Source organism: Chionomys nivalis, chromosome 4 (genome assembly GCF_950005125.1).
Source record: "Chionomys nivalis chromosome 4, mChiNiv1.1, whole genome shotgun sequence".
Taxonomy (NCBI): domain Eukaryota; kingdom Metazoa; phylum Chordata; class Mammalia; order Rodentia; family Cricetidae; genus Chionomys; species Chionomys nivalis.
The window spans coordinates 53,606,941-53,678,218 of record NC_080089.1 but is presented as its reverse complement, the minus strand read 5'-3'; the positions used below and the strand labels follow the sequence as shown (position 1 = coordinate 53,678,218).

General features: G+C 48.8%; 1 protein-coding gene across 1 annotated transcript; it reads right to left on the bottom strand.

Annotated features, from left to right (window-relative positions):
* Window positions 1-38,277: 38,277 nt before the first annotated feature.
* Crabp1 (cellular retinoic acid binding protein 1) lies at window positions 38,278-46,357 on the bottom strand. The gene is made up of 4 exons (XM_057768491.1): window positions 46,201-46,357; window positions 45,529-45,707; window positions 42,971-43,084; window positions 38,278-38,536 (listed from the first exon to the last, which is right to left on the bottom strand). Exons 1-4 carry the CDS (start codon window positions 46,268-46,270, stop codon window positions 38,486-38,488), a joined length of 414 nt encoding a protein of 137 aa, XP_057624474.1. The 5' UTR covers window positions 46,271-46,357; the 3' UTR covers window positions 38,278-38,485.
* Window positions 46,358-71,278: the final 24,921 nt, after the last annotated feature.

The following is a 71,278-nucleotide window of genomic DNA, read 5'->3' as shown; positions in this document are numbered from 1 at the left end:
GCAGTCCTTTTTCTCCCTGGGACAAATACTCCTCTCTTTCCCTTGTCCCCTCCCTCTTCTCCCTCGTTCCCTGTCTTCTTTACCACTGCATCCTAGCCCATCCTAACTCTGACCTCCCCATCTTCTCTTAAAAATTATACCGGCAAGATTGTTTGCTGCCATTTTCTGCCCGAATCAGAAAGCAGCCATTTTAACTTTCCTTCCCTGCTTAATAAAGGATCTCTCTGTGAGAACAGGTGCTTGGATGTGGTTTGTACCCAATCTAGGGTCCACTGTTCAAGGGTCTCCTTCAATGCTTATTGTCAATTAATAAGTGATCTAATTGTGAATACGTATAGCAGCGATGCCTGCCTCATAGACCTGTGAAAGGGTTAAATGAAAAAATTTACATACATGGTGCTTAACTGGAGCCTTGCATGGAGCAAGGCAATCCCTTCATTTCCTCAGCAGTTCTGATGAAATGAGATAAGACATCTGGTCTGAAAGAATCACCTATCAGGAGGGTAAAAGCCATTCTTAGCTCGTCTTTGGGCTCCAGGAGAGAAGTCCTCCTCCTGTCACTCATCAGTGAATTCCTCAAGTCTTTCCCTGGACAGAGACCTAAGTTATGCTGGACAGATGTGAGGTAGGTCACAGGTCCATAGGTCCTGTCTCCTGTCTCAGCAGTTCCGTCTTCCCAGGAGGGTCTCTGCGGGTTTTACTTGCCTGCTAAGACCGTCAGCCACTTCCTAAATCATCTGGTATCGCAGAGAGCTGGGAGCCGGCGTGCACCTCTCGGGGCTCTAGCTGTCTCCTGTGGAATATGAACGGTGCCTGTCAGGCTGTTTGTCTGTTTTCGCCTTCGCAGTCGGCTTCCTGCACGCCATCTAGGCTGAGCATGTTGCAGGCTTGATGAGACCGTTATTTTTCTTGATGACATTTTCTGGGAACAGTCTGGATTCATCAGTGCTGAAGAAAGGCCTTGTCTGTGTCTGGAACTGTGTGGCCCAATTCCTCCTATGGTCAACATCTATTTGTTACTGGCCCTAAGGGGGCAGTCCTATCTCCACTCACACCAGAGAATGTCAGGGCACGAGAGGTCAGGCATAACTCTTGTCAAACTCTAAGCACACTGAGCCCTCTAAGGTCTTGGTGAACTTCAGACAGGAGTGGGGTGAGACCTGAGATTTTTTTAATACATTTTCAGGTATTCTGATAGTTGGCCTTCAGTCTCAAGTGGGGCTTAGTAATCTGTGTGCATGTTTGTGTGGGTACCATGTATGCACATGTGTTTGGAAGCCAGAGGACAACGTTGGGCGCCACTCCTCACAAGGCATCACCCACCTTACCTTCTTAGACAGGGCCTTTCACTGTCCTGGAGGTCTCCCCAATAGGCTAGGCTGGCTGGCCGATAAGCCCCAGGGATCCACTGTCTCCCCAGAACTGGTTACATGCATGTATGATTCCACACTTTTCTTCCTTACATGGGTCCTGAGGCTCAAATTCATGTTCTCATGCTTGCATGGCACGTACTTCATAGACTGAACTAGCTCCCAGTCCTGATCATCTGCATGTCTTTACGTGTTGTGTGTATGTTGTGTGTGCATGAGCATTTGTGCGTATGAATTCAAGCCTGTGCTTCCCATGATATGTGCGTGGAGGTTAAATGACCTCACCTCCCACTTTAGATCAGGGTCAGGCTGGCAAGATTGCATAGAAGGTCGAGGCACTGGCCACACAAACCTCACAGCTTGCGTTCAATCCCCAGACCTTATGATGGAAGGAAAGAACCAACTCCTGACGGTTGTCATATGACCTTCGCATGTGTGCAGCAACACACATGAACCTGCACTCACACATGCATCATACACACACACACACAATAATTATGATAAAATGCACAAGCAGATCTGCTCTCTTCCTGTTGCTCTCTGCTGTATACTCGAGGCCAGTTGGTCCACAATCTTCCAGGGATTCCCCTAGCTTCTGGTCCGGTCCCACCACAGGGGCACTGGGATTATTGATCCATGCTGTTATAAGCTTGGCTTTTTCATCGGTTTTGCGGGATTCAAGCTCAGGTCTCCCACTTGCATGTCAAACTCTTTAGCTGCCGAGTCATCTCCCCAGCTCTGCTAGTCTGAATATCTAAGATGTTCCCTGGTGGTAGCAAAGTTGTTGGTCCAGGAGCCACATTGAACTAAGCTATTGTGGTTTCTGAATATTTATTATTATTTATTTATTTATGGAGCCAGTTCTCAGACTTTTCCCTGTGTCCTCCAGAACTAAAGGCCTGCTGAGGGCCTTTACTGTCCCCTTTCCATAGCTGTCAGCATCCCCCATTGGCCACGCCTCCTGTTGATGACTCCCCTGCGTTCTTACTCTTTCTGTCATTCCACCACCCTGCTAGGCTCCTTCCTCACCTTCAGACTGGCCTGGGCCTTTGGACCTGAGTCTAAGTCGGTGCTTCCAGCCTTGGTCTTTGTATTTCCTCTGCAGGCCCAGACTAACTTGCTGCTCTCCGCTGGTCCTCCTGTCACCCTAAACTATACCCCAGAGTCTTTCTTTTCTTTGCCTGGCTTCTCTGGGGACATCAGGCAGCAACCAGGGGTGGGGCCTGGGAAGTCATGCCCAGGGGAAGCAGGGATCGCAGTTAATTAAATCAACATGGACACAAGGCCCCAGAACTCAGGCGCCTGCCTTCTCCTGTTCCCTCCAACCAGAGCCCCATAGAGGCTGGAATGAGTTAGCTTGACCTTCTGGGTTAATGCAATTAATGGGATGGTTGTGTAATGCTTTGTTTAACAGGACTGGTTTCCAGTCTAGCCCAAGGCTGAACAGGACCCTGGCAGCTTCCAGGGGCCAGTCCTGCCTGCCCTCTTGAGCCTCACTCTGTCCAGTGTCCCCTAGAGGCCTGCATCTGTGTGTTGTTTCCGATTTCCCTGCCTCCTCTGGCAGACCCTGAACAAGTCCCTGGACCGTGCCATCTGTGTGGCTGGGAAACTCTCACAAGCTGGTATTTCACGTGTGGAGATCCATGTTTTTAGACAGAGTTAAAAAGCCAGAGCTTGAAGGCTCCTCCTGTGGCAATTCAGTGGCCATCAGAGGGTCCAGTAGCCACACTGCCCGGATGGACAGTCTCTAAGATATTTCAATATTCATACGTGCATATAATACATTTTGGTCAAATTCACCCCTATTCCCTCTTCTCCAGTTCCTCCCCCTTTCCCTCACAACTTCATGGGATCTCTCTCAGTCTCTCTTTTTTAAAATACCTACTGAGTCTGTTCAGTGTGGCCTGTATGTGTGTATGGGTGGCTGGACAATCTACTGGAGTGTGGTGGGCTCTCGGGTTTTCTTTATCCTTGAAGGAAACTGATTCATCTTCTCCCAGAAGTCATCAATTGCCAATAATTCCTCAGATGGTGGTGGGGCTTGTGAGTCCACCCCTATCTATGCTGGGGCTTTGGCTGGCTTGATCTCGTGTAAGTCTTGTGCACACAGTCTCAGGCACCATGAGCTCATGCTTGACAAATACTGTCTCCCTGAGGATGTCTACTATCTCTGCCTCAAAGACACAATATTCTCTCTCACTCTCATATGTAGTTTAGGCTAGCCTTGAACTCACTGTGTAACTAAAGATGACTTTGAGCTCCTGCCTTCAACTCCCAAGTGCTGAGACCATAGATATGCACTCTACAGTTCTCGGAATCCAACTTGGTGCTTTGTGCATGCCAGACAAGTGTTGCACCTACTGATCCACATGCCCAGTCCTCTTTCTTAATTGACTGTGTATCTGTGGTACAGGAGCACACATGTTTGTGCACATGTGCAGAGGCCAGAGGAGGATGTCAGACATATTGCCCCTCAGTCTAATTCTGTAGAGAAAGGATATTTCACTGAAAAAAGAACCAGAAGCTGGATGTAAAGTAGCACACTTGCAATCTCAGCACTTGGGAGGCTGAGGCTGGAGGATTGCCTTGAGTTTTGAGGCAATGTGTTAAGTTCCAGGCCAGCCAGAGCTATATAGCAAGACCCTATCTCAAAACAGAAACAAACAAACAAACAAAAAAAAAAACAAGAAGAGATAGCTCTCTTCTACTGAATAGCTGCATGTTCTTGGCTAAGGCACTTAACCTTTCTGTGTTTCAGTGCTGTCTTAGGTTTCTATTGCTGTGAAGAGACACCATAGCAACTCCTATAAAGGAAAACATTTAATTGGAGCTGGCTTACAGTTTCAGAGGTCAGCCCATTATCATCATGGCAGGGAGCATGGCAGCATGCAGGCAGACATGATGCTGGCTACATCTTGATCAGAGGGCAACAGGAAGTGGACTGTGTCGCTGAGGGAAGCTTAAGCAGAAGAGACCTCAAAGCCTGCTCCACAGTGACACACCTCCTTCAGTAAAGCCACATCTACTTCAACAATGCCACACCTTCCAAAGGTACCACTCCCTGTGAGCTTACGGGGGCCAAGTACACTCCAAGTACCACAAGTGCTTTATGGATGCAGTGGGGAGAAGACAGAACGCTGCTGGAAATCCTCTGCCCTCTCTCCTTCCCTTCCTTTCTTTCGTGACCAATGGACAGGACCATATCCTTTCCCTGGAGGAACCAGGAGGAAGAAGACAGTAAATGATAAACGGGAGGAGGAGTCATAAATGCTCTGGAGAAGAATGGGGAGGGGTGAGAAAACAATCTAATACAAGTTGGCCAAGGAAGGGCTGACTGATCAATGGCAGTTGATAACTGTTTGAAACTCTGTGGATATCTATACATCCTCTGAGCATAAGGAATATCATGTGCAAAGGCCCTGGGGTAATTGCAAGCTTCTAAGGTCCAGCAAGAAGGCAGAATGGCTAGAATAAAGTAAATCTCCATAGAAACTGCTTCCAAAGGAAATCCCACTGGGTAATCAAAAATATCAGGAACCTTGTTCCTGGCATTAGCAGGGGGCAGAGTGCCTGGGGTCCCAGTGCACCTGAAGGCCATGCTTGACTGGGCCAATTGGCTGTGACACAGTGACCGCGAGGACTCTTTGTTATGCAGGCCTTGCAATTCTCTTCAAGCTTAGCAGGGTAATACATGGAGTTGACCCCACACCGCAGTCACGGGCCTCTGGCACTAGTGCTGCCATCAGCCTTGTGCTGAGCCCTCAGTAAGGGTGGAATTCAGCACTGGATGAAGCATCTGCTGCCTTACCTCCCTCCAACAATTCCTCTGCCCTGACCTGGGCAGCTGCTCTTCCCTGAGACTATTCCCTTGCAGCTTGAGGGGAGGAATGACACAGCAGCACCCTGAGAACAGACGGCATGTGGCTCTGGAGTCCTGAGTGCGAGGTCCTGCAGACAGGTATTTACTGTCTGAGGGCTGAGGGTGAGTGTAGGTGGGGCTCTCAGTTCCCCAGAGGGGAATGATCATGGCTGGGAAGTAGGAAGGGAGACTGGTGGGCAGGGTGTGTGTGTGTGTGTGTTTGTGTGCGCTATGGACTCCAGGCCGGAACTTACCCAAGCCTTATCCAAACTCCTTTGGTACAGCTTGATAGTGCCATCTTTGGGTCCTATCAAAAATCAGGATCAAGAATGACTTGGGTGTGGCCCTGTGTCCTGGGACCCCAGAAAGACAAGTCAGGGGTCTGGGGAGAAGGACTATTACTGCTGCTGGATGGAGGAAATCATCATTTGTGTGTGTGTGTGTGTGTGTGTGTGCATATGTATGCATGTGTGTGCATGCCTCTGCATGTGTGGGTGAAGGCCAATGGAGGACACCAGGTGTCCTGCTCTGTCACTGTCCACCTTATTCCCTTGAGACAAGGTCTCTCCCTGAACCCAGAACTCTGACTAGTCTAGGCTGATGGCTCTCTGCCCCTTGCAGCGCTGGGGTTACAGGCATGTGCAGCCATGCCCTGGCTTTTTAGGGGATTGTCTGGGGATTCAGGTCCTCACGCTTACACAGCAAGTCCTCTTATCCACTGAGCCTTCTCCCGGGCCTGGTGAGCAGCATGGCTGTGTAAGCAGTTACCTCAGAACCTGATTTCCTCACAACCCTCCCTGGAGTTCAGCACAATCCAGGACAGAATGATACCAGACTGACCAAGATTAAATTCCTACCTTCCTCTACAATGGGGGTCCCCGTAAAACTGAGTCCACTCAGGATTATTGAAGAATGTGTGGGCTTCGAGTCTCCCAATGGGATGATTGCTCAGCACTAAAGAATTATTGTCATTGTTTCCTCTCCAGTCACCACCATGAAGTCACCAAGCTGCCACACCTAGGCAGAACAAAGATGTACAGGAATGGGCTTCGGGGGGAGGGTGTCCTCCTCTCTTAGCCTGAGGCTGGGCACTCCCTCCTGACCCCTCCAAGGCTCCTTGGATTGGCTGCCGATCAATCACCCCACTCCTCCATCCCGCTAGGCCTGCCGGTCTAGCCTCATCTGGAAAGAATAAAGGCAGAAAAGACAAGACCATGGTCCCCTAATGCAAACCACTTGTGCAGTAACAGGCAAATGGATGTGATTCACAGGGAGGTGGCAGGAGAGAGGCAGCTTGGGTTCATTCTCTCCTGGGCATCCTGAACCTCCCTAGAAGTCAGTTTTCGGCTGCTCTCGATTCCTTGCAGCTGGGCTACGTATACGGTGAGAGGTTAGTGGTTTGTGGAAATTCCAACTGGACAAGTTTGACACTGTTTTAATTTCTTATAGGCCATGGCCCAAGATGCAATAATAGACTTGACACACCCAAGAATATTAACAGGAAACTCAGTAGTTATCCCATTGGGTGAATCATAAGCTCCTTGGGCTGGAGGCATATATAATTGGTTTGGCCTTTATAACCCAGCACACAGTTTTAGCTCAATACCCTTCCAGGCTCTTCTTGCCACATGCCACCTGGTTCCATCATCTAGACCCACTGATCCTCTTTCTATCTCTGGGCTGCCACATCCTCTCTTGTCACATAGCCTTTGCCTGTTCCGTTTCTGGAGCCTAGACTGTTGCCCCTATTTTATCTGCCTGGTAACCCCATCACTTCTGAGCATCAGTCGCGCTATGTTCAGCGAAGTCGGCCTCCCTAAGTAAGTTCCTCTGCTGCAGAGTCTCATTACGTTCTGTTGTTGAATCTGTCATTGTCATTTTGTACTTTCTCATGTGACTCACTGACTAGTATCTGTCTTCCTGTCCACACAGTCTACTTTGTGAGGACAGGAACTAGGTCACCGTATGACCAGTGGTATCTAGTAAATATACAGATACAGACAGACAGACAGACACATACACAGAGAGAGAGAGAGAGAGAGAGAGAGAGAGAGAGAGAGAGAGCGCACATCTCTTCTATTACATAAAAGTAAACTGAGACCCAGAGAGGGCAGAAACTGGCTCAGGGTCACAAGCTGGTGAGGCTCGGATTCCGCCTCCTATCTCCGTGTTCTCTCCATCTGAATTGCAGCTGTGGACCCATATTTGATTGGAGTCCGTGATCATTTTGTGTGAGGGGCAGCATCGCTGCCGCTTGTATAAGCTAGGCTAACTTGCCCTTCCCATGTGAATAACAGAGAGCCCTTGGCCGAGAAAGTTGCCTGTGTGCCCAGGGTCAGCGCCAGTGCCAGCACCTGGAGCCAGCAGCTCCCCACCTGACGGAGAACTGTCCTTGGGGCCAGTCTGCTGAACTGAAGAGCAAGGCATGCTTGGACCTGCCCTTCTGACTGTAGTTATGCCTGTGCCTCTCCGTTCTGTGCTCTCTAAAGCCAGCCACAAGCACAGCAATTGTGCTCTGGGAAATTGCCCCCAGGCCCTGGTTCACAGAATTGCCGGGAAAATGACAGCTCTGGGTCCACATGAAAGGCATTCTTGGAAAATGTCTCTCCCCCGCCTCCCGACTTCCCCAGCTGGCAAACTTTCTGCTAGGAGCTGTTGCAGAAATTGCAGGGCCTCGGATCAGTCAGTGTAAGAGGAAGGAGCTGGGCCTCGTGTCTTGATTGTTCCAATCTGTGCAGAACTGACTTAGTTCTCAGGCAGTTTCCCTGCTCCCATCCCCCACTGGGGGAACGACCCCGTGGTGGCAGTTACTCACCAAGCTTACTGCCGATGGAGTGAATGGATGTGAATAAGGAAATGGAGATTAACTGTAGATTGAGCACTTCCCATGCACCTGATGCTATATTGCACCGGTATGTTACGGCCGAATGGAGTTTTGCCTGTTTTTATTTTTTTTTGTGTGTGTAGGGGAGGGGAGATTGAGATGGAGTCTCCTGAAACCCAAGCTGACCTTAAACTCCTGACCCTCCTGCCCCCACTTTCTAAGTGCTGGGATGACCAGCACTGAGTTTACCCAGTCCTAGAAAGCAACCCCAAGACTTCCTGCATAGGTGAGCACTCTGCATTCTCACTCCCCCTCCTCTGTGACATCACCACCTAAGGGGCGAGAGTCCCAATAGCTTCCCTGCTCTGTGGAAGCGCTGGCCACTCCACAAGCCACGGAGGGCTGTGGAGTACTCAACGTGGGGCTAGTTCCAGTGAGGAATGAATTGCACTTTCAGTTTTCCTGAGTTTTAGTTACTCAGGCACACGAAGCTGATGGCTATCCTACTGGATGCTGTGTTTCTAGCATGGTGCTACTCTGAGTGTGGTCCATGGTCAGCCAGCATCAGGCAGCAGCTTGCACAGGCGGTGCTCCAGTCCAGGCCCGTGGAATCAGACTCATTTTAACAAGATCCCCAGGTGATCCTCAGGCGTGCTCACATATGAGAAGCAGCTCCTGGAGCACAGCCAAGAACAAAGACGTGGGGAATTTTAAGAAGAGCGAAGAGGCCCGTGGGCAGGGAGAACGAGCCCTTGCAGTTTCCACTCTGTCCACACACAATTCTCTTAGGACTCATTTAGGGCATTCAACATTGACCTTGGCTTTGACTACAGGATTTGTCTCTCCCACCTACGGCAAAGAGAAGCAGCTAGAAGGACAGTGAGAACTATCCACACCATCTCTGCCACACGCGCACGCTCAGAGCTTTCTGACAATCACTGCCGTGTCCACAGGCCAGGGTTCAGACATCCCCCATTCCAACACCACACTACATCTCTGCAGGAATTCAATAAGCTGGAGCAGCCATCTAGAATTTCATTTTCAGATACACGTTAGCGTCTAGTATAACGAGACACACGCTGCACCGTGATGAAACGCAATGTTCAGACTGAATAATAAATGCTTTACGGATGGGAAAATTTTATGTCTCCCTGTAGGGGGATAAGTTTAGAGCGACAAGCCCTTCCTGTGGTGGGAGATTGGCAGGCGGTGAATGAATTCACCCTAGTTAGACCAGTGAAGAAAGGCCGAGTTTACTTTATACGCTGCGGGAATGGGGTGGGGGACAGAGGCAGTGACAGAAGTCCAGCCCACCGGAGCGGATGGGTCATGGTGGCTTTTGGTTCCCATCATACAAATGAGGACATCCTGAATAACTGATGTTGGGGTGTGTGTTGACAGGGTAACAATTCTGTGATACTTGGTCAGGTTTGATTTTGATTGGTCATGCTTAGTCATGAAATTCCCCCGCTGTGGTTTGGCTGGAAAGGAGTTGTGTCTTGCAGAGTTATCAGGGATGCTTCCTGGGCCAGATTTATATTGTGTCGATTCCCTGAAATTGATTCAATCTGTTTCTGGCTTCTGTTTTGTATCCACTATTGACAAAGAAACAAACTCAGTGCAAGAAGCCAGAGGAAGGTTTCTTCTTCAGCAGTTCCTCTGAGGTGGGCAGGTGTGACTTGTGGGCCCAAGCTCTTGTTTATCACTCTGGCAGGGCCTCCTTGGGGTACCAAGAGAAGGAGTCATATTTAGGGAAGGTTTTGGTGCATCCATTGCCTGGTCCAGGGGCTTCAGGGAGATGGAGAGTCCAATGGAGGAGTTGAAAGATTGGAGGAAACATCATGTAGGAACTATAGAATTTATAAGACACGAATTTGACAGATTAAAGTGCAATCCAAAACGCAGGCAGACGGCAGCAAGTAGTCTCAGAAAGGGACCCAGCTAAGACAGCCATGAGTAAAGACACCGCCAGTCCTCCCCACTTTCCTTCTTTGCTCCCCCAAGTCCCTGGCTTATCTGATGGCTTATCTGGCTTTCAGAGGATGTTGTGTCTGTTCAGATCCATAGACAGAATAGCAGCATCTCTCCTTGAGTAGTGTACAAGCAGCAAATCTGGGGTCTGGAGGTTCAGAAGTACAGTTGCTACAAGAAATTCAACTGAGCCCGCACGAAGGAAAGTTCTTGGGGGTGGTGAATTTACTTGGTTTGTGAGATATAAGGATAATATTCTAGCAGGAAAAAATAGGGATCCCAAGATTCCTACTCCCATAGCTATGGTGTAGGGGAATAAGCTCTGTGCCTTGGTCTGCACTGGGCAGGCTTATCAGCAGGAGCATGCGGTCCTGATGAACTCAGGGAAGGCAGGATGCCAAGGTTCATGCTTCTGTCTACTTGTTGATCAAAGGTGGAGATGGGCATGGGTTTCATAACAAAAACATATATCCCTCAGGATTAGGCAGGTGATAAAGAATGAAATGTGGAGTGTTTCCAATATTCCCAGAAAGATGGAGGCCATGGCTGTCTCTGTAAGGGAATTAAGGAACCATATAGAAGAAGGGGGCAGCATAGAAACTGTTTGAGCCTAAGTAATGGAATTTGAGCAAGTCTAAGTCTAAATCTCTACTGAACATGCTTCTGACCATTTGAAGTAGAATCGGATTAATTTTGGAATAAGTAAACCGCTGAAAGAGACAGCGACTGAAAATGTGAAGTAGAATAAGGAATCTTACTGGATGGATGAGAGGAGCCAGTCATGGTTACAGCTAAATAAGAGTTAGAAAGAACAAAGTGTAGACCTGGCGTGAAGAAAGAGTCTGACCCACTAGGGAAGGCAACAAGAAGACTAGAGGCTGCCGTGCAATGGGACCAGAGAGTGTGTGGTTTGGGGAAGAGAGAATCACGTTAGGAGGCAGGTTTAGATCTAGGCAGTGAGCATGTACTGGCTACCAAATGACGTCCTAGGCCCTCCATGGTGTGAGGTCTGTAGAGACAGTCATGGGAGATGCTTAGAGGGCTGCGGTAAAGCACAGGCAGCGTGGATGGAGCCTGAGGGCAAGTGTGACACACCTGTGATGGAGACAGTCTCTGGTAGTAATGGAGGAGACATTGATCAGAAATTGGATTTTTATTGACTCAGAGCCACACAGACTCATTTTCATGGAAGAGAACATCTAAAAAAAGAGATTTATTTAATATCCATATGAATATGCCTCTGTATATGTGTGTGCACCATCTGAGTGCAGGTGCCTGCAGAGGCCAGAATAGGGCATCAGATCCCCACCCAGAACTAGAATTACAGGAGGTTGTGACTCTGTGGGATCTGGGAATGGAACCTAGGTCCTCTGCAAAAACAGCAAGTGCTCTTAACTGCTGAGCCATCTCTTCAGACTCAAAAAAGAGAATCTTAGATGGATTTTTATGTAGTTCTGAAAGAATTCCTCTGGTGGGACACAGATAGGGTGGGTTTGAGAATTATGAGGTCACGTCTCATGAGGAACATTCCAAAATCCAGGGACTGAAGAAGCTACAGGAGTGCTGGGTCCTGGGTTTCTAGATTTACTTATTTGGAGCTGCCCTTTGCTCTTTGTTTTGTTTTGTTTTGTTATGTTTTGTTTCAGCTTGGACTCTCTTGTAGCCCAGCTTGGCACTGAGCTACACATTCTCCTGCTTCCTCCATTTCCCAAGAACTGGAACAATGTGTGTATCGCTATACTTGCATCATCTCACACTTTTAAAAGGAGTCTTTTTAAAAAAAAATTAAATATTTTATTTTGAAAACTTAGAGAATCTTATGCAGTATGTTTTGACGATATTCACCCTCTACTTCTCCCCCTGCCTCCTCCCAGATCCACTTTCTACCCTCCCCCAAACCAAGACATATTTCTTAATTGAGGTTCTCTCTTCCTAGATGGCCCTAGCCTGTGTCAAGGTGACAACAAGCTAAGCAGTACCTGGGGATGTGAGAGGGTGATGATCTCACATTTTACTGTACACTCTTTGGAGCGCCTTTCGTACTGGACAACAGGCACTTATGCAGAATAGCAGAGAAACAGAAGGTGGTGACAGCAAACATTCTCTGGAGACATCACACTGGGAAAATCAATGGAGAGGTCGTGTAGGGTGAGAACAGGCTTTTTGAAAGACACTTACACCTAGATGAGGATGTCCCTGAAGAGATGGAGTATGAGCAGAGGAGACGGAGGAGTGACTGCAGGAGGGAGTGTAGTAGGAGCTGCGGGCTGCGTTCCTGCCACTCGGCTCCTGGCCACATGGCTAGCTTATGCCCCGAAGTAACAACATGGAAACTGTATTCTTTTTAACACTGCTTGGCACATTAGCTCTAGCCTCTTACTGGCTAATTCTCACATCTTGATTACTCATTTCTATTAATGTGTGTAGCACCACAAGGCTTACTGGAAAGATTCTAACCTAGATCCATCTTGGGCTGGAGCTCCATCGCAACTGCCCTGGAGAGGAGTGGCATGGCATCTGGCTCACTTCCCTTCTTCCCAGCATTCTGTTCTGTTTACTCCACCCACCTATGTTCTAACCTATCAGGCCAAGCAGTTTCTTTATTAATTAACCAATGAAATCAGCAGATTGATATATGACACTCCCACATCAAGGGAGACTCTTCAAGAGGCCCAGATGAGGCTGACCTTCCCAGGAGCAAGGACAGCAACCCATCTCAAAGGACAGAGGAAGGTGGAGTTTGTAGCATGGATAGGTGGGAATACTGTGGTCACTGGGCATCAATGAGGGGTGTTTGGGGCAGGATATTAGAAACTCAAGAAGAGTGTATGAAATGTTTATTTCTGAACACAGATTTTCAGGAAAGCATGCTAGGTTTGCTGGGGAATATTGAGGACCTAGTTGATGCTTGAGATCATGAACTTGGATGGTAGTGCTTGCAGTGGGGGAGTCTCTGGGAGAAAGGAGGTTGGGATATGTTCTTTCCAGTGGGTCCCTCGGCATTTAGATGCTGCTTTGACTATTCTCCATTTGGGAGCGTCTTCCCACAGTGGTCCTTTGGCGCCTTGGTGGTGGCAAGGGAAAACAGTGAATGGGGAAGAGCTGAGGGTGTGCCTGGCTTATGTGGTTCTCAACCTTCTCAATGCTGTGACCCTTTAATACAGTTCCTCATGTTGTGGTGACCCCCAGCCATAAAATTATTTCGTTGCTAATTCATAACTGTAACTTTGCTATTATTACAAATAATACTGTAAGTATATGCAAGATATCTAATAACGACCCCTGCGAAAGGGTTGTTTGACCCTCCAAAGGGGTCAAGACCCCCAGGTTGAGAACTGCTGCTTTAGATGGAGCTGGGAAGGCAGCTCAGCAGGCAAAGCACTTCTGTGTAAGCATGAGGTCCTAGGCTCAGACTTGGCACCCATGTAAAAAGATGGGTGTGGTAGTTATCTTGGTCCTGGGGGAGCAGAGACTGGAAGATACCTGGGACTTGCTAGCTGGCCAGCTGTGCAAAGCACCAGCCTATGGACTGTTAGCAATTAGGATGTCCATGGGAGATTTGTCTTTCAAATACGCTAGGTCTATTCAAACAAACATTCCTTAGACTACTGTGCTAATATAAAAGTTGAACAGACATTTCCCCCAGCAGGGAATGGTTGTTTGGGCAGAAACACTGCTCAGGGTTCCACTGGGAAATCTTCCCTGGTGACGATGCTTCAGGCTTAACCCATGTCTGCTGTGAAGTCCTTCAGCTGTGGCGGGCTGGAACAATGGCACTGATGGAGTCTAGGAGGTCCTTGAGAGCCTAGGTCAACAGCTAACTAACAAACACCCTCTGTGGGCCCAGGGACAGTGCCAGAAGGTCAACGGTCACTGAGGCCAGGACCATGCACAGTCTCAAGTACTCTTGCTGACAGGTATCAACCCAGAGGCAGGAGACGCCGTGCCTGTGGTGAACAGCAGTGTGATCCTAGAATCCATTCTCAAAGTTCCAATTTTTGTAACATGTCATTGGGCAGTAGCTCGGGCTTCTCAGGGCTCAGACCTGAGGCTGGTTCACTAACAGATCAGTACCACTTTGGAGTTAGTTCACGAGCCTATCAACACCCGTCCTAGGCTAGGAACTGAGCTGCCTGGTGGAAAACGTCTATCTTACATGCATTACATGATTCCGAATCACACGAAATTTAAATTATGCTCCTTACACCAGCATGGATGAACTGGTGAGCTCCAGGTTCAGTGAGAGACCTTGTCTCAGAAAAATAAAGTGAAGAGCAATAGAGAAAGACACACACATTGACCTTTGACCTCTACATACATGTGTAAGTACTAGTTCACACAGAAACATACACACGCACACACACAGGGAGTCCAAATGGTAAAAAAGGAAGCTAGGTCTTGGAAGCATTGCTGCTAATAGGAAATGGGATGTCAGTGAGGAGACTGAAATAGGGATTTTTTTTGAGTGTTAGCTTTTGGCTGTCATCTCTAGATTAGTGATAACAGTATATCATTGATATTGGGCTGTGTGGTGGTTTGAATAAGGATGGCCTCCAAAGGCTCATATATTTGAAAACTTAGCCACCAGGGAGTAGAAGCATTTGAAAGGATTAGAAGGATTAGGAGGTGTGGCCTTGTGGGAGGAAGTATGTCACATCTGTATGAGAATTAGGTTTTAAAAGTTTGAAATTTAAACTTTACTATGACCTTTGGAACATATTAGAAGTATCTGTGGTGCTCACGAAGCACACTTAGGGACCCAGCACCTCCTTCAGTATTTGGATCTAGAAGGTCTGTGGTGAGGTTCTGGTGTCTTTTTGTTTTTTAACACCCAGAGAATTCTTTTTATCTATTTGATTGCTTTGAGACAGTTTCAGGTAGCTCAGCTCCTCCTGTTTCTGCCTGAGAGTTGGGGGTTATAGGCATGGACAGTCATTACAGGGCACTGTTTCTCTCTCTCTCTCTCTCCCTTCCTTCCTCTCTTTCCTTTTCTTCCCTCTCTTCTTCCTTCTTTCCCAACCTCCCTCCATTTTTTAACAAATACTCCTTATAGTGGTAGATGTGTGTTGTTTTGAGACAGTTTCAGGCCTGTTTTGAACTCATTGCTTAGTCAAGGATGACCCTGAGCCCCTGATCTCCCTGACTCTGCCTCCCAAGTACCTGGATTACAGGTGTGTGCCCCTCCCGCTCTCTTCTTTCTCTCCTTCCGTCCTTCCTTCCTTTCCTTTTTCTTTGTCTTTTTGAGACAGGGTCTGACTAACCTGAAGCTTACAACGTAGACAGACTGTCCTTTTCCACACATTCTTAAGACTAGAATGTAGGAAATCTTCAGAGCCGCCATGCCCCTTGATCTCTGAAAAAAAAAAAAAAAAGCTACTTCCCTTACAGCTCACCTCTCTTGTACCCTTGTACCTAAGGAGCCTGACTGTATCCTAACTAGATGTTATTAGAGAGGACAATGAGAAAAAATTTTAAAAGCACAGCTAAGGTTTTGCACTGTTGGGTCTGGAGTAAGAATCAGAAGGCTGCTCTGGTAACTAGGCTGCCTGTGAGATACACTCAGCCAGTAAAGACATGCAGCGAGGTCACCACAACCTCGCCAGAGCCATCTCCCCTCTGGGCTCCAGCTCCACACACTGTTAAATGAAGCTTTAAGCATTCCTACCCACTCCTTATTAATTCCTTGGATGATGGAAACCAGCAAAGACCGCTGCAGCGATGTCTCCATTAAGTAATTATGGTCTAAGAGCCCAACAAAAGCCCATTAGAGAACAGGCAGAGGGCCTGTGTTCCCCTCCCTGTGCGCACACGGCCCCAGTCTGCAAGGGCAAGCAGGGACACGGAGAAGGCATGCCTGCCACAGCCCCACACAAGAGTGATAGTTTGGCAGGTGGGATGCATGTTACCTGTCTGGTAAGCAGAATAGGGAGGTCAGATTCCTTCAACAGGGAACAGTCTGCATTTTTGAACTCTGTAGCCTTGGCCATTCATATTCTCCCTTCTACATGTGAATTCATAGCACAAGAACTCTGTGTTTTCCAAACCCCTGAAATAATCCCCATGACTAACCAATCCTCAAAATTCTTTGTGAGACTAGCCAAGGTGACTGAGGCTAAAAGATACAAATGATTTGTCAGGGTCATCTGCAGGCCGGTGGTGGGACCCTTGGGGCCCTTTCTTGGCATCATTAACTTTCTTACTATCACATAAAGTTGCCCTGGGTTGAGAGATGAGACACATTTTGTTGGGGGAAGTTCCTATATTGTTCCTAGATCTCATTATGTAGTCCAGGCTAGGCCTCAAACTTACTATGTAGCAGAGCTGTCCTGAAACAGATGATCTCGTTTCAGCCTCTTGAATACTAGCAGTATAGGTTCATACCACCATGCCAAGGAAACCCCACTTTAAATCCTTTTGTTTTTTTCTCAATTTGTGTGTGTGCATGGGTGCCCATGCACACACACCACAGCACGCGTTGTGGAGGTCTGAGGACAACTCTCAGTTGTCACTTCCCATCTTGTTTTGAGACAGAGTCTCTATGGTGTCTGTTGTGCTACATGACTCCTCTGTAGACCAGGCTGGCCTCGAACTCAGTCTCACCTTCCTCTTTAAGGAAGATCTCCACTCCTCACACTTTCCCTTGTCCTCAGGGACAAGCTTAATTTGCTTGCCTCTAAGACAACCAGGAGGTGGCCGGTGCTCTTGGGATAATCCCATCAGTTTGGACCCTCAGGTCAGGAAAGATACAGCCGTGACTTCTTCAGGTGGAATGGGCCCTCGTAGGTCAGACTGAGGGTGGCCCACAGTGGGGTGGGGGCTGCCTTTTACTGAGCATCAGGAGTCTAAAGCAAACAAGCCTTGGTCTCCACTCAGGAGAGGACAAGTAGCTGCACTGGGGGACTTGCAAAACATTTGTCACTTAATGTTTTTCTTTTCAGGCAGGATCTCATGTGGCCCAGGCTAGCCTGGAATTTACCAATATCAGAGGATGATCTTGAATGTCTAACCTTCCTGCTCTGCCTTCCAAATGCCTTTTCTCTCAGTCTCCCAGGATGCTGTTGTATAATGAGACTTTTCCTGGGGAGATGCTACACACATGTCTACTCACCCCAGACCAAAGTATGGACACCACCAAAGTCCAGCTTGGTGGACCAATGCGTTTTGTTTGGGTTACTTACAGGAGTATGGGCGAAGTGTTACAGGATCAGAAATAACTCGAAGACAGATGCCTCACCAAAGCCCATGCCAGCATTGGTGACAGTCCCCCACAAAAGCCAGGAATCTAAAGCACACTGCACAGCCTGCAGGCAGCTCAGCAGGTTTGAGGGCATCCTTTCTGAGTGACCCTGTTGGTTCAAACCTCTTCTAAGGAGCTCAGCTTGTGTTCTTCCCAGCAGCTGGTCTGGTCTCAGAGCCTTCTTTGCATCTTAGCTCTTCTGAGAGTGACCCTCAGGGGTCTTTATTGCTTGCTCTGGGAAGAAGCCTACAGAGTCTGGTCAGTTTCAGTGACTTCCTGAAGCTATTTTGAGTGCTTAACTTCTGTTTTAAGGTGCGTTCCTGTAGGGTGGAATGTTTCATTCTGGGAGGAAACTGCTTCACGGCAGGTAACCACCATTTGTTTAAAACCTTCTGCCTGCAAGGTGCCAGGTCAGGTGGTGGTGCGCTCCTTTAGTCCAGCATTCAGGAGGCAGATTTCTGTGAGTTCGAGGCCAGCCTGGTCAACAAGAGCTAGTTCAGGAAAGCCAGGGCTGTTACACAGAAAAACTCTGTCTCAAAAAACCAAAACCAAACCAAACCAAAACAAACAAACCCCTTCTGCCCCAGGCTGACAATAGAACCTACAGGGAGAGCCTCCTTACCCAAGGGACCTGCCGCAGAAAGCTCCCACTGGGACGGAGGCTCCCAGGAGAAATTCAAGGGGTCTGTGGGCTGAGACAGGTCACAATAAAAAAGGACACCTTGTCAATGAAATAGCTCAGCAGGTAAAATCACTTGGCACAAAGCCTGATGATGCTAGTTCACTCCCTTGGAAGCCATACAAAGGTGAAAGGGGAGAACTGATTCTGTAATGTCCTCTGACCTCCACCTGCACACCGGGACATGCACAGTGATAATCAATAAATATTTCTTAGAGGATATCTTTGTTCTCCCAGCCTCTAATTGAAATCCACCATTGCCTTCCATCATAAAGACAGATAACAAACACAACACTATTGGCTGCTTGACATCCTATACTAACAGAAATCACCAATAATGTTAGGCATGGTGACCCACACCTGTAATCCCAGCACTTGGAAAACAGAGGCAAAAGGATCAAGTATTCAAGATCATCCCTAAACTGGGCAGTGGTGGCGCACGCCTTTAATTCCAGCTCTCAGGAGGCAGAGGCAGATCTCTAAATTGGAGGTCAGCCTGGTCTACAGAGTGAGTTCCAGGACAGCCAAGGCTGCCTAAAAACCAAACCTAACTCAAAACAAACCAAAACAAAAACCAACCCAAAACAAAAACAAGGTCATCCTCTGGTAAGTAGTAAGTTTGAAGGAAGCCTGGGCTACTAGAAACCCTGCCTGAAAAACAAAAACAAAAATCTGCCAAAAAAACAAATATAAAGAAACCAGCAATATTTTCACATATTACACCTATCCTGAGATGTGGATTATGACCCTCAGTGCCTCAAAATTATTGTGGTTAGTATGTGTGCTACTAGATCTTGATTGATAGTGTAATAAAGACAGAGTACTTACTATTTCACAGCTCAAAACGTATTTTAATAACCATATCTCAATATAATTGGTTTTCCTTATAGTCCTATATATTTTCTTATATGTGTTTAAAGAGATATTCTCAGAAAACATCCAAATGAAAATGCCATGCACTCATGTACCCCGAGTCACCTTCCCAGAGGCTCCAGGTTGATGTCACCTTGAAAACAGGTACCCTCGGTCCTGTCCCAGCCTAGCCCTTGGGGCAGCAGGCTCTGAAATGGAGTCTAGAGTTTGGTTCTTGATCTCTAAGTACTCCGGGATAAGTCCCCATGGGCAGAGGTGAAGGAAGCAGGATTGTGCAGAGAGAGACAGTGTGTGTTCCATTGTGGAGCCACCATCGCCTGTCACCCAGGAAAGGAATCAGGCCTGGTAGGAAGCTGCTCTCTCGAGCACAGAGGCCAAGGCCCACTGAGAAACGCAACTGGCACAGGCCCAGAGGGTCTAATAATGGTCTCTCAAAGCAGATTCTTTTCAACTAAACACTGAACAGATTTCTATTTCTGCATCTGTCTATCTGTCTGTCTACCTTTTTTTTTTTTTTTTGAGACAGTCTGCTGTGTTACCCAGGCTGGACTTGAACTCACCACATAGTCTAAGCTGATCTTGAATATTTGATCCTCCTGCCTCAGCCTTCTGAGGGCTAGGAGCTAGGGCTGCATGTGTGCACCATTATGCCTGGCAGCAGCAGCCATTTTTAAAGTCCTCTCATGGTTTAGGATGCCCTGCACAGTTTGAAAACCTTTGAACCCAGGTGGGTAGGGTCTCTACTGCTGTGATGAAACACCATGAGTTGGGGAGGAAAGGGTTTATTGGGCTGACACTTCCGCATTGTCGTCCATCATTGAAGGAAGTCAGGACAGGAACCTGGAGGCTGGAGCTGATGAAGAGGCCATGAAGGGTGCTACTTACGCTTGCTAAACCTACTGTCTTATAGAACCCGGGACCACCAATCTAGGGATGGCACCACCCACAATGGCCTGGGCCCTCCCCAATCAATCACTAATTAAGAAAATGTCTCATAGTCAGATCTTATGGAGACACATTCTAGTTGAGTTTCCCTCCTCTCGGATAACTCTAGTTTGTGTGCCAGGTTGTGTGTGCACATGTGTGTGTTGGGGGGCGGTGCACATATGTACATGTGAGTGTAGAGAACAGAGGTTGACATCTGGTATCTTCTTTCTCTACCTTATTTTTCATTTATTTGTGTGTGTGTGTTTGCACAGGAACGAGTGATGCTATGATATACACACGTGAGTGTGCAAGGATATGTACCCTGGCCCACATGTGTGGATCAGAACAAGATGCTAGATGTCTTCCATTATTACTCTTATCCTTATTGCCTGAGAAAGGGTCTCTCAGCTAACCAGAAGTCTGCCACGTCAGCTAGGCTGGCTACTCAGGGATCTGATTGCGTCCCTCTCCCAATGCTGGGGTTACAGGCACAAGCAGCCTTACCCAATATTTTACATGAATGCTGAAGATTTAAACTCGGGCTCTCAAGCTGGCAGAGCAAGCACTCTTTCCTTATGTTTTGGGACAGTGTCTCTCACTGAATCTGCTAGACTGGCTGGACAGCAACCCCCTCCCCCAGCACAATTACTCTGCCGTTTGTCTCGTTCCAGGTAACTCCAGGAGCTGATCTTGGCCTAAGCTGGATAACTCAAAGCCTCCAGAAACCTTATCAAATAAAAACAGGCCTCCAGAGATCCAGAGAGAAGGGGGATGGTGAGGCAGTGAGAAGGGTGTTACAAGCATGATGGTGTCTCTCAGAATAAGTGCCTGTTCATAAAATGCAAAATATTTCTCAGGAGCCGTGTAAGAAATATTAATGGCAGCTGCCGGAGCAGCAGCCTGGGAAGGAGACATAGTTTATGCCAGGAACTCCCCCCGCCACACCCCTTCTTTTGAAAAAGATGAGGTTATATGTATTCCACACTGGCCTGGAACTGCTTGTGTGTTCAAAGCTGACCTTGAACTTCTGATCCTCCTGCCTCTCAAGTGCTGGGATTGCCAGTGTGCCCCGCCATGGCAGGGCTATATCGTGCTGGGTCTGAAACCCAGGGCTCCATGCATACTAGGCGAACTCTCGGGCAACTGAGCTGCTTCCCTAGCACCTTTCGACACTCCACATATTTGTACCCTGAGCACACATTGCCTATTTGATATCAGATTCTTGCTTGCTATTCATAGTCAGTGCCCTGATGGGAGCGATGCTTTTATCTGATCTCATTAGTAAACATCCTCTTGGGGAAACAAATGCCAGCAAAATCTCCCCAGCAGCCCCTGTAATTACAAATCCAAAGACAGTGCGGCTTTTTTTTTTTTTTTAAGTGCCCTCTTCAAGCCTCCTTTGCTTGCCTTGTCCCAGAGAAGAGGAAGCACAGCCCCAAAGGAGGCTGGTTCTGCCCTGAGTTGGAGCAGGATGCTCACCGCTTGGCAGCAGCCGGCCTGCTGGATCATCTCCTGTCACATCTGCAGCCACTTAAAGACTGTGGGCCGGAAGGCCTCAGCTTGCAGTCCCAAGTCCCGGCTGCTTGCCAGGGCACCAGCTTGCCGCCTCCCTGACGGAGCTGCGGCTGCATCGTGAGCTGCCCAGCTTTTTGGTCCTCAGGAAACGGTTTATGCACTGGCTGCCACTGGCCACAGCCCCAGAGGTAGCCAAGGAAGGAAGTTTTAGGTCTCCTGGCTCTATCAGCCTCCACAAGTTCTCTAAGTCCACAAAGAGGGCAGGCAGTAGAAGTTGGGGACTACCTCTCCACACTGCAGACCAGCCTTGTCTAGTTCTAGGAAGCAAAAGGGGGAGTGTGGGGTGTCTAACCAATTTTCCCCAAGCCACACTGCTAGTTACAGGTGGGACTCCACCCAGGGTAAGATCCTGAGTCCCACCCTAACACTGCATCATGGAGGCTCTCCTATGCAGCAGCCCATGGGGTCCTGCCTTTCATCTTGCCCCCCCAGTCAGGCTGCTGGAGGCTCTGCTTTCTTGGCTATGAGGTGGGACTTCACTATCTTAAAGGTTCTTAGGAAGTTTGAGGCCGTTGGTGACAGTAAAGCACAGGGCACAATAAACATGGCTCCCATTTCTTGTTCTCTGGGATCACCTCTGTCCTGGATACCCAAAGAGTCACCCGAGGCTGTGCAGACGCCCGGCATGCATGCCCGGGAGTTAGGCTCTGGTTCCAGGGCTTCTTCTGGCCTGACATCCCTGCATCCATTCATGTCCTCTGACTCAAGCTGGCTCACTGGTCCCTGCTATTAATGTTTCCGTGAATGCTTTTCCAGCGATTTCCAAGTTCTGAGCAATTTTCCTAAGCAAAGAGAAGAAACGCCCTCCCGGGAAGCTGCTTGCTCCTCAGAGAGAGTCTCCTGCTCCTCTGGCAGGTGAACCTTGGCTTGCACATCTGGGGCTCTGCTCCGCCCCCACACCTGTGTCCCCAGTGTGGAACTCTCCAGAAGCAGCCGCCCCATTGCACTCGGAGTCTGCCTGTTGCTTTGTTTCCGAGATTAATCTCTGGGGCAAGTGTCCCAGGTCTGGCCCTGTCCTTGGAGACCTCTTCTCTGAAGAGCGAAGGCTGTGTGACCCTTTTTGGCTACCATGGTTGGTACTGAAGTTCTCATTGACCTTAGTGGCTTAATTTTGGATCATTTTTGCTTTGGGACTCCTTGTGACCTCTAGTGTAGCATAGTCCCCTCTGACTTGTGCCTCCTCAGGCAAGGTCCCGTGGTTGACTGATTTCTTGTTATGGGGTGGGGTGCTGGGCAAAGGCTTCCAAAGACTCACCTCCTCATCTGCTAATTCTGCTATCTACCAGCTCTGTGTTGGAAATAAACAGACAAAGGCACAGAACTCTTGGCCCCTTATCTCTCCAGGATCTCAATTCACAGCACAGCACAGGACACAGGGTGCTCAAGTATGCTGTTTCAGTTACTCGTTGCTCCAAGGTTTGGTGACATAAAACAGTCATGTGCTTTTGGAAAGTCTATGCCTAAGCAATTTGGTCAGGGCACTGGAGACTGTCTTTCCTTTTCTCTGACACCTGGGGTCTCAGCTGAGTGACCTCAATGGCTGGCAGTGATTTGAAGAGTTGGGTGTCTGGGTTGGGCTGGAGAATAGGCTCAATTCAGACTGTCACCGAAGCACATACCTGCGGCCTGTCATCCTGACATGCACGGTGGACTCAGCATAGCTGAGCTCTTTCTTTCTTTCTTTCTTTCTTTCTTTCTTTCTTTCTTTCTTTCTTTCTTTCTCTCTCTCTCTCTTTCTTTCTTTTTTTTTTTTTGTTGTTGTTTTTTGTTTTTTCAAGACAGGGTTTCTCTGTAGCTTTGGAGCGTGTCCCTGGAACTAGCTCTTATAGACCGAGTGCTGGGATTAAAGGTATGCACCACTACTGCCAGGCATAGCTGAGCTTCTTACAAGATGACTTGGGGAGCAGGATTGGCCCAAGAGTTTTGTCCACCGTGAATGAGGCAGAAGTCACATATCCTTGTATGACTTCACCTCAGAGGACTCACAGGCATCACCTCTAACATGCCCTGTCACTCATAAGGCAAACCAGGCCCAGGGAATGGGAACAAACAGCAGGGCTTTGCAGTCATGTCTCTCAGCTGCCGTGGAAGGGCGCCCAGGAGCACTTACCTTTAGTTGAATTTTGAAGGCAGTAGAATGAAGGATTGACTGAGAGCAGGGGATCAGGAAGCAAGAGTGAACTGCGTTGCATAAATCAGCACACTAGTCTTCCCAGGAGTTCAGCAGGGGCCTCCTTGCTGCCCCCTCACTGGCCTTCCATCCTGGCCAGGCCTCTCTCCAGAGTGTCGAGGTCTTGTTATGACTTTGGCTTTGGTGGTCATTCCTCCATAGAACACAGCCTGGCTGGGGGCTGAGCGGCAGATTCACACACCAGTGGCCCTGGCTGGCCCTCCCTGACTTCCAGCACTCTGGGGGCACTGACAGAGAGAGGCTGCCTGTGAGCTGGATTGAACAGAGTACAGTCCCATCTTCCCTCCGGCTCTAGATTTAGAACCTCCAGTGTGTGCTCAAAGTCTTGGTTTGGTTTCTCAAAGCATGAAGATCTCCCTGTCAGTTGGCTTGTATCCCAGCCATGTTTTCCATAATGGCTAGTTTCTTTTGATTATAGACATAAAAATTCAGAGTAGGTTAAACAAAGGGGGAAAAATTACGGGTTCTTGTAACTGGGTTGTTCCAGGAGTAAGTCCTAGGGTCTAAGCAGGATTAATTCTCTTTGGCTCCATTTTTGTTTTGTTTGTTTGTTTGTCAGTTGTTCTGTGTTGGCTTCATTTGCAGGCAGAGCTCTGGCCCTAACCTAATACCCAGACCACAGTGCACCAACCAAAGCAGGCACCGAAACCCTTTCTAGAACCATTACCCTGACCATGGAGCTAAGTACGCTGCTCAGCTGCGACTGTATCAACTGTTACTGTCTACTGCAAGAGTTCCATATCGAGAGGGGGAAGAAAGGTGACAAATCAGACAAATCTGGCTGCCAGAGCCCAGGACTGCTAGCATTAGCTGCAGCTTGTGCATTGTGCAAAAGGAGGGTAGGGTGCCTTTCCCACACAGGCAGCTATATGTACCAATGCCAAGCCCTGCAAAATCGGCCACTTTCCTTCCTCTAGCGTGTCAGAAGTGTCTGAAGTCTCTCTCTCTCTCTCTCTCTCTCTCTCTCTCTCTCTCTCTCTCTCTCTCTCTCTCTCTCTCCTACTTCAGGTAACTGCTGCTCCATGAAACGGCTAGGGTGAATTGTGAGTTTGCCATGCACCCACAGAACCATGGCTCCTTCCTCTGGCCTGGCTGTCCAGTTGTCCATTGTGATTCTTTTTCTGTACCCTCGTCTGGCTTTGGACCCTTTCATGAGACTGGGGCGTGTCTCAAACTGCCCTCAGAGGCCAGGCCGAGGAGACATGTAGGTTGGATGGATTCTACAGGTGGGAAGCTAATCTTTCCGTTCTTCTGGCTGTCTCAGTGTCACTCCCTGTAACGTTCCCAAAGTGATCACGGCCAGTGGGGGGGGGGTGAGGGGGTGGAGCTCTGACATCTGCAATGAGCTGGTCTGGTCCATTCATCTCCTGCCTGCCTCGCCTTGCCTCATCCAGTTCTGGAGACATCTCCAAGGAAGGGGCCTTAAATGGAACACCCTTAAAAGCTGGCTTTGGAGATCAGGAGCCTTCTCCAGGAAACCTGGGCATTAAAAAGATGCCAGGCTCCACTTAAGCCTCCCTGAGGCTGCCAGGCAGCTGCTTGAAGGCTCAGTAAAAGTGCCTGATGCAAACCAGACCCCAGAGCTGAAGGCTCTGGTGAAACTGGATACCTGTCAACATCAGCAAAAGAAATATATTGTGGAAGGGAGGCGGGAGACAGCTCAGCAGTGCTGGGCTGGGCTGTATGGCCGACTTTTCCTTCTAAAGGCCCCCAGGAGTGTTGCCATGCTGGTGACGACAGTCTAAGGGTCAGCAGCCCTGAGGTGACCAGTGGGGCGCATCTATCCCTTTACCACTTCCTTCTTTTCTCTGCTTCTTTTCTGCAGATATAAGGCCTGAATTCAACCCCATCGCAGCTTTTATTGACATGTCGTAAATTATTTAATCTTTTTGACCCTCAGTTTTATCATCTGTAAAGTGGGCCTGCAAATAGAACCTACTCAGTTGGGCCAGGCTGGCCTTGAACTTACAGAGATCTGCCTGCTTCTGTTATTCAAGTAAGGTTGCTTATTGGTATGTTATTTGATATCACTAAACCATCAATATGGTCCTTGATAGTCACAGTGAGGAAACTATTTCAGGACCTGTATAGCTGGGGAGGTCTGGACCACTGCGTCTTTTATTCCATGGGGACAAATACCAACTGCTGTTCATAAACTGAGAGATTTCCTCTGGGAGCCCCGGTGTCTCTTCTGCACAGTGGGAATACTGACAATGTTGGCAATGGTCAGGATTGCTGTGCGGCTCACATGGGCCACGTGACCCGGCACGGAGGCTACAGAGAACCTGGGTCTGTACATCCCACACAGGCCACATGACCAGACACGGGAAACTGTAGAGAGCCCAGGCCTGTGCAGCTCACATGGGTCACGTGACCAGTCACGGGAGACTGTAGAGAAAGTAGTTTTGTGTGTCCACTCAGTCCACGTGACCAGGCACGGGAAACTGTAGTGAGCCTAGGTCTGTTCTGCTCACATGGGTCACGTGACCAGCACGGGGCCTGTACATCCTAGGTGATCATTCTCCGTACTTCCCTGTTGTACTCTCTTTCTCCTGTCTGCACCTTCTCTTTCTTTTTTCGGAGCTATGAGTCTAACACACCCATGGGTTCATACAGAGCTAGAACCTTTGTGTTCTCTGGTGCAGCTGTTCCTTGGGAGTGTGTGCAGATTCAGATCCCAGGCCATCCCAAACTCAGACAATCAGAATCTTGTACTTTTTTTTCATTTCTTTGGTTTTAAGTTTATTTCTCAGCTTTTATTTATTATTATTATGTGTTATGTGTATGTGCATGATGTGTGTGTGTTGGGAGGGTGCGCATGCCACGGTGCACGCATGGAGATCAGAGGATGGCTTTCGGGAGTTGATTTTCTACTTCCACTGTGGGTTCTGGGGATCAAACTCAGGTTGCCAGGCTTGTGTAAGGAGCACCTTTCCCCACCTAGCTGTCTTGCCGTCCCTGGTTGTGCTCTAAAGACGGGATCTTGTGGGGCTGGAGAGATGGCTCAGCGGTTAAGAGTATTGCCTGCTCTTCCAAAGGTCCTGAGTTCAATTCCCAGCAACCACATGGTGGCTCCCAACCATCTGTAATGAGGTCTGGTGCTCTCTTCTGGCATACACACAGACAGAACATTGTATACATAATAAATAAATAAATATTTTAAAAAAAACAAAAACAAAAAAAAAGACCGGATCTTGTTATGTATCCCACACTGGTCTCAAGCACAAGGCAATGCCCTACCTCTGCCTCGCGAGTTCTGGGATGACAGGCATGTCCTACCACATCTAGCTAGGATCTTCCAGTACCTACTTTACTTACCTATTGGTACTGGAATTGAACTCAGAGTCTCAAACATGCTTAAGCAAGTGTTCTCCTACTGGGTCACACTCCGTCCCAGAATCTTTCGCTTTTTAAATTAAATTTTTTTTTTTTAAATTGTGAAAGCAACATATGCTGGCAACGAATGAATCCCACAATGTAAAACAGAGTAAAGTGAGCCTTCCTCAGATGTGAGCGCTATGAATGGTTTTGCCTGTGGTTTCTAGGGCTTCGGGGTTTCATGGCTCTGGGAGGGGCTGAGCAGATCATTTTTATTTTTTACACTAAACTTGATCATCGCTCTGTTTAAAAAAAACTTCATAAAGCTTGGACATCTTCCCATACCGAGCTAAGTGTGCCTACCTTCCCCTGTCTGCAGAAACTCCAGAGTGTAGCTTGTGGTGGGGACTGAGCCCTTTTCCTGGCAGTGGACCTGGTGGTCCTGGTGCCTCCCATGCAGCCGGCCCAGCTTGGCAAGCTTCCTCAGGCACAGATGTGAAACCGGAGGCTCCGGGAGGACTGGGGCAGCCAGTGCTCTCAGAACCAACCCACACCACCACATCCATTAAAGAAATAAACAAATAAACAAGTGGGGCCTAATCACAGTTTCTGAGCCTGTTCCTGCCCTCAATCTCATCTCACAAACTCACAAAATGTAAATTTTACATCCTGTTCCCCACGGCCCCAGGGTTTTCACTTGTCAGAATGGTTTTGTCTAGGAGTTCATGACTCAATGGGTTTTTCTGTCTGGTTTTTCTTTAACCATTTTTTTTTTTTAAAGGCCAGAATCTCCAACTCCCACTTTCCTCAAACGCAGCTGTTCTGGAACCTTGGTCAAATTCCACTTTACAAGCCCCGCCTCCCTTCAGCCTAACCGATGAGTTTTCCTCCTTTACGGAAACACGTGGTAATGTAAAATTGTAACTGTCACCTACTTTTGATTAAGTAAATTCTTTCAAGGCTGGTAGGTGATTTTCCCAGATAGATAAACTGCCTCACCATCACAAACACAGCATATGGTATTTCCAGAATCTTTCTTAGGATTTGTTCTTCATCTACAGAGATCCAACTGTGTTCACACCCACCTCTCCTCTTATCTCAGGAGCTGACCAGGGTCAGATCTGGTTAGCTCTTGGATGGGAGAATTTTGTCCGGAATTCATACTTTATTTTGCTACCAAAGATGAGAGCCTTGGTCCCACCACCCATGTGGTACCAGAGGTTTGATTGGAGGTGACCACTGCCATCAAGTCACATCTTTTATTGAGGCAGTTGTCCTCAGAGGTCAGTGTTAAGTTGCAAACAATGTTTCCATGTCTTCCAACTGCCCTCCCTTCCCATACTCCATCCCCTGTTACAAAGGGATTAGCCAAAAACTGCCCAGGTTTTTTTGAAAAGACCTCAGTGAGGGACAGCTGAATATGGTGTTGGCAACAATGGAATGCTGTCTGATTTCATCAAAGGCAGAAGAGAACAGGAAAATGGAAGTACAAAGCCACTCTGCACTCTGCAAACTGCTTCTTGGGTCCTAATACTTTGATTTCTATCTTAAACTCAAAAGCAGGTACCTGGGCACAGTGGTAGTGCATGCCTTTAATACCAGCACTCAGGATGCCGAGGCAGGTGGATCTCTGTGAGTTCAAGGACACACTGATCTACAGATCAAGTTCTAGGACAGCCAAGGCTACACAAAGAGAAACCCTGTATCAAAAACCAAAAACAAGCCGGGCGTTGGTGGCGCACGCCTTTAATCCCAGCACTCGGGAGGCAGAGGCAGGCGGATCACTGTGAGTTCGAGACCAGCCTGGTCTACAGAGCTAGTTCCAGGACAGGCTCCAAAGCCACAGAGAAACCCTGTCTCGAAAAACCAAAAAAAAAAAAAAAAAAAAAAAAAACCAAAAACAACCAATCAAACAAAAGTAGGTACCTTTCAGGGGTTGGGGACATCACTCAGTTGGCAGAATACATACATAGAATTTATGAAGCTTTTAAAAATTATTATTGTTAGTAGTAATATTTTAACCATGTGCCTAGAACCCCAGCATATTTATTATTATTATTATTATTATTTTACCATGTACCTATAATCCCAGCACTGGGGAAGCAAACGCAGGGAGATCAGAAGTTCAAAGTCATCTTTGGCTATACAGTGATAGCCTGGGATACAGAAGACTGTCTCAAACAAACAGCAAATAAAAAGGCTGGACGCCTATATTGCTGGCTGTCCCAGTCACTTGGGAAGCTAAGCTGAGGTAACCCAGGAGTTCAAGGCTAGTCTGGGCAACACAGCAGGGTCACTTGGATCACTTACTATTATTATTTTTAATCAAAAAAAGGAAGAATGAAGATAAGCTCCCCTCCACTACCACCATCCCCTCTCCCCCCATCCAACCTGAGACTCCTCTTCTAGTTCCTAGATTGTGGCTCCTTTTCTATTTACTTAAATAATTTTTTTTCAAGGCAGTCTTTCTGTGTAGCCCTGGCTGCCCTGGAACTCACTCTGTAGACCAGGCTGGCCTCAAACTCAGAGATCCACCTGCCTCTGCCTCCTGAGTGCTGGGATGTATGTATGTATGTATGTATGTATGTATGTATGTATGTATGTATGTATTTCTGAGACAAGGTCTTACCTTATAGCCCAGGCTGACCGCAAAGTCACAGCAATCCTGTCTTAGCCTCCTGAGAGCTAGGATAACAGGTGTGGCCACCATGTTAAGCTTTTATTATTGTTTCTAAATACCACTGTCTCTTTGGGTTTTTGTTTGTGGTACTCTTGCCAAAAAATTAACCCAGAACTTGGCTGAGCTTCTAGATATAAATACCAATTTACAGTGTGTGTGTGTGTGTGTGTGTGTGTGTGTGGTGTTAGGGATTGAAGCTGGTACCTTGTACACGGCAGATAAACACTCTACCCTTGAGCGTTTCTAGTCCACAGCGTACCAATTATTTTAAATAATACTTGAGTATTATTTAAACTTATTTAAAGGCATTATTTAAACTGGAGTATTATTTAAACATCAAATCCAGACTGTGAAAACTCTATGCATAACCAGCCAGTGTCTCTAAAGAACAGAACAAGATGAAACAGAGGTAGGGGAGATTGAGAGACCAATAGGGCATAGCAGATGGCGGGATGTGGTTATTTCTATCTCAGATTGAACAAGCAGGAAAAATAAGTCTTGAGATAATCAAGGAAATGTAAATATTGCTAAGATAGTTGAAGATAGTAGGACTTTCTAATATTAGTAACTTTTAAGGTGCCATGGTAATGTAGCTATCTATTGTCAAGGGAACTGGTAACTTTTAGAGATAGTTACTAGAAGATTATAAGTGAAATCTTAAATGTCTACAATTTGCTTAAAAATAACCTGGAAAAGGAGGGAGCAGATAAAGCAAGATTGGCCATAATGATGCAGGAGCTGGGTGTGGGCACATGGGGAATTAGATGACTGATCCCTTGTGCATGCTTCAAGTTTTCAATACAGAGTCAGAAGAAATTCCCTTGCCCTTGAGAAGCACCTTAAGTGAGGATCAAGGGCCACTTACTTCTCCTGGGTCCCCGTCTGCTCACAGTTGGAGAGGCTTCAAAGAGAAGAGGCTCTGATGGTTCGGGATAAACATGGCTGCCCATGCACTTGAAGTCTTTGCAGTCACAGGTGATTTCAGATCCATTTTGATTTTGATTTTATCTAGCCCTTTGGGAACTTTATGAATATTAATTTTCACCCACCGACATCCCGCATTTCTTTTATCTTAGAGCGCAATTTTCTAGACATTGCATAGATGCAGGCGATGTTTTTCTGACAAGATCTGAGAACTTCCCTGACACTAATGGGTAGTTACTGTTAAGTGTGGAGAAGGAAGGGAAAAATCCCTGGGGGTACCTCCAGAGGACAGGTGCCTCTGAAAGGAGTGGGTGGGGACTAGCGTGGGGGAGTGAAGGCTGCATCTGTAGACTTGCTACCCCACCTTTTCTCTGGTAGCATCCTGACTATCTGCTATGAAATATTGGCTACCATGGTGATAAAAAGGAACTGAAGAGGAGGAGCTTTTGAAGGATGTTAGGATGCATATGAATAGGGCTGTAACATCTATAAAGTATCTTAACATTACTTTTCCCTCTTGTCTAGGATGTCTGTCCTAGTTAGCTTCAACTGACAGCTTGACACAGCCCAGTTACCCAAGGGAGTCTCTTCTGGGAGATTGCCCAGACCTGTGGCTGTATGTGAGGAATTGCCCTGATCGTTGATTGACGTGGGAGGATCCAATGTACTGTGGGCAGTGCCATGCCTGGATAGATGGGCCAAGGTTGCATTAAAAAAAGCTTGCTGAACCAGCAAGCATCCTCCTCCATGGTTTCTGCCCTGACTTCCCTCAGTGATGGATTATGACCTGGAAGTGGAAGCCGAAACAAACCCTTTCCTCCCCAGGTTACTTTTGGTCGGTGTTTTATTATAGCAATTGTCTAATTGCATGGTGCCAGTAGTCACCATGAGGAAAAGATTCTTGGATATTTTTGAGACCTAGTCTGGCCATGTAGACCAGACTGGCCTGAATTTATGACCCTCAGTAGTGCTGGGCTTATGAGAGTGTGATAGCATGCCCGCCAATGTTCTCTCTGATACAAGGTATATCAGTCAGTCATGAATGCCTTTAGCTGGAACAATGAAAGTTGGAATATCTGAATAACTGGCTTAAATGACCAGAGCCATTGTCTTCTTTTTAAGTCACATGGATATGCATTTAAAGAGAAGCAGGGGCTGTGGCATCCGTGTCTCTTGTCTGGCACCTCTGGGAGTCTAATGGCCATCTCTTCATGGGCCTAAGATGGTCGCACCAGCTCTCGGCATCACAACCTTATGGGAGAAAATGACTTCAGGGACAATAAACAACTTAGCTTCTCAGGCTTTTCTCTCTCAGCAAGGAAAGTCTTTTCCCAAAGCTGCTCAACAGACTTCTCCTGGGTTCTCAGTGGGCAGAATTGGGTCACAGGGTCAATAGAGTCACAGTTCAGGCTGGGAAAATAAGCCATATTTGCAAGTCTCTGCTGAGGTATTTGGGCACAAGACACGGGGGTTGAGAAAGACATTGGACCAAGCAGCCCATCAGCTTGGCATTTCCAAGTCATGCCGCTCCTGAGCAGAGTTTCCTGTACAGCCCACACTTCCCAGTGGGGCTGGGATGCTGTCTGATAGCCTGTGACTCAGTTTGATGCTGTGCCCACCTGGGGGATGACTCTTGAATCTGGTGTTGCTGTTTGCTTCCCAGGTTCGGTTCCCTTGTGGACATCTAGTCACAAAAGTTTGAATCTCAGAAAATGTCAATGACCCAGGAATTTTTAGCCAACCTAGTGGGTGCCATCTGATATCAGATAACCAGGTAGCCCCTTTTCCCAGCCCTACAGGGTGCGGGGATGTATAAGCTGTCATTCCTAGATGCAGAGGTTGCAGTCTATTACTGGCCCCCAGGGAATGTGGCAAATGCCATAGGACCACACCAGAAATCACAAGCATAAGACAGGCTATTGTAGGGGAGACCCAGCCAATCACCTTGCTAGCAGGGGGCGGGGTCCCCCGAGGATATTTTTTACTTATAAAGATTGCGGGCGTGCTCCTAGCTGCCCCTTCTTCTGCTTTCCTGTTCTCCGCTGGAACTTCGGTTCTGTGAATCTTTCCCTAATTAAAGCTGAATATTTTATTATAATTTCCGTCTGCCGTTCATTTACGTCGGTACAGACTATGATCATGAGTCCAGTGTGGAGGCTAACAGCAAAAACTTCCACTTCCAGGGTAGGAGGATGGACAGACAAACACAATCCCCTAGGCAGGTAAAGTCCTGGGGAGCTTTAGAGATTTGTACATAAAGCCAAAAGGGTCTGAATCCTGAACTACTTAAGTTCAAGGCCCATATCTACCTGCCAACCACGCCAGCTACAAGTGTTCTTATTTATTATTATTTTGTTGTCGTTGAGACATGGTTTCTCTTGTAATCCTGGCCGTCCTGGTGCTCATTCTGCAGACCATACTGGCCTTGAACTCAGAGATCCTGCCTGCCTCTGCCTCCCGAGTGTTGGAATTAAAGGTATGTGCCACCACCTCCCAACCAACGTTCTTTTTTAAAGATTTATTTTTGTTTTGGTTTGGTTTTTGGTTTTTTGAGACAGGGTTTCTCTGTTGCTTTGGAGCCTTTCCTGGAACTAGCTCTGTAGACCAGGCTGGCCTCGAACTCATAGAGATTCATCTGTCTCTGCCTCCCAAGTGGTGTGATTAAAGACATGCACCACCACTGCCCAACTAAAGATTTATTTTTATTTTATGTGTATGAGTGTTTGCTTATGTTATGCATATGTATGACAAGCATATTTCCCTGCCCACAGAAGCCAGCAGAGGACCTTAGATCCCCTGGAAATGGAGTTAACAGACTATTTGAGCTGCCACATGGGTGCTTGGAACTGAACTTGGATCCTCTACAGAGCAGCCAGTGCTCTGAACTCCAGCCCTATCATTGTTCTTTAACACAGAGCAAGAAGTCAGGACTCAAAGTAGGTAAGTAATTTACCCAGGGATTTTTAGCTGACCCAGTGGTGCCAGCCACAGTTTATGCACTCATTTCCCAGTCCACTTCCACCCCTTGCCTGTTTAACAGACTCTAATCTGGTTAGACATACGGTCAGGTGACTAATACCTGGCCAAATAAATACCCTATTTATTCATTAGTTGTGATTGGCACAAGGGTGGTCACATGACCTAAGCAAGTCGCATAAGGAAATCAGGCGGGTGTGATGCAGATTGACAAGAGGAGTGTCAGGGACTGAGTTTGGCTTCTTAAAAACCCCGTTCTTGTGGCTCTTCCTGCTTTGCTGAGAACTCCTGTATTGTTCACGAGCCGAGAAGTCGGTGCATGACTTCTGTACTGAGAAGTTTTTCCTTTAGAAACACTCAACGGTTTTATGGACTATAATTTACATAGTGTGCAATCTCTCATTCAGGTCAGGCATGTTCAGGGTGGTATGGCCATAGACCAGTCACTCATTAAAGTGTTCAGCTCAATGTTTTTTCATGCATAGAATTATGCAACCATTACCACATTGGTTTTTAAACAGGTTTATCATCCCAGGAAGAAGCTAGACCCAAGCAGCTCCAATCTTAAGCAACCACCTTGTTCTTTACACATGGATCTGCCTAACTTAGACATCTCAGTTTGACTGGAGTCCTAGAGTACTGGCCTTGGCGAGCTGCTCCTTTCTTTGCTTATCCATGCCATGGCAGAGAAGTTCCCTTTTGCTGGGCTTGGCTGTGGCTGGGTTTCTAGCACTTGTCACCTGAAAGTGTGCCCAGAAGTTGAAGTCAAATCTTACAAACCTGTTTTCTCTATTTTATCTGGTAAAGCCAAATCAAGGAGGATTTTGGGTGCCACACCAAAGAGTCTGACCTTCCTGCTATAGACCCTGGAGACTGCTGAGCAAGAGAGAGGCAAGTCTGGGGTGAATTTAGAATGACAAGTTTAGTGAGATTATTCTCACTACAATATTTTTATGTAGATTAAAACATCTTGTGGGTGGGCTCAATGCGTGATGGTGCTTGCTGTGCAAGCCTGGAGACCTGTGCTCGATCTATGGAAGCCATGGAAGGACGGGAGGAGAGAACCGACCCCTGAAAGTTGCCCTCAGACCTCCACATGGTATTCATGCTCCCCCAACAATAAAGATTTAATCTCATGTCTTGTGGTGATTTGAATGAGAATGGCCGTCATAGGCTCAGATGTTTGAATATTTGGGCTTTAGTTGGTGGAACTATTTAGAAGAATTAGGAGGTGTACTGTTTTTCTGTAGGCTTATTGACCACACCTACTGATCTACTGATAGTTTAACTTCCCTCTGTGCCCTTTGCCTCACAGTCAGCCCCCTGCCACTCAGACCATGACCTAACAGGATTTTCAGTCATGCAGGCACCGTCTTGGCTGCGGCCTCCAAATGTAGGTTTTAATTAAGTTTCCGTTGTTCTATTTACCAATAAAGACTCGGGAGTCAGATGTTGAAGTGAAAACCTGCTAGATGAGAGACACTGAGAAGCAATCAGGTGACCTTCCTTTATGGCTGGAGACCCAGCAAGAGAAACGTCTCTCAACCTTTCAAACCAACAAGACGGTGAATCTCTAAGTCCCTCCCTACTTCTTCCTGTGCATCTCTCTATCCATATTTGTGGCTCCTCCATATTCTCTATGGCTAATTCCTGTCAACTAGTCGCTGGCTCTGCCCCAGATCCAAGGTTAATTTTATTAGCATAATCTCAGGGTTTCACAGTGCCATCAAATATCAAATATCCTGAAACAGAGGTGTGTCACTGGGGATGGGTTTTGCGATGTCAAGACTGGTGCCGTTCCTGTCTGCCTCTCTGCCTCCTGTTTGCCATTTGAGATGTGAGCGCTCAGCTGGTCCTGCCTTTGCTCTAGCATCATGGACTCTAACCCTCTGAAAACATAAGCCCAATTAAATGCTTTATTTTATAAGTTGCCTTGGTCATGGAGTTTTATCATAGCAATAGAAAATACACATAAATGTTATATATCATACGCAGTTCATTTACACCGTCTGTGACAATCTCAAAAAAGAAAAAATAGAAAAGAAATATCGGTTCCTGTTTTTATAAGAGAGGAGACTGGGGGGCCGGGCGGTGGTGGCGCACGCCTTTAATCCCAGCACTTGGGAGGCAGAGGCAGGCGGATCTCTGTGAGTTCGAGACCAGCCTGGTCTACAAGAGCTAGTTCCAGGACAGGCTCCAAAACCAGAGAAACCCTGTCTTGAAAAACCAAAAAAAAAAAAAAAAAAAAAAAAAAAGAGAGAGAGAGAGAGAGGAAACTGGGGAAATATGACATCCTTGGTGTACATCCCTATAGAACTTACTGAATAAGAGATGCTCCATAAGGTAAGAGAAACATTGTACCTTTGTCTGGAAAATGTAAAACCAATTATGTTGTAAAAACCAATACTATTCAAGAGACACAGCCTACAGCGGTGCTCTGTGTGATCTCTGGTACTATTACCTCATCTTGTCATTCCAATGTCCCTACCCATGCCTGCTGGCTGTCAAGCCAGTGAGGGCTACAACCTCCTTCACTCTGCTTGTTTCTTCATGCCCCGTGGAGGTTAATCTGAAGGAAGCATGTGCTCCACGTGACATTTGTAAAAGGCCACGATGGAAACAGCCTGATTCCCAGGGTGAGGAATAAGTGGGCCTTTCCACCTTTCTGCAGCCAGTCCAGCCCTCACGGGGCAAATCCAGGTGTATAGGAGACCATGCAGAAGCAGGAACCAGGAAGAGGAAGAGGCCAGTGTCTGAGACCATGCTCTGCCCCTCCACGTTGGCCATGAGCTGCTGGTACCCAGTGGGCAGAGTCCTCAAAGCAGTCAAGCACACAAGCCTGATTGCCTCTTGTGTGGCCAGCTCATCCCTGCTCAGGAGAGCATGCTTTCTATCCATTGCATGTCAATCTGGGACCTCTCCATCTTCAGGGGTCTCCCTAGCTCTCCCCTAAAAAGCCTGATTCTACTCCATGCTTTAGGGCACTGAGTGTGGACTTGGCCAGGGTCAGAGAAGACAGGTTAGCAGAGCGGAGGTGATGGCGCGCTGCCTGTACTCTCTGGTCCCAGGTGCACTGGAGTAGAGCAAGAAGGGAAGTCGTTTGTGTTAGGGACTTTAGGAGGCTCTGGACACAAGCATGGACACTTCGGGACCCCAGAGACAAAATGTAGCCCAGTTCAGGGCTCTGACCTGGCCAGCACCCAGCCCCACTTGACACAGTGCCTGATGGCATCGGGGCCATATGGAAGGATGTTTCAGGGAAAGTCATGAATGGCATCATAGGAGAGACCCCAGTGGGCTAAGGATGGGCACACGTGTAGGTGTCATGGCTTTTGGAGCATAGTCTTACAGGAACAAACTAGGGTTCTGGGCTGGGAAGGTGTGAGGGTTCCTGTAAATGTGTCCCCATTCACACGCATGGTCCCTCTGAGCCTTAGGCATCTGCCCCAGCACAGTGTGAACTCTTGAGGATCTTCTGGTCTTTTCCAGGCCTCACCACTCTGACCCAGCCTTGCTGAGAGCCCATGGGCTTTGGATGGGAAGAGAAGCATGCCAGGCAAATGCGCATAGGGGCAAGAATGGGGTCTGGGGAAGACACGGGCCACAGGCAAGGAAGCCTCTGAGCCAGCCACTGTCCCGCAGGGATGTAGGCCCAGGGATGCCAGGTTTCCCAGTCTCCTCTCTTAAGAAAACAGAAACCCAGATTTCTTTTTTTCTTTTCTTCTCCATTTTAAAAGACTATCTGATGTGTCTACCCCAGGCTGGCCTCAATATTTGCTGTTGCTGAGGATGACCATCAGCTTCTCACCTTCTTGTCCCTCCTTCTCAGTACTGGCATCACAGGCATTTCCCGTGGACTTGGCCAGGGTCAGAGAAGACAGATTAGCAGAGCGGAGGTGATGGCGCACTGCCTGTACTCTCTGGTATATCATGCCCAGTTTATTCTGCACTGGGTATCAAACCCAGGGCTTCGCACATGCTAGGCAAGCACTCTACCAACTGAGCTACTTGCCCAGTCCCCAAGCCCAGGTTTTTAAGATGAAATGTACTTATTTTCAAATGTAAACATTGGCAAGTGTGAAGTTATTGTCTGTATTTGCCTGTTGAGCTCCACTGTCTGCTTGACTGCGGCCTGGGAAGGGGAATCTCTAAGTAAGATCCTCTCCCTGGCCCTGATCACTCATCCAGTTGCACTGGACAATGGACATAATGAATAGGATCAGGCAGTGAGGTCAGGATTCTTACTCCACATTCAAAGTCAGGTCTTCTACTGCCCCAGGATCTGTCTATGTCATCCTGACCATCCTGGAACCACTCTGGAGACCAAACTGTCCTCAGAACTCACAGGGATCCTCCTGCATCAGCCCTCAGAGTGCTGAAATGATAGACAGATGCCCCCACCGCACCTGACTTTTGTTCATGTGTTTTGGACAGTAGCTGTGTTCTCTGTAGTCCCATCGCTCCTGCAGAACCCCTCCCCCAGGCTGCAACTCTCTGAGGTGTGTTAGCCTCTCTTCCCTCTGACTCCAGGTTTAGGAATAGTGAGTTAGTCTCTATATTGTTAGTCTCTGAGGGTCTTGTCTTCCTTTGCTCGTTCTCCTCATCCTGGCTCTATAGATGCCCATGTAAGCCATCCCTTCCTTACATGCTCGCCTAAGAAAGCCCTTGGATTGGGCCTGTTTTCCTACTAGGAACTACCATTCATGACCAGTTTAGCTTGTGCCCGCTGATGGATGCTCAGTGCACGATAGCTAAGCGGAGGGGCCAAAGCTGGAAACATGACACAGGCCCACACAGCGCTGCTTTAACCCCCATGCTGCAACAGAAGCAGCGCCCCCTCAAAAGGAAAAAAAAAGCCTTGAGATGCGTCCAACCAGTTTAGTGACTGGTACAACCATGCAAACGCAAACCAGGGATGCACAGGCGACAGGGGGCTGAGGGCAGGGCACTACAGCAGTGTCGCAGGGAAAATGGGGTTGCCTAATGTTTACGGGGAGGGGTGTGTAGGCTGTGCAGGCCGATGACACAGTCCTCAGGGGAACTCGCATCCTGTCGTGAAAGCAGGAACAAGCCAGCCACCTTTACTCCCGGACATAAATTCTTGTGCACACCACATCATCGGCGCCAAATGTCTGCCCGGAGAAGAAAAGGAAAACCGATCAGTACAGATGCCTGTGTGAAAATGTTTAAAACACATCACCGAGACGACAGACTGCCCCATTTACAACTCTCCATATCAGCCTTCAAGCTTCCTGAGCTGTGTGCTCAGGCTGAATGCTCAGGGCAGAGAGCAGGCATTCTCCCCTGAGCAGGCTCCTGCCCAGCAAGACGCAATAGGGCACGGAACTATGTTCTCCTTTGCTTCCAGCACCTGCGGGTGCTGACATAAGATACACACATTCCCTGGCTCTAGCTTAGAAATGGGACTGGAAGGAGATGGATGTCATATCGGGTATTTCCGAAAGGCTTCTGTGTCCCTTCAAGTGACCGCGCGAGAGTGAGGGGCTTGGGCAGCTAGAGCCGGATGGAACTGTGGTTTGGAGATAAGGTAGAACTGCCTTCTGGGAAGCAGCCATCGAGAAACGACATCTGGGAAACGACAGCCTGATGTAAGGATAGCCAGTCTTCTGGACACATGGGTTCTACACCCTCACAGTCAACCGAGCACAGATTAATAATATTCGCTTAAAATCTGCATACATCCTAAAGGTAGCCAGTTTTTTCTTACATGCTATTTATTATTCCCTAGACAATACAGCATGACACATTTGCATGGATTCATATAGTATCCGGTATTATAAATATGGAATGGTTGTAAACTAGGAATGATGCGGGAGGCTGTATATAGGCCAAAGGCTACCCTTTTATTAGGGAACTTGAATATTGGTGTCAGCAGGGGTCCTGTAACAAATCCCTTATGGATGTGGAGGTATAGCTATATAGTACATCACCTCCAAACTAAAACATCAGTCTCAGATACAAGAACTGGCCTTCTGATCTAACTCTGCAGCCCACAGCTGGGCCAGGCTCTCCCTCTCTTGACCTGCTCAGGGCAGGCAAAGGGTGTGTTGAGAGGCAGGGTGACTTTAAACAAGATGGGTCTGAAGGTTCTTTCCAGCTAGGATTCTATGACTCTTTGTTGGTTAGAGGGAGGCTATAAATCTTTCCAGTACGGGAAGGGACATTTTTCTTCCGGTTCCTGAAGTGGTAGCATCTGTATAAGTAAGCTGTCTCAAACCCCCACAAACTGCCAATTACTCACAGGCCTATTCTCCTGGGATTCTCACAGTCAGAACAGGAAAGCAAAGTGTGTGCAAAAAACAAGGACAAAAAGGGCCGCAGAGATGGCTCAGTAGTTAAGAGCAGTGGCTGATCTTGCAGACCAGGGTTTGAGTCCCAGCACCCATATGGCGACTCATAAGAGTCTGCAACTCCAGTTCCAGGTGATCCAACACCCTCCTTTGGCCTTCATGGGTACCAGCATACATGTGGTACAAAGAAATACATGAAGGCAAAACACCCACACACATAAAATAAAAATTAAAACAAACACACAAAAAAACAAAGATAAACCTTCTCCAGTTGGCAGCCTTGATGAGGGCGTGTGTGTTGATTTGTTGTAGGACCCTTACCTTCCAGATTCCCCAGATGCTGGCAATTCAAGAGAAGCTAAAACTATTGTGCTAAGCATTTAATTACTTTAAGGTCTCCAGAGTCTTTTTAAAAATCTATATATTTATCTTTCCATGCTGGGGTCTTACCCACACTAGGCAAGTGTCTCATCAGTCCCATTGTTTGATTTTAGGCAGTGTAAGAACGGGATGTATTTCAGATTCTTACCCTTGGAGCCCTTAGTGACCAGATGCTCTTAGGATATTTGCTAAGGCATCACCTGCTTCCAAGAAATGGTTCTTTTATTATTATTATTATTATTTTTATTCTTTTTTAATTAAAATTTCCACCTGTCCCCGTTTCTCATTTCCCTCCCCCTCCTCCCAAATATTGCCCCTCCCCCCACTCCCCTTTCCCTATCCACACTCCTCTTCTCCTCCCCCCACTCCATTCCCCCTCCCTCTTGATACTGAAGAGCAGTACAAATTCCCTGCCCTGCGGGAAGACCAAGGTCCTCCCACTTCTATCTAGGTCCAGGAAGGTGATCATCCAAACAGGTTAAGCTCCCACATAGCCAGGTTCTTGCACATGGTGAGTATTAAGGAGGTCCTGACAAGACGGACAGTTTAAGGGCTTTGTGTTTGCACATTAGTGAGGAATGCAGATGATTCTATGCCCTGGGCAAGTGTTGGGATGGGGTAAAGTTCCCATCGTGAGTCTGCTTTTAGATGCAGAACTATGCTGATTTCCCAGAATTCCTTGAGCTCCATAGCCACATAGGCCTTTGGAGCTCACCCAGGCAAAAAAAGGAAAGAAAAAAATAGCTTCATGACATGGGAAGAAATCCTCACATTTCTAACTCCAATTGAAAATTGCTTTCCAGCCTCCCATTGCTTACATTTATGCTTAGAGGTTCCAGAAAGAAACTCTACAGAGTATTCCAGCGCAGTGTGGGGGAGTAGACTCAGTTTTCAAAGGACGACAATTTACAGCCCATGGCAATTTACTGTTGGCTCTAGGGACACTTATTTCAACTCAGCTAAAGTTACTTACCTCTCCTTACATGAAGATTACATCTCCCAACGTTTTAGATTTATTAACGATAATAACCCTTGAAACAAAAGCCCACATTGCACATCCCAAATGCCAAGAATTAATGCTCCCTTTGAGGCTTGTATATATGTTTTCCGAGCCAGGGAAGGATGCCGAGGAGGAGCTGCAGTGTGGGGGTAGTAAGGGACGAAATGTGGCGGAATTCTTCACCGATATTTAGTCTGTGACTCTGGCTGCTCAGTATTACAGAGGTTACCAAAATTCCACTTTTTCAGCATAAACTGACCAATCCTACTTAATCCTCAGCTAGGTTCAAGAACTCTAACATCATCCCTCCTGGTGGCCTCTGATCCCCACAAACTACATGTGTCTGTCTCCCTAGACTTCCAAGTCTCAGCCTCAGATTGCTCTCTGAGTCCATGAAGTGGCCTCTGCTGAAAACATTAGCCAGGTTGCAAATTAACCCTGCCCCTTTTGTCCACGAAAGGAGAACTAGTTAAATCATCCTAGCAAGGGCTAAGAAGAGAGGAAGGTGGAGAGAGATCAAGCAGTCTCAAAGTAACAGGCAGCTCAATTCAGGGTCTTCTTGCAGGCTAAACATGTAATTTTAGGGCTGAAAGGAATCTCAGGGGCCGCAGCTCAATCTCATTTTACAGCTAGAGGATGGGGCTTGGGAAGGACAAAGAAGGCCCAAGCCATAGCCATATGGGACATCTCTCCCCAGCAAACTCTTCAGAGTTCAGTATCTAGGCAATGGGTTAGGAAGTCAACAGCGGTAATGCTAAAGACTGCCCAATGGGGAACAAAGACACAGGTCCTGGTCACTCACAAGGGCTCTTCCTTTCTGCCCTGGGGTGGGAGGTAGCACTCAGTTCTGAAACAGGGAGGGGGGAAGTAAGTGGGGCTTGTCTGTCCTCTCAGCCTCCCTGCTTTCCTCAGCACAAAACTGGGAAGGTGTGAATAAGTTTGAACCATTTGTTTTTCTTCTAGAGATAGGGTCTTGCTCTATAGTCCCCACTGGCCTGGAATTCATGATCCTCCTGCCTCAGACTTCAGAATGTTACATTACAGAATAGGGTTAGATATAAACTTGGCCTCACTAGGTAAATTGTGCTTGGCTGTGGATATTTAAAATGTTTCAGTCTAGTAAAGGCATGGTGGCGTTCACCTTTAATCCCAGCACTCAGAAGGCGGAAGCAGGTGAATCTCTGAGTTCAAGGCAGCCTGGTCTACAGAGTGAGTTCTAGGACAGCCAAGGCTACACAGAGAAACCCTGTCTCAAAAATAACAGCACAAAACAAAAAATGCTAAAAACAAACAAAAAGCTTTCCATCTACATAGTTTCCGACAGTGCTCCCCTCTCTAGCCTGGAGAGTCCACCCTTCCACAGCGATGCGGCAGACATTTCCCAATTAGCATTCCTTGCCTGGCTCCTGGGGGCCCCTGGAGCTTGTAAGTCAGGAGTAAAAATACTCTCTATGGCACTGAATGCTGATGTGATAAACAAAAAACAAAAGAACTAGGGAAACTTTTCTAGCAAAATGGGTCACGAGAAGGTGGGGATCTCGTTATGTATAAGCTGAGGAATCACACAGGGCCCCAGCATTCCAAGTCAAGAGAGGAGACTGGGTACCACTCACCACTGGGGTTCACATAGAATGGTTTGGACAAAGGTCTGGCCCTCCAGCTGGTCTGTTATGATCCTGTCCTCTCAGCCACTCCCCTCTCCCCTGCAACCACTTAACAGTGATTTCCTCTGCTCTAAGCAGCCCAAGCTATCTGCTCAGATTTAAACTGTGGCAAATGACTTTCTCCACGAAGGAGCAGAGGACAGCCCACGGCCCATGTCTGGAGATGACCTGGGGAGCCCTGGGGTTGTCTCAGACTCAAAGGGCCCTTACCAAGATCAGCTCATCGTTGGCCAGCTCTCGGGTCCAGTAGGTTTTGGGGCCATCCCCCTCAAGAAGGGTCTGTGTGCAGTGAATCTTGTTCTCGTTCTCCCAAGTGGGCAAACTCTGCAGGGCAGGAAAACCATTAGTGATATTAATTATGGTCTCGGCAGCGGGGTGGGGAGAACACAAAGAACCCTGGAGAATAATTGCCAGGCAGAAAAGCAACACATGGTCCTTGTCAGCGGGGCACAGCATCCTCTCTGCTGAGCCACAGACAGTGCAAACCCAGAGTGCGGGTCGCAGATTTTATGGAGTATAAATATACCTTTATATCACACACACACACACACACACACACACACACACACTCACTCACTCACTGGAGCAGTAAAGCCTTAGGCATGCTTTGCTGTCTAGGAATAAAATTCAGAGCACGTGAGGATTCACTTACACCAACACAGAGACCCTCTCCCAGCAATCTGGACTTTAAAACACCTTCATGTCAGAGTCACAAAATGTTAAAACCGTTGAGCCGTCATGGTATTTGCAACTCCGTCGGTGGCAGGCAGATGAAGGTGGGTCCGTGCCCAGATTCTGGACTAACACCGTTCTTTCTCCGTATTCCTCACCAGACGTAGCTCACAGCCTGCTCTAAAAACCTGTGTCTGTCTGTCTGTCTGTCTGTCTGTCTGTCTCTGGGGATAAAAAGCTCCACTGTCCAGGCTGCATCCTTCTAGAAATATTTTAAAAATCAAGTCAACTTGAAGGTTTTTCAGGGGGTTGGAGGTGGACAGACAAAAGGGGGAGTCCCTGTAGTTTCTCCGTGTCTATATACAGCAAAGTGAGGTGCAACCGGGCTGGGTGGTGCTGAATGTGCACACAATCACCTTTTAACCAACACATGGAACTCCTTCATTAGGCAGAGGATGGGGGAAGGGACGGGAACTCCTAAGCCCTGCTCTCTCCAGGGTGTTACCTGATTCTTCTGTTGTTCTTAAATCAGAATTGCCCTCGCTGGCTGGCATTAGATGTCTCCGAATTGAGCCCTCCTTACTGCTAAGCCAGCTTCCCCACCAGGTCCCCCTTCCTTCTCCACTCTGAGCACTCTTAAGTTTTTTCCTTCCTGTGAATGCTGAGGATTGAACCTCAAGTCACACTAGCTTCAAGCAGGAATCAATGCTGATAGGCAAAGACTGCCCCATGACTGAGCCTGCTACTTGGGGCTGTGTCTCTCTGTCCTTCCAAACATGGTAACTAGAATCACAATTGGACCAGACAGGTATGGGCTCAGGAAAGAGGAAAAAAATAATTTCCCACTCTTTAGAATGTTGTTACAATACAAAAACATCCCCCCCTCCTCACTTTGTAGGCCTGACTGGTCTTGAGCTCACAAGGGATCTGCCTGCCTCTGTCCTCGGAGTACTGGGATTAAGGGCATGGGCTATAATACTTGCCCTCATTTGCAAAATTTTTTAGAACACTGGAAAAGCTGGATATAGTGGTTTACTTTGTGATCCCAGCACTTGGCAGAAACAGGAGGGCTGAGGCAAGCGGATCCAGCCTGGGCTATAGTGAGCAAGATCCTGTCTCGAACAAATAACCAGACAAGAAACAAATACACAGAACAACAACCAACAAAGACCCACAGTGGAGGAAGGGGGATGTCCTGTTTAAATGAGCTAGCAAGGCCAGCCTTACACTCAGTGCGAGGCTTTCACAGTGACGTGGAGTCATTTGCTCACTCATCCTTTGGTCGTGTTTCAGAAATTAAAAAACAAAAACAAACAAACAAACAAAAACATCTCTTGTCTTTTGGATATAGTGGTGGTGGAAGCCTGTACTCCCAGCACTCCAGGGGGTGAGGCTGGAAAACCCTGAGTCTGAGGTCACCAAGTCTACACACGGAGAGTTCCAGGCTAGCCTAACAGGGTTATATAACAAGCCTTGTCTTCTCAAACATCAATCTCAATCCTCCCCTCCCCCTCCTTCCCTCTCTACCCGTCTCCCCCTAACCACCTCTTTCTGCCTCTCACCCTTGAGGACTTAGAAAGGACATTTAGTACATTTTCTCAGCTAGAACCTGCGTTGCTTTTACTTTCAGAAGAATTTCACCATTCCTTTCAAGACCTCTGTTGAACACGGAAGGGCAGGAAGGAGTGGCAGGCGATCCAGACTGTGCAACGGGATCCAAAGCGTCCCCCTATGGTCTAGGAACTCAGGGGATGGGACCCTAGATCAGCCACCCCACCTACGACAGGTAACTCGGCAGCTGAGCAGGACAAGAGGCAACAAGAGCTAGCTAGCGCTGAAGGCGCCACTAGAGAGGCACTAACCACAGCCAGGATCACACAGCCACCCAGAGTGCGCGCTTTAAGCGCGCTTATTTGCGCACGGGGGATGGTATAGAGAGGGAACAGGGGTAGGGCTTTTTCCTGAACCCAGAACCAGTAGGGCACACAAACCTCCCGTGACACACCCCGCAACGAAAGAGCGCCCGCTACAGCGGGCTAAGGGTTGGAAGGGGTACCCGGGAAGAAAGGAAGGAGGTGCGGTCTCTGCGGCCTCACCCTGCACTTGCGTCCGTCCACTGTCTCCTCCTCGAAGCCCTCTCCGACCTTGAAGTTGATCTCCGTGGTGCGCACCGTGGTGGATGTCTTGATGTAGAACTGATCCCCATCCTGGCGGATCTCCACGTGCGGCTTAGACGCAGCGGCCACTGCCACTTTCCTCAGCATGGCGTTCACACCTGCACGAGGAAGCACGGGCTCGGGTCTCAGGTCCTTACCCCTGGCCCCCAGACTTGTTTGGCACTGCCCAAATCCTATGACTTTAGACAGGGCTCTTAAATTAGTTCCACTTGTCTCTGTCCTCGCCTGGGCTTTCAAGAAGAGAAACTGAGGTTCAGAGATGGCAAGTGGCTTTCCTGAGCTACCCAGCGCTTTCATGGCGAGATCTGGTCTCAAACAGTCCCCAGCTTAAAGTTCCTGCTCCTCACTATGGTCTAGCACGAGATAAAGATGCAACCGTCGAGAAAAGCGCCAAATGTCCAGCAAACGTTAGTTGAACCGTTTGGTTCCGGAGCCAACGCTCCTCTGCAATTCGGGGGGGACGCAGAGGAAACAGATTTATTACTCCACAGACTCCCTCCTGCCCGAACCTTCCCGGACCACCCTCTTTGGGGCAGGGGTACCTCGCGGCTGCCTTCTGGCAGACCGGGCACGCTCTCCGCACCAGCTTACCCAGCGCCTTGAGGAGTTCGTCGAAATTCTCGCTGCTGCGCATCTTCCAGGTACCGGCGAAGTTGGGCATGGTGGCTGTGGCGGGGGCGGCGGCGCGAAGGCAGCGGCAGGCACAGACCTCTGCTGCGGAGCGGCAACACACTGCGCTGCAGGGAGAGACTGGTGTTCTGCGCCCAGCCGCACGCGCCTTGAGTCACTAGGGGTAGCGCCCCCCCCCGCCCTTCTGGGGCCCCGCCCTTAGGTCCCGCCCCTGCCCTGCGCGCGGGAGCAGGGAGGGGTGGCCCCACGAAGGGTGAGCACGACTCCCCTCCCTATGGTGCCCCTCATCATTCATTTCGCATCTTTCCAGCCGCCGGTAAGGCAGCTAGGAACCCGCTCTCCCCGGGTGCCTTCTCCACCACGCCGCCCACATCCTATTTTCAAATGGGTGGTGGGAGAGAGTTAATGAAGCCAGGTCGTCCTGGAGGAGATATGTGAAGCTAGCTAGGTAGTGGGGTTTCAGGGCTCATGACATCATTTCTCTACTTTTGGCTATATTTGCAAATGCCCTTTTTGTGAGGTTGCGGTAACTAGTAAGGCCAGCGGGATGGGAACCACTTTCTTCCCACCAGCGGTACTTTCTGAATGCCACTAGCCAGACGGTGGAGTCCCCTCTGCTCTGGCTTTTGAGTTAGCACATACTCTGAGGACCAATTAGAACAAGTGGCGGGAAAGGCCCAAGCCCCACCCCCGCCAGTCGTGGACTCACTGAACTCAGGCTAACGACCAAGACTCGCGGTCTTCTGCTTAAGACAGAAGGAAGCCCAGGCCTACATGGTCCCTTTGTTGTTGGCTTAAGACAAGGTAGCTGTGGAAGAGATTGAGCAAGCAAAATGCAGGGAAATGCAGCCGTTTGTTTCGCCTAAAATTGCGGGGTTTGTGCTCTGCAGGCCAACTGGGAAGGCCTAGTGAGGAAGCCTAGCTCCTGCCTTTGCTTTGAGGTGGGGGGGGGGGCAGATCTGAAAAGGAACGCCTGGCCCCAGAGTCTCCACTGAGGGGGTGCCTTTCTAGCTTTTCCTTCATACCTCAAAATTTCATTGCAACCTCTCTCTCTTTCCACTGTTTCACCATTGGTACTCCTCAGCCAAAATGTCCAGGTCAGCACCCTAGAACCAGCTGCACCCGGCCCCATCTCAGCCTTTTGACCGAGGTGTGCTCTCTCCCTGAGTGTGTGTGTGCTAGGGGAAGCTCTCCTATTCATCAAAGTGCTCTTGTCATGCTGTATATGTGTAAAATTGTTTCCTAACCAGATCACTTTTCTCTGAACACACAGGGTCCTTTGGGGCCTGCTCTTATTCCTGTCTTGACTGCTGATCATTGACCGTTTAGAGCGTGGTGATCAGCACTGGTCAATGCGTCCTCATTTCCTCAGGCTCAGCCAGGTGCGGCTCACTTGTGAATCGATTTTCAGAAGATGCAAATGTCCCACGGCTTCCAGGAGCCCCAAAGACCTGGAGGTGATTAGCATTGCATGTTCACTGAAGAGGGGCCCCACCCACACTTCTGGAAGTGGCTGAGACTGGTCTGCCCAGGGACCCTGAGAGGCCATCTAAGACAGCTGAGAATAAGGCGGGCATGGGTGGAACAGCTCGATGCATGTGCCATCTGTACCCTTGTAAGGCTCATAATGCTTAGGACTTGGTAGCTGGATTGGAAAATGGACAGCAGTCTGGCATTGACATCTTGAAATATTTTATTTCTATGTCTTTATGTGTGTGGTGCGTGCATGTGCACCTATGTGAAGAGGTCAAAGGTGAACATCAGGGGTCACCCTCTAATGCTCTTCACCTGGGTCTCACTGAATCTGGAGCTCACCAACTGGGCAAGACTGACCAGCATGTCCCGATGCTGGCCCTAGTGATCCCATCTCCACCTCCCCAGCACCGGGATTCCAGTTGCACAACATTATGCCTGGATTTTCATGAGGACTCAGGCCCTTGTATTTGTCTGACAAACACTTTACCACCTGAGCCAGTTTCTCCATCTTGAAATTCTTAATCTTTCAACACGGGGCTCTGCATTTACATTGTGCTCTGGGATCTACATGCTAGGTATCCTGTCCTGGCTGTGTCAGCAGAGAAGAGGCTGCCATAGAATCAGACTCGACAAAGAATTTAGTGTCTCTACAGCGATGGGACCGAAAGGAGGATGTCATGAAACGAATGCAGACCTTCACCTCCGTTAAAGACAAGGATGGGAGCTGAGGCTGAAGGAGCAGAAGCTGGAGTCAATACCATAGTTTATAGCCCAGGGAAAGTTAGCAAAGAGCACTGTGGATGAGGCAGAACAGCAATGAGCAGGTTTTTCAGCAGAAGCACTGCATGAACTAAAGGGAAAGGAGAAAGAGAAAGAAGGAAAGCTTCATGATAAAGAGATGGGCGGGGAGGTGGCCCTACTGGTGAAGTGCTTGGTGCGCAAGCATGAGGACCTAAGCTCAGATCCCAAGCACCCATGTAAAAAGTCAGGCGTGGTGGGCATGCTTGTAATGCTAATGCTGGAGAGGGGTAGATCTCTGGTGCCTACTGGCCAGTCAGTCTAGTTGTGCTGGTCATCTCCAGGTTCAGTTTGTCGTAAAATAAAATGGAGAGCAAGTGAATAAGATACTTAGCATCAATCTCTAGCTTTCATGTGCATGTGAACACACATGCAAATACACATGAACACACACATACACAACACACACACACACACCAAAAACAGAGAAAGGGAAGCCAGAGGGGGCATAAGGAGTTAAGAGGTGTATGCTCCCAGATTGGCTTTGTCACAGCAGAAGATCTGGAGCCTATGCTGAGGGCTCTTTTCCACCGCAGAGAACCTGGGAATCGTACTTACCATGTAAGCTAACAGTGCCTGGTGGCAGGGGTGTGGTCCAGTCAGCGGGGAGCATGAAAAAAGCAGGTCGGAAGGGGGTGAGAGTGTAAGTGGTCTGGTTATGCAAACCAGAACTCTGTGTTCTCTAGTATGGCTGGACTATATATCCAGAAAGGGGTGAGGCAGGAGATCTTAGAAGTAGGCAAAAGTCTTCCACCAAGGACAAAAGGCCACAAATGCGGTAGGGAGTTCTGTCTGTCTTCTCTTTTCCCCGAAGGACATGATGGGTGTTTTGTAGAGAACAAGGGATAGGTTGCACGATGGGGCACCCCTTGGCAGAGCCTCAGAAGAGCCCCCTCTATGAATACTAAAAGTAACTGCGTACAGAGATGGGACACTGGGTACCATGGAGGCTCCAGTTTATTGAAGAGTATGCTTGTCTCTAACCTCCTTGGGACTAACACTTAAGGACATCATGGTGGATGTGCGACCTGAAGCCCAAAGAGAGAAAAGTAGGGCCACTGAGAATGGTAGCAAGGAAAGTTTAAGGTGGCTGACAAGATAACTCAGCTGGTAAAGTCACTTTTGGACAAGCCCAATGACCTGAATTCAATCTCCAGATCCCACATGGTAGAAGGAGAGGACTGGCCCTCACAGGTTACCCTTTGACCTCCACAAGCACACCAGCAGTACACCCCACACACCAAATAAATGAATTAATTAAATCCTAAAAATTCCTTTTTAAAAGAGAAAGTATTGAGTTGAAGGGCCAGGAGGCCTGGACAGAAGATGGAAGGACGTGAAGGTGAGATGGGGCATGGGGGCTAGGAAGAAAGCAGAGCAGCTGCTAGATATGTGTGTGCTTTGAGGATGAAGGCCTCTCTGTTGGGGCAGGTGGGCAGTCAGAGCCACAGATGCTAGGGTCTGTGGCTGGTGATGGTGAACCATCTGCAGGATGCTGAGTGACCTAGGAATCATGAAGCAGAGCAGATGGCATTCTCTAAACTTCTCCATCCTGCAGAGAACCACTTCCGCTAAGGCCACTCAAGAATAGTGAGGGCTGGGTGTGTGTGTGTGTCTGTGTGTGTTGAGGGGACCAAACTGAGGCTGGGCTATGAAGGCAGAGAGACAAAGAAAGTCATCATTCTGGGCCGTCAAAGTAAGGAACTGGAGCAGGTGACCATCCCTAAGGACCTAGGACTCCAGTTATTCCCCTCGTACCTCACCCAAGAGATCTCCCCAGCCCTGGGGTGCCTGTGACGATGTCTATCTCTCAGGGGCTGGGGCTCAGGCCTGCATCCTTTCTCCAAGGCCTCTTTGTTCCTCGGCTGGCCGTTTAGCTGACTCCTGTTGCCAGCCTCTCCCGGGCCACTGACCTACATCTCTGCAGGGACATTTCTGTTGAGCTTTGCTATTCTTACTTGGAGGCCTGCCAGGCCCCCTGCAACCCCCCTCACTTCCCTATCCCCTGCCTACCCCCCACCCCCACCACTGTCCTGGCCCCTGCCTTCAGGCAGACCCAATTCATGCTGAAAGAATGGGGGTCAGAGTTCAGTCCCCGAAAGCTAGGGGCTCTGGAGCGGCCCCAGGAGGAATCTTCGAGGCAGCTCTCCATAGTGGGGGCTGGGGCCACTATGCTCTGCCCAGGATAGTCTGGGAGTCAACAAAATAGAACAAAGGGCTGGATTCTGAGGAAGAGTGGCATGCACAGGGCTGCACACCCTGCATGCACAAGGCTGCACACCCTGCATGCACAGGGCTGCACACCCTGTGAGGGGGCTGAAAGGGACACTGCGCTGGGAGGCACGAGGCAGGCAGCACCAGGGTGAGAGCGTCTGGGGAACACGGCATCTGCAGGCAGCATTTACTGAGCTTTTACTTCATGCCAGGCAGCACAGCAAAGATTTCACATGCACTCATGCGTTTGTCCAATGAGATGCGCTGGAGAGAAAACCAAGGCTTTAGCAGTGGCATGCCATGCCCAAGACACCTCAGCTAAGAGGCAGAGCTGGAAGAGAAACTGGCGGGCGACAGGGAGCTGACCCCAGATTCATGCCAGTTTACTGCACAGATGGGGTCCTGAAGCCCAGGTGCCTATTCCTAGGTCACACGGTGAAGCAGGGGGCAGCCTTCACTGCTTCCCTGTCACCCATGATCTCGGGAAATCATGGGAGATTTCTGGCCAGCTGAATGCTAATGAGAGCATCTCTTCTTAGAGTCAGAAGAGAGTGTGGTACTTCTCTGTCCAGCTGAGACTGCTTCTGGAGCTGATGTGAATTAATAAATGTGAACACAGGTGGCAATCATCAGTCACTGTGCTCAACACCACTCTCATTCTTGGCCTGTCCACTAGTGGAAATGGGAGCCAGGAATTCTTCTTTGAGCTCTCATTGATTCATTGAACACTTTTCTTCTGGATGCACTCTCATCCGAGCCTGCAATCCTCAGGAATTTCGATATCCATTATATACATTAAGAAACTGAGGATTGAGGAAAAATTGATCCACGCAAGACCACAGAGGAACAATCAAGTCAGGGCTGGAATCTATGGTAGTCGCAAAGCAGGGTTCATAGGTGAGGCTGGGTCCAGCCTCCACCATGATGGGGATAGAGAGGAAGAAGGAAGGCAGGGCAGCAAGCGACAGAACACAAATCGGTGCAGTGTGGAAAGAGAGCTAGAAGACAAGCTGTAGGCCAGCAAGGAGGAGCCTAGGGAAGCCACGATGGCTGCTGGAGGGTGCTGCCTCTCATTGCAAGGCCAGGCCGCCTCAGGAATGGCAAACCACCTGGGTACAGACATAACATTGCAGGGACAATACATGATGTCCACATTGCAGGAACAATGCATGATGTCCACATTGCAGGAACATTGCATGATGTCCACATTACAGGGACAATGCATGACGTCCACGTTGCAGGGACAATGTGTGACTTCAATGCTGCAGGGATATTGTGTGACTTCAATGTTGCAAGAATATCGCATGACTTCCACGTTGCAGGGACATTGTGTGACTTCCACGTTGCAGGGACATTGCGTGACGTCCACATTGCAGGAACAATGCGTGATGTCCACCAGGGTTTCCTTAGAATAGCATACATTGCTGATGTCAAGATGTTAGATTTCAGGGGCTTGGGAAGTAGCTCACATGTAGAGTGCCTGTCTGTCATGCAGAGGGTCCTGAGCTCCATCTTCAACATTGCAAAATTAATCCTATTTCAACTCAGACTTCCAACTCCTCTTAGAAATGATTTGATGACTCAGGACCATCTCCCAGCTAAATAACCTTTGATGGATTAAATTCTGGCCTTGGGTGCATATGTTGATGTCCTAAGGCCTTAGTTCTACAGAATGTAAGCTTAACTTAGAGACAAGCTCTTTAAAGAGGTAATCAGAATCAGATGAGGTCTTCGCCATGGGCCCTAATGGTTACTGTTGGTGTCCTTATGAGATGGGAAAACTGGGGTCTAGGAAGATGGCCCAGTTGATAAAGTGCTTGCCACGTGAGTGTGAGACCCCAGTTTGAATCCCCAGCACCCACATTAAAACAACGAAAACAAAAACTATACATGGTGCCACATGCTTGTAATCGCAGTGCTCGGAGTTGAAGACAGGTAGATTCTTGGGGCTTATTTACTGACCAGCCTAGCAGAGTGGGTAAGACCCAAGTTCAATGAGAGATCCTGCTTCAGAAAAATAACGTAGTGAGCAATTGACAAAGTGAGCCTAACACACACACGCACACACAAATACTGTACACACCCATATACATACTGAGAGGAGCAGAAGGGAGACAGAGAGAGAGAAGGAAGGAAGGAAAGAAGGAAATTTGAACACATAGAGAGCCCAGATACAGGTGCAGCTCAGAAGTGGCTGTCCTGCCACTACCTGATCTCAGACTTCAGCTTCCAGAACCAAGTGCAAGTCTTTCAGGTCATGGTATTTCCTTACACAGCCCTAGCCAATCAATACACCACCCTTAGCAAGCCAGTCTGGATGCCAGTCAAGGGAGTCCTCTAGATATCCCCCCCATCCCTCCAAGCTTCGATTGCCCCCCCCCCGCCACTGTCTTGTAAAGCGGTAGAGGTGGAGACTGCCTTTTCATGCAGTACAACTGTCCCACTGTGAGGCAGGAATTCTGAGAACCTGCTCTGCAAAACCTGGTTCACTGACGCTACAGAAGGGTGGGAAGAATTCAAGTCCCCTTGGTTGATGGGCTGGCAGCAGGCCGGCCATGGGGGTGAGGTTTGAACTGTCTGCCGTGCAGGGAAAAGAAATGCTCTTCAGTCTGAACTGGGAAAGATGCCTGATGGCTTGCACCCTGTGGGTTATAGCCAGGTGGCATCAACATCACCTGAGACCATGTTAGAAACATAGAAGTTCGGGTCTCAGCCTGAGCTGCCGTCTGAGAATCCACAGGTACCATACTCACCAGGATATCTGGATCATATTCAAGTGACCACATGGCTACACCATGGTATTGCACAGGGCTAGCAATACCTAGATGCCTCCCCCAGGAACTCCACTGAAATTATTCTAGGGTTTGACTTAGACACCAGATTTTGAAACATCTTCCAATGATTGTGATGCCAAGCCACATCTGAGAGCTCGCTCTGCTGTAGGCATTGACAACTTCTGATGGCTGAACAATGCTGGAATGAGGGAGCTCAGAAAGCTAGTGAAGCCGGAAGACACCTACTTGCCCAAGATCCAGTGACTGTTCTTGGCAGAGATGGAACACGGGTGGGGGCTTGGATGCTCTGTTACTACTCAAAGTTTTTTCTATCTCTTGGGGGTAGAAAATGCTTCATGGGAGGAGTTTTGTCCTGAAGAATCGAGCTGATTTGAGTCTTTCTTGTGAAATTCAAGATGTTCCCAGTTTCTGAGAAAGCTGGGGAAAGCAACCAGGCTGCTGCTGGTTCTCATGAAGGCTGAAGGGAAAACATTCCTTCCTGGAAACCAGCAAGGGACCTCAAAAAGATGCAGGGGGAGGATCCTGCTCCCATGTGCTGGTCATCCTGCCACGCCGTGGTCGTCACTCAATGACCCTTAACTGGGGCTTTCAGGACTCCCACAGAACTTCTACCCTCGTTTTTCACAGTGACTGGGAAGGTAGAGGATAAGAAAGTGTAAGGACGTGAAGCCTGGAGTTCTGGAACCCCATATTTGAGATTCAGCTCCTCATTAACCGACTGTGAACTTTGGGTTAGGTATAAAAGCCCTCTGAGCCTGAGCACATCTGTGGATTGGGGGATACTGGTAGCCATGGATGCATGGATCTGGGCCAGTCACAAGGAAGAAGGAATGTGAAACTGTACACGGGGACACTGCCCATGCTGGAGAGATGTTCCTGCTCTGTATACTGGTAAGGGCGGTGCCTGTGTGATACACTCCATGCACAAACATGTAACCATGCAATATTGGCCTGTAAATGCATGTATGTGCTCACATGTCCACCTTTCCCTACTCAAGTCTGTCAGGGCCAGGTGTGCCTCAGAAACCTAAATTTTACAGATTCTCCAAGCCAGTATGAAATCTCACAGTCAAACGCTTTACTATTATAATAGGAAATCCTGTGAACAGTCTCATGAGATTGGGGACAGAATGGCTCCATGTCTGTTTTGATCTGATTTCATTTTCGGAATATTTTTGTCTTCAGAGCAAGGAAAGGGACTGTATGCATGCCCGTAACCATAATACTTGGGAAGCTGAAGCAGGAAGATCACTGTTTAAGGCATAGCAAGACTCTGTCTCCAAAAAATAAGAGAAGGGTTGGTATGATGGCTCATCGGATAAAGGTGCTTACTGCTAAATCTCATGAGCTGAGTTCAAGATTACCAGAATCTACCTGGTAGATGAGTTGCCCTCTGACCTCCGCATGAGCGCTATGACATGCACACACACACACACAGACACACACAATTAATACACAAAAAAGTATTAAAGTAATCTCCTTGTTTGGGAGATGGCTCAGTTGGTACAGTACTTGCCCTGCAAGGATTAGGACTGAGTTCCACCCTTAGCATCCATTCCTAATCCTGCTTCAGCCTCCCAAGTGCTGGAATACAGACTGGTACCATCATTTCTGGTCCATGTGTGACTTTATATGTTTTGGTACTGAGTTAGAGTACCCGACTATCTCAGTATGCCTGGGACTAAGGAGAGTTGTAAGGACATGGGATTTCCATGGTAACATGAGAACGTTGTGGGTAAACTGAGGCAAGAAGCTGTCCTGTTTGTACTGTCAGTACAACTATCTGGGTGTGTTCTGTGATTCTCTTTAGTGGGCACCTCCTCTGTGTACCCTGGTGTGCACATCTGTGGGTGTGTGATATTTAATGAGTGTGTCTGTGTGTCAGCCTCTGCACCTGTCACATGCCTCTCCTGTGTCATTCTGGTCATGTGTCTGTCTATGTGTCCCATGCCCCCTGCCCTGATTGTATATCTCAGATTCTGCATATTTCTGTCTGCAGGATGTAGAATTGTCTCTCTGTGTGTGTTTCTGCATGTCACTGCTATTTCTTTGTATGTGTATGTATGAGTATGTGTTTGTATGTGTATGTATCCATATGTGTATGTATGAGTATGCATGTGTGTTATGTGTGTGTATATGTGTTTATGTATGTATGTGTATATGTGTGTGTCTGCAGTACTGAGGATACATCTCCTACCTCTGCCTATGAGTCTGTATTTAGGTGGCAGAAGCTGTCCAGAGCAGCCCCAGGGTGGTCCTGGGCAGTTCAGCATGTCCTTGATTTCTTCTCCACCCACAGCTCTCACGTCCACCTCTTTCTGAACCCAGCCCCTGCTCAGCCCCAGGCCAGAGCCACTTCACGGTACCCACGCACGCTTCAGGACTCCTCAGCTCTTCACATAACCGCACACCCCAGGTTCTCCTCACTCCATACCTTCCCCTCTCAGCACCCTCTGTGAGAGCTTGCCCCACCTGTCTTTCCAGTGTCCTTATCTTTTTCCTGCTCACCTCCATCTCATTTGCACTGTAAAGCCTCACCCAAACTCCCAGAATCAAGCATCTCTGGCCTCCTGAAACCCTAGTGGACAGAGGCAGGGAAATAAACAGGGAAGGCTCTGTTTGTTGAGCTGCCCAGCCACCAGAAACTAGACTGCCTTATCGTACAGTTGGTGTTCTCGTGGCTGCTTTGCGAATGAGGGAATTAAAGCTCAGAGAGGCTGGGATACCAGCCCAAGGTCTCCCAGCTAGGAGGTAAGGAAGCTGGTTCCACAGTCTGAACTCTTTTTACCAGGATATCATATCACTCTCTCTTTTGGGTGCCTGCCTGCCTCCTGGGCCTATGGAGCCTTTGCAGCCCGAAACTGCCTTCCCAGTGCTCAGTGCCAGCTGGGTACCTCGTAGGCACTCCATAAAGGTTTCCTGAATGAATTTCTGTTCTTGGAAACAACCTTAGCTTTCATTAGTGTGATTTACACAAGTGCTGGGATTCTCTAGGCCGCAAGACTAGAGATCGGGTGGCCATAATTTATCAGAAAACGCGGCAGCAGCTCCAGCTCTCCTTTCAGTGCTAAGGGAGAAGGTAAATTGATGGCCAGCAGCCCAGCATGACAGGCCCATGACAGTGGCACCCACCCCAGCTAACACTGTGAAGGTAAATTGATGGCCAGCAGCCCAGCATGGCAGGCCCATGACAGTGGCACCCACCCCAGCTAACACTGTGAAGGTAAATTGATGGCCAGCAGCCCAGCATGGCAGGCCCGTGACAGTGGGCACCCACCCCAGCTAACAGTGTGAAGGTAAATTGATAGCCAGCAGTCCAGCATGGCAGGCCTGTGACAGTGGCACCCACCCCAGCTAACACTGTGAAGCTCCAACAGGGATGACCCTCCATCAGTCCCCCATGTGGCTCTGATCACGCAGGCCCTTCCACCTGCTGCCTAAGGGTGGCCACAGTGGGGTCAGCTGCCTCTCATCGATCGCGCTGCTCAGATCGACAAATGGTGCCTTTGAAAGTCCATAAAAAAAGAGAGACACTTATTCGTTCCCTGATCGATCACCTCTTGCTGCCCCCTGTGTGGCACGTGCGGCTGTAGCACAATGCAAGCTTGTCATGGGTGCTTGATCTCCGCAGCAGGATTAATGGCTTCTCACATTTGACTCCTACCCACCTCCTTCCCCTCATCCTGAGCCAGGCATTTCCAGACAATACTGAGTGGCTGAGGAAGCCCCAAGCTCCCCGAGGCCCTCCTTAATCAAGATTGACGGAAATGGGACAGAGCATCTATAGATACCCCCAGGCTTCGGGAGAAGCCTGAGCCTACTCCTCCTGGGGCAGGCAGGCAGGACAGCTGCCTCAGCCTTCCCAGACGTCCAGGGGAATCCATTCTCTTCTGATCTCGGACGCAGCTGGCGGAGCCCTAAGAGGCCTACCTGAAGGGCCCTGGGCTGTGCCAGAGCAGGCCATCAGATCAAAGGGCTCCAGCTCCGACAGGCTTTTGAGCATGGAGCTGAGGACATTGGCTTGCTTCTCACTTCAGCCCTGGTGACAAGCTAGCTCAGTGCCCTTTTCCTCCCAAGGCTGCCTCTGCTTGGCTTGTGAGTGATGAAGGAGGTTTCCTGGGCTATGACGGTGATTGCATTAGTGCTGATAACTCCAAAATTAATCATTATAATAAGACCTGCCGGGCTGCTGATGGAGACGGATGGCTGCTCCACGTTCTGGTGGCACCGTGCTCCCCGCCGAGCTGCCAGATCATGTCCCCATCTTCACAGCTCCCCGGGGCCCTGCAGGATGTGAATATTGAATTAACATCCCTCTCTTATTCTCTGGAGTACTTGTGAATATGATTCCTGGGCTGTACTGTTACCTCAGCAGGACACTCCACAAACCCTTCCTCTTGAGGGCAAACACGGGGAACGGCGTGGCAGTTCAGCACCCTGTGTGCCACCAGTGTCCATCTATGACTCAGACCAGCTAGGGGCATTGGGTCTGGGCACTGCCCATGGTCCCTTCCATAGGACCCAAAGTAGAAATCAGAGGGCTACCTTGCCTTTAGACCCACCATAGGCCAGGCAGTTAGTAAAGAGACCTTGAAAATGCCCCTTAGGACAGATAGCTAACTCAGCAGCCCTGTAGTTCACAGGGAGAAGGGAAAGACCCCAGGAAAAGGCCTGACTTCTCCCCACTAGAGACAAATTCACATAGCAACAAGGCACCTTGCCCTAGTGTGAACAAGGCACACGCGGGGCTCTGAGGGAAAGCCATTAGAGTGGGGGTCAGGACGCAGTTCTTGTCCCTGCGCTGCTGCTATGGTATCTGGGTAGGTGAGCTGGCCTCAGCTTTAACAACTACTTTGTGGTTTATGCCGAGTCACATCTACTATAGTCCACCATGCACACTGAAGAAAGTGCTGGTCTGAACGTGGGCACAGTTGAGGGGATAAACTGAACTCTCTCACAGTACAGGTGAGGAAACTGAGTCACCGAGATGAAAAGAACCCCGCTCAGAAGCTCACCTAGAAGATAGCTTGTCTAGAGATCCTTCTCCAGCAGAAGTCCAGCAAGGTCACTCAGCAGTGTTTGCCACTGAGCCTGACTTCCTAAGTTCCATCCCCGTGGCCCACAGAGGGGAAGGAGGATGCTGATAACTGAGAGATGTCTCTGGGCACCATGGACACATGCACTTGTGCATACTTGCAAGCACACACGCTCACTCTCTCTCTCTCTCTCTCTCAATTAATTGATCGATGAATAAAACATGTTTTTAAAAACGAGCTATTAAATCATTTTTGTTTGCTCAGTGGTTATCACCACAGGGAGCCACAAGAGGGCTTTCCTCCCTCTGATAAAGTGCGAGCTGGGGCCAAGAGTGGGTTTTACCAGGAGCCTAGTGCCATGCTGTTGTCACCGGTGGTCAAGCCACTGGGCCATCCTCCATGCAGGGAGCTTTCCACAGGAGACCATGTACAGCTGCCCTCCATCCCCCACGCAGCCCAGGCAAGCCTGGTCTTGAAAAGCATCCACTTGAAGTCCACCACAAGCCCTGGGAGACCCGCAGAGGACTGGCCCTTTTGGGGCGTCTCAGTTTCAACACCAGCCTTTATTAGGCAGCTCACAGCCTTGACTATGGCCTCCCCTGCCTAGCTAGGCTCTTGTGCAGAGCTCCAGTATCTGTGTCTCACTCTCTCCGGCTTCAAAGGCGGTGATGATCTATTTCCCCTTCGGCTTCCTCCTTAGACCACAGACAGCATCTACTTCTTTTGCTTGGCACTGCTCTTCCCTGTGCACCTGGCAAAGCTCCCTTCCTACAATCCAGAATCCAGCTCACAGATCCTCAACCCTGGAAGTGTTCTCCACCTTCTTGTGGCTCCGCCCCACAACATTCACCCTAGGTGGGGGTTCACCTGCCACAAGCGCAGAACTAGGTTCGGGGTCAAGTCTGTGCATCTCTGTGTTCAGGGGGTGGCACAGGGTGGGCACGATGACGTCAATAGCTAGATGGTGAGTGGCGAGATTTTCCAGACAGGCTTGCCAGCTGGCCCCACACGTATGCACGTCCCTCCACACAGCAGCTGGTCTAGGAGGGCTGCGCGCCTTCTCCCTCCCCCAGGCCTTTGTTTGCACTACTCCGCGGGGCCAGGAGCCAGGAGTCCCTGGCAGATGGAGTAGATGGGAGTGGGAAGGAGAAGGAGAGGTTGAGGCTGAAGCCACCATGCATCTGTAGCCTGTCTAATAAATGGAGCTCCTTGGGGGTCCGATGGGAGGCCCTGTGATCTGACCAGCTTAGCAGGCCCTTTATCTTCCTCTCCCCTGAGGGTAGGGCAGGGGCTTTTGTCTGAAGTCTTTGATCAGAATGTGTGTCCTTCCCCCACCATGAAAGGAAGCAAAAAATATGATCCCATGATCGTCCTGTGAGGAAGCAGCTGGCTTTGGGAGGTGAGGTAGATATGGAGGGTGTGCCTGCCTTCGCTGGAAGGCTCTCCTGGGCCTAGGTAACTCCATAACTGACTAAGGAGATCGTTCCCTGTCCCTGCCTTTTGCCTGCTTTGTGATGTCACCATTATCGGCTCTACCTTTACCTTACTGGAGAAACTCCGAGGACTCTTCCAACCTGGCATGAGCTCCTCAAGACGGGAAGAGTCACTGTCCAAGGGGAGGGGTCTCCCTGCCACACTCATTTGAGAAACACAGATGAAAGCCATGGTAGGGCTGCCAGTCTTTAGGGAGGTCAAACCCAGTAGTCATTAGCGCCCTCTGCTCCAGCCAAGGAGGAGGGTTCAGACTTTCTTAACTCATTAACGAAGGTCCATCCGTCTTGTCTCTCTGTGCTGACACGTCCATTGCCCCAGCAGCTGACACATTACCCTCTGCGAAGGGGTGGGGGTCGGTGAGCTAGAGAAGGAAGAATCTGGAAAATTTCCTTATTGTTTCACCCGCTTTGAAATCCCAGAATGCTCTGGGCTGGGTTTGATATGAATTGCAACACTCCCTTCTGTAGGACCTTAGGCAAGCCACTTCTCCTTTCATGGAACTTCAGCTTCTGCCCGTGTATAGTTGGGACACCAATCTAATCCCTTGATCGGGTGTTTTTAAGGTAAGGTAAGACAATGGAAGGGAGCTGTCTACCCTCAAGACACCAGGATTCTTACTTGCGTGTATAATTGGTGTATGTGTGTGTCCATGTTTCTGTGTGTGCATATGTGCATGGCTCTCAGTACTGGAATTACAGACTCCCACCACCACGCCTGGTTTTTATATGGATGCTGAAGATCCAGCTCTAGCTCAGGCTGACCTGGAATTCACTTGTAACCCAATCTGCCCTCAGTCTGGGCCACTCTCTACCTCAGCCTCCTAAGTGCTGGGCTTATAGGTGTGAGCCATCATGCCCAACATAAACACGCATTTTTAAAGTAAAGACATGTTGTAGAAAATTAAACAAAGGAAGAACCCATTATTTGCATGTTTATATTTCCCTCTGGCTTCTTTTTCCATGTCTGTTCCAGATGCTCACATGGCGACATATTTCTGAAGATTTTTTCCTCCGTTTGATGACATAAGCAATTTCTATGCTGCTGTATATTATTCACGTCACCCTTTTTTCATCTGTTTATTTTACATCCTGGCTGCAGCCTCTCCCAACTTTACTTTTTAAAATAAAATTTCAAAAATCATATGTTAGGACAGGCTGTGGTAGTACACAGCTCTTCTCCCAGCAGCTCTTGGAGTGCAGTTTAAGAATCTCGTTAGCCCAAGAGTTTGAAACAGTTTGGGCAACAGTGGTGAGTCTTCATTTCAATAACAATAACACATTATGATGATTAAGAAAACTCGCTATTGTGAAACTTCACATTCTCTCCTAAAACACTCTATTAATTCAATTCAAAACCAATCAAAATGCTAATAAGATTTTTCTATTTGGCAGATTGGCACTAAAATTTTTATGGGTGAATAAATGCATAAGGATAGCTAAGGCAATTATGAGAAGGAAGAATAAAGAGAAGGAAATTGCCTCAAGATGTAGAAAACTGTGTTAATGGTTTAGTAGCTTATTTTTATTTATTTATTTATTTTTGAGTCAGGGGCTCTCTGTTATGTTCTGGATGCCCTGGAACTCACTATGTAGACCAGACTGGCCCTGAACTCACAGAGATCCATTTGTTCTGCCTCTCAAGTGCTGGGATCAAGGGTGTGTGGCACCATGCCCAGCCACTTTAGTAGTTTAAAGCCATAGGAATTGACACAGGACAAAACAGGTCAATAGAATAAAGAGTTCGGAGATGTATCGTGCAAACATATGTAAAAATGAAGCATATAAAAAGGAGTTCTTCAGAAATAGTCCATTTAGAGGCTAGAGAGACGGCTCGAAGGATAAATGGATTGCTGTGTGAGCAATGAGGACCAGAGTTTGGATCCTCAGCTCCCACATGATCACAGGCTGGGCATTATGGCCCTCCTGTAATCTCAGGTTCAGACAGGATCCCTGGAGTGGGATGGCTAGTCAGGATGCTCTGGGGTCGAATGAGAGACTTTGCCTCAATAGATGAGGTGGAGAGAGATTGAGGAAGACACCTTACATGTACATGCATGCTCGTGCACATGTGCACATATATGCAAATACACACACATGCATTCAGCACCACATATACATGCAAAAATTAATAATGTGTTTATATAATGGCCAAATATTCTAGAACTATACTAATTACTCTGCCTCTCCTGCTGGCTTAGGGGTGGACCATGACATTATTATGAATGGGTACAAAGCCATTGTTCCCTGCTATGGTATGTTCAGGAGTCTCCCATTTATTTATTTGTGTGTGTGTGTGTGTGTGCATGCACGTGTGTGTGTGAGGGGGTGGGGGTGCATATGTCATACCGTGCATTTAGAGGTCAGAGGATAGATTTGTAGAGTCAATCCTCTTTTTCCACTTTTACATGTGTTCTGGGATCAAATCAGGTCATCAGGCTTCAAGGCAAGTGCTCTGATCTGCTGAGCCCTCTCACCAGCCCAATTTACCTATAAAACAAAATAAAAAACTATTAAAGACCTTGCATAGAGCAGCTATGCCTCTAAAGACCCCCCTACCCCACTCCCCCACTGCACACACACACACACACACACACACACACCACACACACACCTGATTTTAGATTGTCTCCTTAAGACTGGGATTGCTGGGCCGGAGGGTAGGGCCATGAAAAGGCTCTTAGCAAGTAACCCTGAACTGCTTCCCCAAAGGCACGGCTAGGAGCCCCCCCCCCCCTTCATCATTCCCTGCCTCCCTCTTTCCTTCCTTCCATTGAGCTCGTATGCGAGGCTGCATTTTAGAGCTAGGGATCAAGGTCAGGAATAGAACTTAAAATTCATCGCCAGAGAGACCTGGAAATGATGATCCTAGTGTCAGCAGAGTCCCAAGGAAGGCATCTGAGGGTCAGGGATATTTCCACTGGATTGCCTTTCAGAGGTGGGCATGGAAAGTGGGCAGAGGCAGATCACAGAGGGCCTTGAATGTCAGACCAAGGAACTAGAACTGCGCCCTGTGGCCATGGAGAGCCACAGACAGTGGAGAAGCTGCTGAATGAATTCTCACCACATCATAAGATGCCAACTGGGGCTGCCGGGAGCAGCTCCTCTAAATAATGGAGGGCCTGCCTGGCATGTGTGCCACTGTACCTACCTGACACTCTGCAGCAAGACATCCTCCTGCATCCAGAAACCAGCTTGACTTCAGGCTCAACTCTGCAAGTCTAGAAAAGGACAAGAGCCCTCTCTGGCCCTTTCTTACACCCCGCCCCCCAGGAACCTGCACCTTGTCTCAGAGTCATCATTGTGTTTGGTTGGATCTGTGCCAGGAGAGTATGGTGTCCATGGGGTTCCTCACGTCAGTTCTCAGCCTGGTCCTGCTACTATCTGGAACTGACCGTATCATGGGCTGAGTCTGAATGAACCAGTCTGAGCAGCATTTGCTTGCATTTACACCCTAAATCCAAGCATCAGCTTTAGCGGGGCAGCCACTGTCACGGGGCAGGCTGAGACCCACCTGACTTGTACGACTTTCTGGGACTGCTCATCCCCACTGCTTCCTCCCAGCTGCTCGAGTTAAGCCTGTTTGTTCTGGATCTATCTGCACAGGTGGGCACAGGCTGCTTTCTTCCCAACACCCGGCCCAAAGTCTGTTCTGGGGCCCACATGTCCCCCAGGCTGCAGAGGCCTAACGGGAGGCCTCATTCATCTTCCCCACTCACCCCATAAACAAAGGGCCTGATGTGTGTGCAGATGGGCCTGCCCCTCCATCATCCCTTACAACCAGGAGTCGATAATGTGCCTTCAATGAGTCCCACGTGGCCACTGGCTGACCAAGGGTTGGCCAGGCAACGAGGCATGCAAACTCAGGGACTGGAGGACAAAGCGAGTCGCCAGGGGAGGGGAGGGGAGAGGAGGGGAGGAGAGGGGAGGGGAAAGAGGATCACAACCCCATGGCGGATCCCATAACTCATTTCTGACTTGGATACATTAAGCCTCTCAAAGACCACTTGCCCCTGGACACTTAGCTGCCAAATTAATTGACAAGGGACCTTTGGAGGCAGTTCTTACAGAGCAGGAACCCCTGTACCCAGAGGCCTGGCTCAAGGAGCCATCATTCCTGGGAAGGCCAAATTATGACTTGCCAGGCCAAAGCTCATGCTCCTAAGCTGACTGAGACCGTGGTCACTGCAGGGACCTCACACGTGTGATCAAGAAAACTGGATCTCAGGGACCGCAACGCACTTCAAGTGCACAGGGTTTGGATATTGGAGCTGAGGCCGAAGCCCAAGGCTTTTTCACCCCCTGGTGGCCAAGCTAGCCAGGCCTCTCCATCCTCTGAGGCGGCACCACCATCTTCAGCCCATTCCATCCCGCAAAGGCAGCGAGTCCCTGGTCTTGGTGCAGACGTGGGATGGCCTCTTAAAAGATGCGGATTCAGGAAGGATAGGTAGGGAAACCATGGATGTGTTCCAGAGTTTTAGGGTCAGGGCCTGGGCCTTGGCAATCTGTGCCCAATTAAAACGTAGTTGTGAATCAGAAAGAATGGAGGTTCATTCACTGGGAGGAGAAACAATTAAAGAGGTCTAGATATTAGCTTCATTTGAGTCCGTCTTTGGGGTCCTGACATGAGGGTTAGTTTTAAATAGAGAGCAAGTGGTGTGCCTAGCTAAGCCGTCCTGGTGAAGGTGTGGTCCCAGCCATGGTGACCCATCCTTATCTCTGCTCCAGTCTTTCCTGGAAGTGGTCTGGGAAGTGGTCAGAACTGTATAAAACCTCTCCCTGGGGAACAAGCTAGTCCTATTTGACACTAGGGTCCTGGTTTTTCTTTCCCAGCATAAGATTCTTGGGGAAATTTTAAGAAACCCTTGAGGTCCATTGTCTCAGTATCTGAAGGGTGCAGAGACGCGAGTACCTCTTCCTGAGACTCTCTACTCCTGTCAGGATGCTTGCAGAGGGAATGCCAACAACCGGGAAATCACAGCTTGAAGGTCACTGAGCCAGGGCCCAGGCTGGAGGGTGAAGAGGGAAGGAGAGATGCCTGGTCACATTCTGCCCTGTTGTTGACAGGTTCTCCCATCAGCCACACCTTCTCTTTAGAACTGGGTTTGCATTTAGCAAAATGAAAGATCCCAGACAGGAGCCAGAGACGCCATCACTAAGACTCCTTTCATGGAGCACTTTCTGTGACCCAAGTGCTGAGCAACATGCTATGGATTCTGGGGAACGAAATCTCACCAGCACCCCAGGGAAAGGAGCTCTCCATGATACAGTGGAGGGAACAGGCTCAAAGAGGTGAAATCACCGTAAGAGGGCAGGTTAGAAGGCAACTTTTCTTCCAGCTTATGGACAAAGGTAACAGAAGACCAGAGAAGAGGGGCCCAGGTCCAGCAAGAGAAGGAAAAGTCAGGTGAGTTCCAGAGTGGGGATACTATTTAGTTAGCTGGCTGTGGAATACAGCACAAAGAGGAAGCTCATAGCTTCACCAATTCAGAACTGCCAAACTCACTTCCTGCTGGACCCCCCCCCCCCAGCAAGCTCCTCCTATAGGGCTAGACTTTCCCAGGTAGCCTCTGTCTGGTTGCCATGAAAACTGAACAGAGCTGGGCCCAGAGACCAGCCTTTTCTGGCCCTGCTCTACTTTCCTCATGAGTCCTCCTAGTTGCTTGTTTTGGAGCCATGTCATGAGGCCAGGTTGCCTACCTTAGGGACCTTCTGCTCCCAAACTGCTTGCTGGTTATCATATGAGGTTATCAAATGGAAGACTAGGGGCTGGGGATTCAAGGATTTCTGGCACTGCCTGAGCAGAATAGCAGTCTGGATTTGGAGGCTCGGAAGGAAGGCCAAGCATGAAGGGGCCGTGTTAGGAAGTCTGTGAACGCTGAGCCAGAGAGAAGGGCCTCATTCCAGACCATAGTCTCGGCTCTGGTATGTTGTCCTCTGAACAGACAGACTACCACCTTTGGCAGAGCAGCTAGGACTACATGCAAGGGAGCCTCAAGATTGATCTGACCTGTTGACTTCCCCTGATAGAAGGAGGGGCTAGGGAGGGTCATTAGCCCCTACCCGAAGTTCCAGCCCTTTCTTCCTATGCCTCTCTGCAGGCTGCATGTAATTCTGCCCACTTACAAGTCTTGTGGTCTCAGTACTGAAGTATATGAAGTGTGGTAGGAAAACTGAGCGGAACTCTATTTATGCAGTTATAGGGAGAGCCTCATCCACACTGGGATGAGATTTCTTGCTGATGCAGCTGTTTTGGGGTCACTCACACTCGTGTGTAACCGCTCTCCCATGCTCCTGTAAGTAAGCCAAACGAACTCTTTGGTTCGCCAAGTGTCACTGGGGTGGAGCTGTTCTTTTGATCTGTTGCTGGTGTCTGTTTGTGGGGACAAGGGACAGACATGCATCTGTGGTTCTCCGGGGATATATATGCCACAGTCCTCATGCTCCAGGGGTAGCTCTCTGATTTTAACAGTTGTGCCCAGCAGGAGGCCCCAAGGCTGGTTGCCGATGGGGAAGGTTATAGGCGAGAGCCTGGTGTGGCCTTGTCGACTGTTCTAAGATGGAATCCAAAGCCCAGAGCCTGTCTGATTCTGAGGCTCCTGCTGTCTTTTGCAGTCCTCGTGACAACAGCTTAGCAATGAGAACAACCTGAAAGCCATGGCAGGAAGTGGTGCGGTGGCAGGAAGGCCATCTGTATTAGTGTCCACCCTGCTGGTCCTGTGCTTAACTGTTCAGACGCAGCACATACATTCATCAGGACAAAGTACGGACGAGGCAGCCCCACCCTGGATAATGCTCCCGCCTGTATTCCTGCACGCCAACCACCTGCTGTGGCTGGTCCCTTGGTCTTGGCCTGCATTGAGGTCAGAGCCCACATGTACTGCATCCCTCCAGCTAGGATCTCTGTGAGGAGGCTCAGTCCCCATTCAGTCCTGCTTCCTAGGCTCCTGCAAGCAGAGATACTGTAGCTGGTTGGTCTTGGTTTTTCAGTCATTTCTTGGGACTCAACTGTCTTGCCCACATACTGACTTTCTTCTGGGCATACACAGACAGGTTCTTATCTCCTCGTTGAGCAGTCTGGGCAGATGCCTGCAGGCTAGGGGCCTCTCTCCCTATTCCCTGGTCCCCATAAACTCTGCAAAGGTCTAGAACAAGGCCAGTGGAGGACGTAGCTCCATCCCTTCACATCCAGCTCTGTTCAGGAGAACTTGTTCAGCAGGCCCCCAGTGACAGCAGGGAAAACCAGGGCCTGCCTGCCCCACTTGATCTGCTTTCCCACTTCAGTTAATCCAAAGTAGAAAATCCCTCGCAGGCGTGCCCGGTAGCCTGGGCAACTAAAACAGCTTATTCCAGATGGAGTCAGGTTGATGACCAAGATCAGCCATCACAGCTACAGAGGCTGCCACTGAGCCAAGAAGTGAAGCTGAAAGGACACGGTGTGGTGACACGCAGAAAGCGTCCTGTACCGTGAAGAATAATTAATTGATTAGCAGGCGACATGGTCCGGGTGACTATTCTAGTTTGGTTTATATTGCTGTGATAGGACTGATCAAAAGTAACTTGTGGAAGAGAGCGTATTATGTATGATTGTGACCGGCTTATGTCCGGTCACAATCACTGAGGGAAGTCAGGCAGGAACTGAAGTAGAAACCATGGTTGCTAATTGGTTTGTTCACAGGCTCATGCTCAGCTTTCTTCCTTTTTCTTTTCCTTCCCTTCCCTTCCTTCCCCTTCCCTTCCCTTTCTCTGCCCCCAGCCCTTTCTTGGTTTTCAAGACAGGATTTCCCCATGTGTAGTCCTGACTGTTCTGGAGACCAGGCTGGTCTAGAACTCAGAGATCTGCCTGTTTCTGCCAGCCAAGTGCTAGGATTAAGGTGTACGACACCACTGTTTTTCCCAGCCAGCTTTCTTATATAACCAAACCCACCTGCCGAGGGATGATGCTACCCACAGTGGGCTGGACCCTCTCTCACCCACATCCTTCACCCAACAAAACAATCTATCACAGATGAGGTCACAGTCTAATCTGATCTGAGCAATTCCTTAACTGAGGTTCTTTCCTCCCAGGTGACTCTAAGTTGTGTCAAACTGACAAAAAAATAAAGCCGAGTGGGGGGTGGCATATGCAGGTGGATCTCTGTGACTTTGAGGGCAGCCTGGTCTACAAAGCAAGTTCCAGAACAGCCAGGGCTATATAGAGAGCCCCTGTTTCAAAATAATAATAATGATAATAATAAATTAGAAAACCACTAGCCAGGCTATTGACACACTAGTGGAAACATACAGCTCAGGTGAATTGGATGAAAACCAGAAAGAGCTCAGAGCCCAGGGCCTCTCACTAGACAAAGAACTGAGGAAGCTGAGGCCCACAGAGGGCTCACGTTAAGGCGATCTGCTCCCTTCCAAAGCCATGCAGGGCTCACAGTTAGGGCTCAGAAGTGGAGCGATAGATGACAGCTCCTACAGGAGACTGGCTGCCTTGCCACACAGCCTCCTGGGCTAGCTGGTGTCACTGAGTTGCAAGGTCTCACAGGATTCCCTGGCCCCACAGCAGCCCAGGAGGGAGGGGGAGGGGCTTTCAGTTCATGGCACCAGCTAAGCTCACCTGCCACCAGCCTCCCCTGGGTTAGGGTGGGGCTGGGGGGAGCTTTGTGAGGCTCTTTTAATGCTACCTTTGGTGTCTTAAATTCCCTTTGTCTTTCAGGAGTGCATTTGATATGGTGCTGTGGAACTTTCCCAGGCTTGTTGGCTTGGGGCTGGCAGGAAGGACTACTCAGGAGATGGATTCTCTTCCCAGAGCTTGTTTTGCCCACGGTTGCTTGTTCCAGGCTCCTCTGCTCAGTGTCTCAGCCCCGTTGTCCCCACTCTGTCCTTCCCTCCCCAACTGACCCAGACTCTGTGAATAAAACACCCTACATTTTCCAGCTCTCCATCTCTTTTCCCAACCTTGCAGTCATCACACCCAGCTCTCCTCAGAACACACTACTTCCCAGCAGGCTCTTGAGGGATGCAGCAGGGTCTGAACATTCTGGGTCAACAGGAACACCCCACGGGTGTAGGAGAAACCACTCAGAGGTGCACGAGCCAGCACATACAGCTCACCGGACCTCCCTGTCGAAGCCCATCAGCAGCATCACTGCGGACTCGTCCAAAGGAGCCGTGTCTACACCACCGGAATGGGCAAATACTAGTAACCGGTTTTAAAGTGGTTATTATTGCTGCTCTTGCCCCCTTCCCCCAAGCCTATTCAACATCTGCCAGCCTGCCACAGGAACTCTTGCCTCCTTCTCTGTAGCTTTGCAACTCTCATCACTCAGGTAGATCTCTCTCTCTCTACTTTCCTCTTCAGATGCGACTAGCAAGGTCTCCTAGCTCATCCCTGGTAGAGTCTGGTACAGGTTCATAGCTCCGATTCGATTCGGGACTGGCAGGCTCATCATGCTGGCTCCCTTGGCCACCCTCCTAGTCTTAGAGTCTTATGCAGCTTGGCTTTATTGCTTCCTGTGTTTGTAGATAAATGGTGTGGGCCCCGTTACAGCAGAACTTGATACATTTCGGGGACACCGTCTGCCAACACAAAGCCTGGTCCCTCTAGCTGCACTTGGGCTCCCAGCAAGGGTGAATCCACTCCCAATTGTTGTTCTTTGCTTGTTTGTTTAAGTTTTATGTGCGTGGGTGTTTTGTCGGCTTGTTTGTGTTTTATGTGTGCAGATGTTTTGACTGCGTGTTTGTGTACCACATGCATGTCTGGTACCTGCAGAGGTCAGAAGAAAGCATCTGATCCCCTGGAGCTGGAGTCTCAGACCTTTGTGAGCTTGCACGTGAATGCTAGGAATCAAACCAGGCCCTCTTAACCAGCACTCTTAACCACTGAGTCATCTCTCGGGCCCCTGTTGCTCATTTTTGAAGGGTATGAACATCGCAGGCTGCAGAGGAAGGGCACAGATCCTAGTTTCCTGTCCTGTCTTAGTGGGCTATGCCCACTTCATGCCCAGGAACGGAAAGCCAAACTGTAAGGATACTTGGGGACATGAGTTCTAGTCTCCCCTCTGCGCTGGATTTACTTCCTTCTGTTGTGTTCCAGTTTTACCACATTCTTTGTCTTTTCTATAGAGCAGTGATATATAATTCACAGACCTTGGGTACAATGTGAATCAGGTGAGTGCGACTTTTCTGATCAGACAGTTGATGTCTTTTGAAGATAATCTGGAGTCCTGGATAGGCAGAGCCACCGTGAACTCCTTGGGGACAGGAGTTTTAATTCCTTTGAATGTCCCCAGCTAGCCTTGTATAGGCCTAGTTAGAAAACAGTGGTCGAGCAGCCACGGGCACAGTAAACCTTGAGCCTCTGGCCAATAGTCGATGAATCTAAAGAATGTGGGGGCTTTGTGGAGAGTCCTCCACATTCCAGAGCTGAGCAAAACTTCTCAGTGGTGCCGGCTCTCTTCCTCCTTTGGTCCAGAGAAATGGTCTTCACATATTGGCCTGTATCATATGCCCCTCATCAGGCCCTCCAACACAAATGACTGGACCTGCCCCTGCATCTCCTTCCAGGTCTTGAACACCATCCGAGAGCTGGGCCTGGGTGATGTTTAGACTTTTGGTCTAGGACTTTCACACTGGAAACCCCCAGGAGCTAAGCTATGGGATAATGATCTTCCTTTGAAAGTGGGGAACTGAAGCCTGAGAGGCTCTGCTCATGGTCCACAATGATGTGGTAGGAGGCCCTCATTGTCATGGGGAAGCTGAAAGTGCAGATTCCCTACCACTCCGCTAGCGCTCACCGGCTTTGCACAGGCGGCTACTGCCACCCTCTGGCAAATGGTGGCAAAGCTCCTGGCAGTGATTCCCCCCCCTCCCCCAAGACTAGGTCCTGCAGTCCAAGGATCCTGGCAGCAAACTAGAAGTCAGTCCTAGGAGGTTCCCTAGAGAAAGAATCGATGTATTTTTATGGACTTGGATTTGTGCCCAGACCCCTTTCCCTAGCACCATGACAGACATGTTCTCAACTTCGTCCACTCCCTTCCTATCTACGACCTCCCTCTCTCCAGCATTGCAATGAGAAGTGAACACGCTCGTGAAGACAAGAGATGGTAAATCCTTTCTGTATGACCCTAGAGGTCAGTGGTAGGGTCTCAGCTATATATAATCCCAGTGGTCCTGGCAGTGAGTTACAGAGAAGGCGAGCACAGAGAAAGTCCTTGGAGGGGCAGTTGAGGCCTCCTGCCCA

What these genes read in the sequence shown, in the direction of transcription:
- Crabp1 (XM_057768491.1), bottom strand. Translation starts at nt 46,270, where the DNA reads ATGCCCAACTTCGCCGGTACCTGGAAGATGCGCAGCAGCGAGAATTTC. An exon ending in TGGACGGACGCAAGTGCAGG is followed by an intron (nt 43,085 to 45,528) that starts GTGAGGCCGCAG and finishes CCTGCCCTGCAG; the next exon opens with AGTTTGCCCACTTGGGAGAA. An exon ending in CCAACGATGAGCTGATCTTG is followed by an intron (nt 38,537 to 42,970) that starts GTAAGGGCCCTT and finishes TTCTCCGGGCAG; the next exon opens with ACATTTGGCGCCGATGATGT.